Source organism: Panthera tigris, chromosome D1, assembly GCF_018350195.1.
Source record: "Panthera tigris isolate Pti1 chromosome D1, P.tigris_Pti1_mat1.1, whole genome shotgun sequence".
Taxonomy (NCBI): Eukaryota; Metazoa; Chordata; class Mammalia; order Carnivora; family Felidae; genus Panthera; species Panthera tigris.
Window position 1 is genome coordinate 100,543,260 of NC_056669.1, and position 72,089 is coordinate 100,615,348.

Here is a 72,089-nt window from a genome sequence, read left to right on the forward strand (position 1 = left end):
GTTTGTGTATTTATGTACTTTGAGACAGAGAGAAAGGGAGGCAGGTAGAGAGAGTGAGAGAATCCCAAGCAGGGTCTGGGCTATCAGCGCAAAGCTCCATGCGGGACTGAATCTCACACACGGTAAGGTCATGGCTTGAGCCAAAATCAGGAATTGGACACTTAACCGACTGAGCCACCCAGATGCCTAACTTCTTCTACGCACCTATCTTTTATCATTGAAAACATACAAAAAGGCATGTGTGTGCATGTTTAAATATTTATATGCATGCAATATGATAATTAATGTTTAAATATGCATATAAATATTCATACTTATGATATAGTAGATTAATGTATACTTAGCTAAATTAAATTATATCCAACATGGAATGGGAAAAAATGAATAGCCTGGTACAACAGTTTTAACAATCAGAAATTGGTTACTGGAGAGTTTGTATTTCTGAATTTTGTTCAAACATTGCAAGAAATACAATGAAAATTTCACACTTGATGATTACTAACAAAAATGATCTAATTTAAATGAAATAGTTTACAATCAATTTTACCATCTATTAATTTCCTTCCATTTTCTCCATTAAAAAATGAAAGCCACCGAATACATGGCCCCAGGGAATCTCACCCCGGTGACTGAGTTCATTCTCATGGGAGTCTCAGACCGCCCAGAGCTCCAGATTCCACTCTTCTTTGTTTTCCTGGTGATCTATGGGTTGACCGTGGCAGGGAACCTGGGCATCATCACCCTCACCAGTGTTGACTCTCAGCTTCAAACCCCCATGTACTTCTTCCTCAGGCACTTGGCTATCATCAATCTTGGCGATTCTACTGTCATTGCCCCGAAAATGCTGGTTAACTTCTTGGCTTCAAAGAAGACCATATCCTACTATGGATGTGCAGCCCAACTGGGTGGGTTCTTAGTCTTTATTGTGGCTGAGACGTTCATGCTAGCTCTAATGGCCTATGACCGCTACATGGCTATTTGCAACCCCCTGCTCTACGGGGTGGTGGTATCTCCACAGATCTGTCTGCTGCTGGTATCCCTCACATACCTCTACAGTCTAACCACAGCACTGACTGTCACCTCCTGTGTGTTCTCTGTGTCATACTGCTCTTCTAACGTAATCAACCATTTTTACTGTGATAATGTCCCCTTGTTGGCATTGTCCTGTTCCAATACCTATATTCCAGAAACAGTAGTGTTTACCTCTGCAGGGATCAATTTGCTTTTCTCTATGATTATTGTTCTAATATCCTACTTCAACATCGTCCTTGCCATTTTGAGGATACGTTCCTCAGAGGGTCGACAAAAAGCCTTTTCCACCTGTGCCTCCCACATGATGGCTGTCACTGTGTTCTACGGGACCCTTCTCTTCATGTATTTGCAACCAAGGAGCAACCACTCATTGGATACTGATAAAATGGCCTCTATCTTCTACACCCTGGTGATACCCATGCTGAATCCCCTCATTTACAGCCTAAGGAACAAGGATGTGAAGGATACATTGAAGAGATTCCTAAATAAACCATACCAGTCTTTCAAATTCATGTAAATAAGAATTACAATTGTCTCTATTTGAGGGTTTTCATTTTCTCCTGAAAAGCTAATGTCTGCTAAGTGCCAAGGAAGTAATAGTTTAAAACTCCATAAATTTCGATGGGAAAATCGTAACCAATTTCTATTCCAACCTCAAATAACCAACTTTTCCTAATACAAATATGTATTAGTTACCAAAAAAGTACACATATTTAAGTTGTAAACAGTGATTTCAATATAAACACATTTTATAGTGCAACATAAGTTGGCTACTGGGTTTTTTATAATTTCTTTTCAAGACAACTCAAAACTCTATGAGCTACAGACTCCATTATTTGGACTACTCCTCACTGTTTATGTGATCTCAGTAGTGAATAACCTGGGTTTGATCATCCCCACCAAGATAGACTCTAGGCTACAAACACCCATGTACTTCTTCCTCAGACACCTGGCTTTCACTGATCTTGGTTATTCAACAGCTGTGGGACCCAAAATGCTGGTAAATTTTGCTATAGATCAACATACAATCTCCTTTAATGGGTGTGCCACCCAACTCACTTTTTTCAGTATTTTTATCATTAGTGAAATTTTCATTCTGTCGGCAATGGCCTATGACTGCTATGTGGCCATCTGTAACCCTCTGCTCTACACAGCTGTTATGTCACAAAGATTCTGTCAGGTGCTGGTGGCAATACCTTACCTCTATAGTGTCTCTTTGTCTTTGCTGACCATCATGAAAATGTTCCTTTCATCGTTTGGTGTCTGTAATGTCATCAGGCATTTCCACTGTGACAGTCTGCCATTGATAGCTTTGTTCTGCTCAGGCACCCATGAAAGTAGATTGATAATTCTGATCTTTTCTGCTTTTAATCTGGTGTCATCTCTTCTCATAGTCCTTGTGTCTTACATTCTAATCTCTGTTGCCATCTTCAGGATGAACTCTGCAGAAGGCAGGCACAAGGCTTTCTCCACCTGTGGATCCCATCTGGCAGTGATTGCCTTAATCTGTGGCACTCTATTCTTTACATATGTGCAGCTGAAATCTACTCATTCCTTTGATACTGATAATATGGCCTCCTTATTTTACACATTGGTTGTACCCATGCTGAATCTGATGATCTATAGCTTGAGGAACAAAAAGGTGAAAAATGCCCTACAAAGTACTTGGAGAAAGTGTTCAAACATAGGCATACCTCAGAGATATTGCGGATTTGGTTCCAGTCCACCACAATGAAGCAAATTTCACAATAAGCTAAATTAAATGAATTTTTGGTTGTCCAATACATATAAAAGTTATGTTGACACTGTATTATAGTCTGTTAAGTATTTTTAGCATTAGAGGTAATCATACAATGTGTATATTTTAATTAAAAAAACACTGCATTGCTTAAAAATGCTGTCATCTGAGCAGTCAGAGTCATAATATTTAGCTCACAGAGGGTCTTGCCTCCATCTTGATGGCTGCTTAGTGGTCAGGGTGGTGGTTTCCGAAGGTTAGGGTAACTGTGGTATTTTCTGTTTTTTTTATTAAAAAAATGTTAAATGTTTACTTTTGAAAGAGATAGAGACAGAGCACAAGCAGGGAGAGGCAGATTGAGAGGGAAAGAGGGAGACACAGAATCCAAAACAGGCTCCAGGCTCTGAGCTGTCAGCACAGAGCCTGACGCAGGGCTCGAACTCTGAACAGAAAGATCATGACTTGAGCTGAGGTTGGACGCCCAACCAACTAAGCTACCTAGGTGCCCAACTGTGGTAATTTCTTAAAATGAATCAACGATGAAGTTTGTTGCATTTATTAACTCTTCCTTTCATGAATAATTTCTCTATAGCATGTGATGCTGTTTGATAGAACTTACCCACAGTGGAACTTCTTTTCAAAATGGAGTCAATCTTCTCGAACCCCGCTGCTGCTCTATCACCCATGTATATGTATTATTCTAAATCCACTGTTGCCAGTTCAACAACCTCACAACATCTTCACCAGGAGTAGATTCCATGTGAAGAAGTCACTTTCTTGGATCATGCATAAGAAGCAATTCTTCATCCATTAAAGTTTTATCATGATATTTAAGCCATTCATTCACATCTTTAGGCTCCACTTCTGATTCTAGTTCTCTTGCTGTTTCTACCACATCTGAAATTACTTCTTCCACTGAGGAATTGAGCTTCCAATTTGTTTAAAACATACACAGACCCATACACACACACACACACGTAACAAATATATGATGCTAAGTATAATCAAGTGAAGCAGAATAGAAGAAGTATGCCTGTGTTTTATTTAAAATTCACAGTAAAATATGCTAACAATAAATGATGTATTATCCAATGTATACTATAACTAACATTCTGTAACCTGTACTATCGCTTGAAGGGATGGGCAGTTTTCTGTTAAATTATGATTTGTGAACATGTGCATGCTTAACAAAGTATAAATAAAAGCACGGTTATTTTTAAGTTGCGTAATTGTGTACAATACGAATTCAAAAGAACTTCAAGGTGAAACATTAAAAATAACAACAAAATTTTGCAAGGTTGGTATATATAAGGCCTCCATATAAGAGATCAGTTTTTTTGCTAGAAACTAGCAAAAGACTTGTAAAAATGAAATTTTATACTATTAATTACACCTGAAAAGAAAATCTGTATCCAAGGAAAAATCTATAAACAATTTGCGTGATTTGTTGTCAGAAACTACAAAGACATTACTGAGTTATTAAAGAAAACATAGATGTCAGAGTATGTCATGTCCTTTGGTTGGAAGAAGTAAATGCTGTGATGAGATCAGTTCTCCCTAAATTATCCTATAGATGTAACACAGTAACAATCCAATCCCAGTCGGTATTTAAATATTTAAGTTAATATCAAAATGTATATGGAAATGCAAAAGCTTTAATAACCAGGGTAATACCCAAGAAGAAGAATTTAATGATGGGTATAAATTCCTTTAACAAAACTAGACTATTTTTTAATGTTTATTTATTTGTTTTGAAAGAGAGAGATAGGGAGAGGGGCAGAGATAGAGAGGATCCCAAGCAGGCTCCCTGCTGTTAGTGCAGAGGTGGACACAGGGCTTCTTCTCACCAGCAGAACCATGAGATTATGATCTGAGCTGAAATAAGGAGTCAGCTGTTTAACAGACTGAGCCACCCAGGTGCCCCAAAACCACAACATTTCTTGAACAAAAGGAAAATATCTCCATGAGTTGGAATAAGCAAAGAAAGCCAGGGAGGTGAACAATGAATAGACATAATATCAGGTGAAAGACACTAGGCTCTCCCAAAATCACACTGGCATATGCAAATATAAATGAGATTGAACTGTACTCATTTGGCACTTTATATAAGTGACTCATTTTGGTTTAGAATGTTTGATACAGTTGAGGAGTACTGCATGTAGGCAAGAATGCAAGGCTGATTTCACACGTGAAAACCCATTACTTAAATCCATAAATCAACATTCTTATAAGTTAAAAGAAAACAAATAGGTTTCTGATAAAATTCAACAGCAACTTGTAATAAACTGACAAGCTGAGTAGAATAGAAGAAATCAGTGTTATAAATGATATCTATAAAAATCTTACATATGGGGGAATAAATAGATTGAACACAGAGGTATTGAAGTTAGTGAAAATACTTGTACAGTATTATAATCATGGACACATATTACTGCATTTAAAAACATACAGAAAACTTGTAAAACGGAAACATTGAACACTTACCTTCTGAAATTGACCCTAAGACTTAGAGACCCAGACTCATCATGTATATTCAATATATATTAGACATTGTAGCTGGTTCACCATAATAGGAAATAAAAAGTATAAAGATAGGAAACCACATACTGTCATTAAAAAAATTTGGGGGTAAATGTTATGATTAACTACATAGAAAAAAATCTATAAATAATTTATTAAAAAATAATAAGTGAATTTAGTAAATTTGCTGGATACAAAACAAATTTAGAAAAATCAACTTTATTTCTACATCCCACCCATAACAGTTAGAAAATAAAATTTAAGGAGCGGTAACGTTTATAAAACAAATAAAATAAATCCCTAATTTATTAAAATCTAATACAAATATATGAGTCGTCATTAATAATATGTATAAAAATTTAACTTGGAAGAATCAATGAAAATTTGAACCAAATATGTCCATGGAATAGAAGATTTACTATTGTAACAATGTCCAATATCTTTAGATTGATCTATAGTTTCAATATAATTCCAGCATACCTTATTTTCCTCCTCCTTCTTTCCCTTCCTGATTTCTTCCTTCTTCTGTAGAATTCTGCAACGATACAATTTTTTAAACCATTTATTCTTTTACTTTAGCCTGCCATCCTCAGTTTATTCTGATATTTTTAATTAGTAGTTTATTAGGGATATGTATATATATTTTTATTTCATTATACTTATGCTTGTGCATGTTATAGGCTATTCTCATAGTATGTAGTTCTTTGTGGCCTTAATGTGAAGAAAAACTTAAAATATCATTCCAGAATCTATAAACCTGTATCTATATATACATCTATCTATAAGCTTGTCTGCGTCATTTACCTTGACAGTAGTCTGTTGAATAATATAGTAAGCATAAGACACATTTTTTTCTTTAAAAGAATTTATCCCTTTATCCAAAGGGAATTTTTATAAAATTTTATTATATAAAACCAATTCCAGTAACCTCACTTTCTCCCAGTTTCTCCTCATATTTTTCCTAGATTCCTACAATCAATATATGTCTGATGTGTTACAAATAACTTGGTGTATGTCAGTTGTAACGAAAATGCACGTGGGGGGAGGAAATGTTTTGGTTTTAGGTAAATTTTTATTACATATTGTATGTAAAGTAGAAACAACTTATCCAAAAGAACAGCACAGTGATGGTCCAATCTTAGTCATGGAGTTGGGATGTGACAGGGTGAGGGGACTGGGGACAATTAGCTGAATAACATACTACTTGACTTGATAACAAACTATTCATCATCATAACCCTGAAAAGAAGCTGCACAAAAAGAATTTATATGTGCATATTTAGAGATAATCTGTTTCAGACAACATACTATCGCCTCTGAAAAAAAACACGTGAAAAACCCCACTATGTATATGATATTTGAAAGCTATTTCCAGGTACCATAAACACATTGAACCAATTCTCACTTCATTTGTCTTTCCCAGCAGTCTTGCAGAAAAAAATGATTTTGCTAATATGGAAACAGGGAGTAAGATAATTTATATCATTTGCTCAAAGTATTCCTTTGCATAGACCACCATTTTAAGTATAGCAGAGACCCCATCTACTTATGTATATTTCTTGGGATAATTCTCTAAATAAAGTCAAATAATCTCTACTATGATTTGTTAAAGTTTCCTGCTTACATACTTCTGTCATATGTCAGCCAAGTGTATTAATTGTTTCATCCTGTACCACGTGTAGGCATAAGGGGTCTTACAGAACTATGCTTTACAACAGTGGTTTTAGATGTTTCCACAGATCATTGGCACTGAGGTTTTAAATTTTTTGTACATAACTAATATATTATATCATGTGAATGTAATTTGGTAAATGTAATTATGTAATCACCATTGTACAAACAACAAACAGAAAAATTTGATAACCACCTATACATCTATGGTTTTTACCATTTTTTAAAATGTTTGATGCCTTTATCTATCTATCTATCTATCCACTTAATCATCTATCTACCTATCATCTATCCATCTATCTATCTGTCTATGCAGTTTTGCAGCCTTGGCCCCCCTGGCATTTTGAGTTGTTTAATTCTTTGTCAGGTAGGAGACAGCCCTAATATAGTAGGATTATTAGCAGCATCACAGGACGCTGCCCATAATATGCCAGTAGCATTCCTCCTCAAGTTATGACAACCAAAATACCTCAAAACAGTGTCAACTGTTCTTTGGAAGACAAATATCCCAGTGTAATACTGCTGAAACACTGATCTATCTCTATCTCTGGCCCAATCTTCCATTCTTCCTTACTTTCTTCCTCTCTCTCTCTCTCTCTCTCTCTCTCTCTCTGTGTGTGTCTTTATAACAATATAAATTATTATATATGTTTTGTAGGGGGTTGGGGGTTTATTTTTAAATATCCTGAATTTGAAATTTGGATTTATCTTATTTATATTAGTTTTCTATGCTACAACACTAACACATGGATGATATAACAAGGAAGCTGTTTATTATGCAGATTATCTATCCGGAATAGGTTTTCCGATAAACCTAGATTAAAAAAACATTGGGGTGCCTGGGTGGCTCAGTCGGTTAAATGTCCGACTCTCGATTTTGGCTCAGGTCACGATCTCCCCGACTGCGAGTTCGAGCCCCAGGTCGGGCTCTGTGCTGACAGCTCAGAGCCTGGAGCCTGCTTAGGATTCTGTGTCTCCCTCTCTCTCTGCATCTCCCCCACTCAAATTTTGTTTCTCTCTGTCTCTCAAAATTAATAAGTAATAAAAACATTTTAAAAAACACAAACAGTGCTGAACAAATTCATTCTCATGGGAATCACAAACCATCCTGAGCCGCAGCCTCCATTGTTTGGGCTCTTCCTCATCTACCCAGTCTCAGTGATGGGCAATCGGGTATGATCATCCTCACAAAGATGGACTCTAGGCTGTAAACACTCATGTACTTCTTCCTCAAACACTTGGGTCTCACTGATCTGAGTTATTCAACAATTTTAGGACCAAAAGTGTTAATAAGTTTTATCATGGAAGCAAACACAATCTCTGATTATTTGTGCACCACACCGGTAGCTTTCTACATTATCCTCATTGTTAGTGAAATTTTCATTCTATTGGCTACGCCCTATGGTAGCTACATGGCCATGTGGCCATCTGTAACCTTCTGCCCTATCCAGTCTTCATGTCACAAAGGGTGTGTCAGGTCCTGGTGGCCATCCCCTATCTCTACAGCACATTTGTTTCTCTTCTATTTACTATAAACATTTTTAGTTTATCCTTTTGCGACTATAGTATCATCAATCATTTCTACTGTGACAGTCCTTTCTTCTTATCTTTCCTCTGCTCAAATAGGCATGATTGAGTTGATTTTGATTTTGTCGGGTCTTATTTATTTTTATTTTTTTAAATGTTTACTTAATTATTTTCAGAGAAAGAGCAAGCAAGGGAGGGGCGGAGAGAGGGAGAGAGAGAATCCCAAGCAGGCTCTGTGTGAACAACCTGATGCAGGGCTTGATCCCATGAACTGTGAGATCATGACGGCGAGATACCTTGGACCGGGAAATCAAGAGTTGATGCCTAAGCGACTGAGCCACCCCGGCACCTTGATTTTCTCCGTTTTTAATTTGATTTTAGTCCTTTTGATAGTTCTCGCATCTTACCTGTTGAGTCTGCTAGACATGGTCAGGACAGACTCAGCAGAGGGCAGGCACAAGACTTTTTGCACCTGTGGGTCCCACCTGACAGTGGGCACAGAGTCTTATGAGACTTTAATATTTATGTATGTGGAACCTAAGCCCAGTCATTCCTTTGACACTGATAAAGTGGCTCATATATTTTACACCTTCATTATCCCCATGCTGAATCCCTTGATCTATAGCTTGAGGAACAAAGATGTAAACTATGCAGGACAAAGGATGTGGAAAAAAACTATGCATACCTTCCCTTAATTTATTGCACTGTGTGGTTCCTATGAATAAGATTATAAACATTAAACATTGTTTTGTGTTCCTTCAGAGGGAAAAGCAAGGATAAATGAGTCAACGTATATTTAGAGATTGACCTCTATGTATAAGTCATACTTCTAAGTGCATTTGCAGAAAAAGACATTCAGTATACAATATAAATTAAATACCTTCGAAATTCTAGTGTTTTGTTAATAAGTACATAAGTATATAGTTAAACAATAACAAGCTACGTATGAATGACAAAGTGCAGATAAAATTTACCTGTGGCAAAGCAGATAATGTGATATGATCAGGGCCAAGATTAATAGAAAAATGAAGGGGTATCAAAGAAGATTCAATTTTATAAGAAAAGGCATTTTTGTGATAAAAGTAAATAAAATGACTGTGACTATGTAAAGTCAATTGTATTCCTATTTAATATTTATTATGAACAGCAAATATGTTTTAATTTAGGAAAACTCATAGTTACATTGCTAATATTTTCAGAGCATTTAAAATTACTCCCCAGAATTAATTAATTTTGTTCAAGTTAGGTAATTTGCAAACACAACTAATGTGACTGCACCAAATTTAAAATGGTATAAAAGATGTCATAAAGAAATTGAAAAGGTATTATTTTATTTCATGTAATAGACAAAATTTATTATCAGTAATACATACAAATTAAATTACACATGTATGTACCAATCACAACGAGGGAAACATCTTGAATTCACTTACGTAAATTGTAAAACCACATAACTGGCGATACTATGTATAATTTATGTATTCAAAACTATAACAGAAAATACATTCTTTATTTTGCAAAAGACAATATGGATGAATCTTGAAGACATTATACTAAGTGAAATAAGCTAGTCACAGTACTGCATGAGTCCATCTATGTGAGGTATAGAAATAATTAAATACATAGAATCAGAGAGTGGAATGGTGGCCATCAGGGACTGGAGGAAGGGAGAAATAGTTGATAAGCAACAGGTATCAAGTTTCAGTTATGCAAGATGATTAAGTTCTAGAGATTTGTTATAAAACATTGCGCCTATGATCACCATGACTGTGTTGTGCACTTAAATATTGGTCAAGAGTGTAGAGCTCCCATGAAGTTTTAAGTTTTCTGATCACGATAACATATAAATAAAAAGATTTGGAAAAAAGAGAAAAAGGTTGTGTATAGTCACTAACTTTGTCTGTAGATGGGGCAGAGGGAATGTGAATGGGGATAATGGATTAGTGCATATTCAGCTTATATGTAATTAATTACATATAATTCAGCTTATATGTAATAAATTAAATATGTAAATTACCTTAAAATAATGAATCATAGAAACACATGCGTGGCTCAGGGTTAAGCGTCTCTGACTTTTGATTTTGGCTCAGGTCACGATTTCCTGGTTTGTGGGATTAAGCCCGGTGCCAGGCTCTGCGCTGGCTGTAGGAGTCTACCTGGGATTCTCTCTCTCCCTCTTTCTCTGCCCCTCTCCTGCTTATGCTCTCTCTCTCTCAAAATAAATAAACTTAATAAAGTAAATAATGAATCGTGTATGAGAAAACTATTCTTTAAGGTGAGGGATAGAAGTATGGTGTCTGTACTATAATTTCCTGAACATATATAGGTATGTGTATGTATATGTAGATGTGTGCAATGTTTCTTATAAATATGTTGAAAGGTGAAATGTTGTGATTCAGAATGGTCCTGTCTTATCCTAGAACTTTATTTGCTTGACCAAAGTAAGTTTATATATGGTACTCACAACTTAGGAAAGGGACAACACCTCCTATGCAACAAACATTTTAAATAAGAGATCAAAGTGTAATATAAAGCATCAATAACAATGAAAAATGCAAAAGTAACTATTTTTTTTTTAATTTTACAACGTTGTGGGAATGCTAATTAGATGGGGGGGGGGTTGGCAGAGCTGATGAGGGAGTGAAAGTACGGTTAACTGAGCGGGGTACCGACTCTCTGGGGTCACATGACAGACAATCGGCAAATGTCATCGGAGAGGAAGCAACAACACAACCCTCTTGTGGGTACTTGGACTCTGGAAAAAACCTCAAGGGTTTAAATTCATTGTCATGAGTAACTTGAGATTTGTAAAAATCTTTATTTCCTCTTTATGGTCTGCAAGTTGTCTGTTACTTCAGTGGTTCTGGAGCCTAGAATGGGCCAAGATGAAGAAACAGTGTATCCTGACAGAAGTAGTGAATATCTTAGAGAATGATATGCAAGTTGTCACTGTTTCTTCACCAAAGTGAAAATCATCTTAAAGATAGAGTATAAGCACTTAAAAATCCTTCCTATTTTATTTCAGAATTCTAAGATGGTTATTATATTCACTCATTCACTTTTTATCATTTATCAGTCAGTAGTCAGTAAAAATCTTTTGAACACCTACTCTTTCCTGGGCACTATTTTAGAAGCTATTAATACAAAGGCATTTAGATGTACTATTTTCATTTGTAAAGCATACAGACTAGAAAGCCCCATACAAACAGGAAAGTAAAAATGTTATCAATATTTACTTATAACATTTTAAATGCTTGATAAGAGATCACAAGGTTTTCTGAAAAATGCAATTTCCATCGAATAATTTTAATAAAACACCGGCAACAGGATCAGGTATATGATGGGTGCTTTCTGAATTTCAATAGAACAATTCATATTTAGTCTTCTTAGAGTGATGCGCATTTCGAACGCATGCTGTATATCGTCTGATTTTTATGGCAAATATATCAGGCTTGTTCCTCGCCCCCGAATGGAAGCTTTGCATTCAGTTTTGTCCCCAGTGTTCAGAGTACAATGGAGCATTGGGGCCAGAATCCTGGGCTTTCCAACTGTTGGATTTGCTTCACCCCAGGAGCAGCAGCCACACCGCCCAACCAATACGAGGGACGAATCAAAACAAACACACACACAAAGGGTGGACTCAATGCACGTGATGGTTACTCAGTATGATCGCCTGCCTGTGTCCCTAGGCTAACCCCACATCTTCACCCTGGGGTGCAGTTGTTGTGTGGAGACTTGAGTAATTGGTCTTCCCGTCCCCGGGGAATCAGAACTTTCCCTGGGAATTCCTGGGTGCACGTGTGGGAACTGGAGCCATAAACCAGCTTAGTTCAGTGTGCGGGTCTACAGGGACTTCAGACACTTGTAACACTCTTCAAAAGACCTCCTGCGGAACCTTAGAAGTGGGTCTCAGCAGACCTCTGTGCACAGGTAGGTTCAACCCAACAATTTACGAAGCGCTCATTCTGGGTGTGACGACCGAAGTACTTGGGGAGGTTTACCAATTCAAATCAGACTCAGGACTGAAATGTCTGCTCTATTCTCTTCCCCTGAGGACTCAAATCTCTGCCCCCTGATGGCCAGGTGGAAGGGACAGGGAAACGACTCAAACAAAGGTGTCCAGGCCCCCTACTGATAAATTCAAAAGTGTGAGCACTTCTACAGAATAACCAATAGACATTGCAAGGAGTCCATTTCAACTTAGGATGAGGAGGCATTCTTTCTGCCTCAGAGCTGGCAGAAGAGATGTTTTAGAAGGCATTTACACCAGATAGGAAGCTTCCTAAGTGTCTTTGAAATGTAAGATTTCTTCTCCAAGAAAGACCTACTAGATTGCCTAACATAAAACAAAACAAAAACAAACAAACAAACAAAAAACCTAGTTTCTCCTCTCCCTGTTTTCCCACATTGCCCAGGGTGATAAACCATGTGATGGAAAGACGTGGACCCAACAGTCTGTACGTTGCTGGTGGACGCTGAGAATTCAGCAGAAGATACAGTTTGCCCTTAACATAGCCCATGTGTAAGTCACTTTCAGACAAATTGGGGAAGAATGGACTGTGCTCTTGAAATCATTTCGGAAGCTATTTAAAAACTAATATGCAATGTTATTTCTCAGCCACATTGTACCATCAAATGATTAACATTAAGTATATTTTCAAAGGGTTTTTTTTGTTTGTTTTTTTTACTGAGAATTCAATATTTTGGTAGAGCTATAAAATATTTCTTTTCAGAAACACACTTGAGAAACACGGCATGTACAAGTCAAAATATCTTTTATTTTGAGATATACTTACCAAAATAAAAACACAACTTGCCATTAGTAATACTTCATTAAAAATGAATTCAAAAGAGCTAAGAGTATATGCAAATATGTTAGTTTCAAAAGATAATCGCATGAATTCATTGTAACCAGTCCACAATTACTGTTGTTGGTGCTTTTTTTTTGTTAAATTAAGAATACACTTATTGAATATATGATAACCCAGAGTGAAACATGCACTGAGTTGTTTTTGTTCAGGAAATGCTTTGCCTAAAGTGAGTGTTGCCACAGTGATTTTCATCATAAACTTACCTGTGCATTTCTTTTCAGACGCAGTGGTAGGACAAGAGACATGGGATGTTTAGTGCAACACAGTTGTATAAGCTCATCAAACATATATTTGATTTATGGAATGAAGTATCTTTTTTTTTGTTAAAGATCTTATTTTTATGTAATCTCTATACCCAGCATGAGGTAGAATTCACAACCCTGACATCAAGGGTCCCATGCTCTACTGACTGAGCAAGCCTGGTGTCCCTAAAGTATCTTTGACTAAACAAACACACACCACACTTTTAATAGAGAAGCAAGTTGTGAGAGAACCCAAGTTGTGAAACAACACAACTGATTTGTTTGTTAAATGTGTAGCTAGATATCACGTGCCCCAGTTGCTTGGATATGCAAAATTGCAATTCACTTGCTATTCCTATTTCTTTTAAGTTTATTTGTATTTCTTTGGAGAGAGAAATGGAGAGTCAGCGGGGGAGGGGCAGAGAGCGAGGGAGACAGAATCCCAAGCAGTCTCCCTGCTGTCAGCACCAAGCCCAAGCGGGTCTCGAACTCACTAAACATGAGATCTTGACCTGAGCCAAAACCAAGAGTTGGACACTTAACCGACTGAGCTACTGAGGCATCCTTTGCTATTCCTATTTTAACTAAAAAACTCCTCAGTGAGGTAGAATGGATTACAGGGACACAAGCAGGAAATCACATTGGAAAATCATTCAAAATACGCTAATAACAATAACTGCTGGTACTATTTTTTTTTTGCCTTCATTGTTATCAGGCTCTGTACTAACTTGCATACGTGTATTACCTCATGACATTCACACAACACAGGTATGAATACTTGGCAAAAACCACACAGCTAGAAATTGGTGGACTAACATCCAACCAATCAACCAAACAAACACGTAAAACAAAACCACAAAACCAAAGCGTTAATCAGTACTCAACACAGTCTCTTTGCGTGACTTAAGCTCATTGAGCCTCAACCGTCTCATCGGACATGGAAATAATTTCATCCATCTCCTAGGACACTCCTGCTGAATAACGAGATTATTATTTTGAAATGGCTAGCATAGCTCTGGGCCCATAGTACACTACATACTGAATAATGTTAGCATGCTTCTCCAATCATTTCTCTGTACAAGTAAAACAAAGTTATCAAACTTGAGCAAACCAAGCCTACAAATGATACTTTTTCCAAACATCAAAACAGGCTTTGTACAATGTAAAAGAAAGAGGTATGACCTAGAAAACAAGAAAGGGCTGCCAGAAGACAATAATACAGAAGTGTCATCGCAGGTAGAGGTCGGAGTGATACAAAGGACTAGTTTATTTGGCAGAAGAAAGGAAATGTGATTAAACTTAAAAAATTCAGTTTTTGAATGACACGAAGAAAGAACACCACTGAGGTGTAGTCTGTTGGTGGACAGCTGAAGCAGTGTGGTTAGATAGAAACTGATAAGGAAAAACCAACACAGTCAAAATATTTCCTGCAGAAATATTGAAATCCCAAAGATGATGACACATTACGAGCTGAAGAGAAAGCCAGTGGCAGGTAAGGAAAAAATAACTGTAAATCACTCTGGGTCATCAACTTCTTATAGGCAGTTATCTTTTATCATTGGAAACATACACATATACAGAGGCATATGCGTGTATATGTAAATATATATTTATGCAATGTTATAATTAATATTTTTAAATATGCCTATGAATATTAAGACATGTAATATAGTACATTAATGTACATTCATCTAATATAAATTATATACAACACAGAACTGAAAAATTAATAGCTTGGTACAACAGTTCTAACAACTTGAAATTAGTCTTTAGAGAGTTTAAATATCTGAATTTTGTTAAAACATTAGGAGAAATAAAATTAAACTCTGACACCTTTCACTGTAAACAAAAAAGAAATTCAACTTAAATGAAACAGTTTACAATCTAGCATGTACCAGAAAACCTGATTTTACCATCTATTAATCTCCTTCCATTTTCTCCTTTAGAAGATGAAAGCCACCGAATACATGGCCCCAGAGAATCTCACCCCGGTGACTGAGTTCATTCTCATGGGAGTCTCAGACCGCCCAGAGCTCCAGATTCCACTCTTCTTTGTTTTCCTGGTGATCTATGGGCTGACCGTGGCAGGGAACCTGGGCATCATCACCCTCACCAGTGTTGACTCTCAGCTTCGAACCCCCATGTACTTCTTCCTCAGGCACTTGGCTATCATCAATCTTGGCGATTCTACTGTCATTGCCCCGAAAATGCTGGTTAACTTCTTGGCTTCAAAAAAGACCATATCCTACTATGGATGTGCAGCCCAACTGGGTGGGTTCTTAGTCTTTATTGTGGCTGAGATTTTCATGTTAGCTGTAATGGCCTATGACCGTTATGTGGCTATTTGCAATCCTCTGCTCTACATGGTTGTGGTATCTCCACAGATCTGTCTGCTGCTGGTATCCCTCACATACCTCTACAGTCTGACCACAGCACTGACTGTCACCTCCTGTGTGTTCTCTGTATCATACTGCTCTTCTAATGTAATCAACCATTTTTACTGTGATAATGTCCCCTTGTTGGCATTGTCCTGTTCCAATACCCATATTCCAGAAACAGTAGTGTTTACTTCTGCAGGGATCAATTTGTTTTTCTCTATGATTATTGTTCTAATATCCTACTTCAACATCATCTTTGCCATTTTGAGGATACGTTCCTCAGAGGGTCGACAAAAAGCCTTTTCCACCTGTGCCTCCCACATGATGGCTGTCACTGTGTTCTATGGGACCCTTCTCTTCATGTATTTGCAACCAAGGAGCAACCACTCATTGGATACTGATAAAATGGCCTCTGTCTTCTACACCCTGGTGATACCCATGCTGAATCCCCTCATTTACAGCCTAAGGAACAAGGATGTGAAGGATGCATTGAAGAGTTTCCTAAATAAGGCATGTCAGTCTTTCAAATTCATGTAAATTTAAAATTACAGGTGTCTTCTTTTAAGGGTTTTTATTTGCTCCTGAAAAGCTAATCTCTGCTAAGTGCAGAGGCAATAAATAGTTAAAAATCCCATGGTTTTCCATGGGACAATCTTAAGCTTTTCTATTCCCAACCTCAAATACTGAGCTTTCCCTAATACAAAGATGTGTTAGTTAACACAAAAAAGTACACGTATTTAAGTAGTAAACAGTGATTTCAATATAAACACATTTTACAGTGTAACATAAGTTGGCTACTGGGTTTTTGTAATTTCTAATCAAAGAAGAGAAATTCTGGGAGCTGGAGAAGATGTGTGAGAACCATTTCTTAGAATATGGTAAAGAGCCGGGTCCTCTTCGTTGCTATATGTATGCTTTGTTCAACAATTAAAGTTTTATTTTTACTTTTTGCAGTATTTTGTCTTTCCACTTCTGAAAATTTTTGAATCCATTTGTATCTTGCACTTATGTAAATTTATATCACAGGAAAAAAACCTTTAGGATAAAATAAAAACTAAACAAAAAAATGCTTAGATATATGTGGAAATAGGACATGTGGCAAAACAAAAGAAAATGTATGAAAGGCGATTCCATTTTTTTATCCCTCTCATTTGGTGCATGTACATGAAACAAAATGTTGGTATTTATCTTGGTATGATATAAAATTAATAAAATTAAGTTTCTGCATGTCATATTCTCTTAGCAAACACTTGTGTAGAATTACTCATCAGTGTTACAAAATCATAACAACATAGCATTTCTTTGAGGATTATTGTTTAGTGTTTGGGGGTAAAACGTTAGTAGACCACCAAAAAAAAAAAAAAAAAGAAAAAAAGAAAAAGTCACTGTCTTATTTTTTTTAAATTTTTTTTTATTTTTAAGGTTTATTTATTTTTGAGAGAGAGAGACAGAAAGACAGAGTGTGAGCTGGGGAGGGACAGAAAGAGAGAGGGGGGAAACACAAAATCTGAAGCAGCATCCAGGCTCTGAGCTGTCAGCACAGAGCCCCATGAGGGGCTCAAACTCACAAACCGTGAGATCATGACCTGAGCTGAAGTCGGACACTTAACCAACTGAGCCATCCAGGCCCTCCCAAAAAATCATTGGCCTTAAGTGACACCAAGCCTCAAGGGCACCATGGCCAATAAAGAAAAATAATAACAAATAAATAAATAAATAAATACACGTTAATAGTCATTCTGTGCCCTATCTCTGCCTTTGCATGCAAAATCTGCTAACAATGTCCTGAGGAAGCAGGGGCGTGGGTTGTGAGGTAAGGCAATGCCTGGAAATAAAGTAGATTGATGACATTTTCAAAGAAGTCAGACATAAGCCAAATACAGGAACTGTGACACTCAGTTTCATAGGCTAATTCCTTACTTTTATTTTAAGTAAGAATAGCTAGCTGAAAACAGAAAAGTCACACCGGTTGGTAGATATTCCTAGTCTTTACAGACAAAATTGGCAAGAGCTTGATCGCATTAGGCTTTCAGACTTTAGGCTTTCTTCTTTATAAATATATAAAACTATATAATATACAGAATTGATTTTGTGTGTTTCTGTGCATGTGTGTATATGCGTGTGTGTTTTCCTATGGCCGGATTTGCTGCACCAAGCTACGTACGTACAATGCAACAGTAACTTTCCCAGCAGAAAGCCATTCTCTTTGAGTCTAGTTAAGTGAACAGAATTGGAACAGAAGGGCTAACCTCACACTTGCACTTCTACCAATCCTATGCATTTTATTGAGAAATCAAAGTCAAGAATGAAAACTGTAGCGTTTTCTACCCTTTGACTTGGTTTACATACATTTATTTTCTAAAAATAATTGTGCTGTCAGTGGTATTAGTTTCCCAGTGCTACAGTGACAAACCACCACTGACTCCCTGGCTTGAAACAACACATTCATGCATACACAGGCACTCACATATCACTTGGACGCATTTATCAGGAATGGTGAGCCAACATAATCAACCAACCAGGCAGGCACATCAGCCCAGCACCGGTTTTTCACGGAGTAAGATCGGGAAAATAATTTATGTCAGCTTTGATCTCTAGTCGATCAAGGCTCACTCTGTGAGATGTTAAGTCACCTGTGCTTCCAGCCTCTCCCTACCTAACTGCTCTGGAGTCTCCATGGCCCCTGTGTCCAGAGACAATAAAATCCCCCTAGCGGTGAGGGGGGAGAGAAGATGCAAGACAGTCATAAGACAAGGTCTGACCACCTGTAAAATTAGGACAGACTTCAAATGACACCACAGGGCCCCGCATTCTGCAGCTGCCGCAGAGGCAGTCGACTGACCTGACGCCATAGGTAGGGATGCTCTAGGCAGAGAGCATCCCAAGTGCGTAAATCTTGGGTGGCCCACCCTGAATCTTCTCAAGACCATGAAAATAAGAAAAACCATCAAACTCTCCCAAATTCAGCAGAGCAGGTGCCATTTCAGAGATTCAAACCCAAAAACTTCCTGAAGGACGATTTTCACAGCAGCTCATTTTCTTTTGAAGTACGCGGATCACACACTTTGATGTTTTACTTATGTCCCGAGACATAGGTCTAGTGATAAATATTTTCTACTGTATCAAAAATCTAAGATGATTCTGAAATTTTTTTTTAATTCAAAAGTTAAATTGAGGAATTCTAAGTCTTCTCGTGGGGAATTCTTGTCACTTACATCCTAGATAATTTTGGTTCGAGCTGCTAATACCATCTCCCCGGAAGTGCATAAACCTTCATCGAATGTCTACATAAACATACTTCTGTAAACAACAGCCATCACCCAGGTTGGAGAAATTTTGTTGACAAAACATCTTGGAACACAAACTTACCTCGTCTCACAAAATGTACATGATTTGGGGTTACCTAAAATGTAAATATTACCAAAAACCTACTTCTTAAAAACATCGAGCCACATAACCAATGTGAGCTATAGTTGACAGAAGAGGTAAGTAATGATTTTAGAAAACACTAATATTAATATTTTAAAGAACTGAAAGATTATTGAATGATAATGATTAGTTTTTATTTTTTATATTTTTTTAATGCTTGTTTATTTTTGTGTGTGAGAGCGAGAGAGAGAGACAGGGTGTGAGCAGGGGGAGGAGCAGAGAGAGAGAAACACAGAATCTGAAGCAGGATCCAGGCTCTGAGCTGTCAGCACAGAGCCCAACGTGGGGCTCAAACTCACAAACCACAAGGTCATGACCTGAGCCAAAGCTGGACGCTTAACCAGCTGAGCTACCACCTAGGCACCCCGAATGATAATGATTATTAATGTCAACATCGTTAATTTAAGACATGGACTCAGAAGATTAATATCAATTTAAAACCCTTATGAAATCTATAAGTAAAAACTCCCATATTTGGAGAATTTCCAATCAAGTTTTTTTTACTTATATGGACACTTAAAATATTGCCTTTAGATCAATGAATAGTCAATATGGATGCAAACACTTCCTTAAGAGCTGCAGCATCTTCTCTTATATTGTAATCCCTTTTCTCTTTGTTGGCTTCCTCTCTCACAATTTCCAGGATTTTATCCTCATTTCATGCTCCACCAGAAGGAACTACAATCTCTGAGACAGAAAGGGCTGTGGGAAGCATTCAGGACAAGTGCAATGAGGACAAGTGCACAGTGGTGGAGATATTGGCTGCAGACGGGGAGATGCTCTGTTACCACAGGTGAGTCAGGCTACAACTCGGCCACTTCTCCACTCCTAACTGCCAGGAGGCTGAGATCCTGCCAGCCGGGTGCCCAGGAGGAAAAGCAAGATTGGGAGGTCATCCCCCAACCTCTGCTTCAAGATATGTGTCAGGGTTTTGTCACCTCAATAACTACATTATCGGCATTATCACTGTTGTAGACATTCAAATAGTAAGATTAAATTAAAATTAACTTGTCTTTCTCTTGGTGACCATTTCTGAATTTCGTTGTTGGTATGGATTATATTTAGTGCACTTTTCCGTCTCAAATCTAGACTACTATTTGGATTTCTTTAAAAAAATAAGGTGTTAAATCAAGGACAAATAGGTTTAGTTCTAGAAAGTTAAATCTGTTTTAATTGGTTGTTGCAATCTTCATCATTCATACTTCATACACGTGGCCCATATTGATAAGACGGATGTCCACAGTCTGAAGTACAATGTATGATGGCGGAATGTATACAGTAAAAGAAATCTTGAAAAAGATCCATCCTGGTTTAAATAAATTAAACGTGTTCATGTACTCCCCAAAACAGGGCCCAGGAAGATATTTCAGAATTGTTCATTCTTGGGTCAGTGGGGACCACACACACAGCGTTGTTGATTATGGTGATCCATGTAGAAGTCAGAGGCTGGTAACTAACTAAAAGACTGTCACTATGGGAGCAAACTTCTGGTAAATGAGGGTAGAGACAGATTATAGCAATTTTATTCAACAGAAGCCAGCAAAACATCGGTGTGTATGTAGAAAATGAATGCAATTCAAAAACACACAGTTGAGTGAGAACCTTGAAGTATCAAAAGAAGTTTTATAACATTTTTGTACACTTTAAAACATATGCTATCTTCACTTTATAGAGCTGCATTTCTTTTCCAGAACATACATCAACTTTTGTAGAGGGGTTACCTGTGTAGGAAAGGAAACTGAAAGAAGGGATGTGGAATTAGGGTATCATTTATTCAATTTAGTTCCTTAGATTAAAAACATATATATATAATAACTTTACACACATATTCATAATTTTTATTCCTCCTGAACTTTTAACACACTTTGGTCATGTGTAAATAGTTTCGTCTTTATCTTCAGGTATCAAACATGGAAAGAAGTCTTTGTGGAAAATGCTGAAAGTTTATGTAATCTGTAGATGATTAAAACATGTATCTAAAAAATAATCTACTTAAATCCAGATATTTGAGCGAACGCAATGAAAATAGCAACTGAATTAGGCGACTTCTCTATATAAAGAAAAACCCATTTCTTCAAGAGAGAAATCAAAGTAACTCTGGATAATTAGCAAAGACAGTGGCACCACTTCTCGTTTTCAGATGCTTTGGGAATAACCAAGAATGACATTCAAGCTCCCAGGGGATGTCTCAAAGGGAGGGGACACTCATAAATTCTTTTAACAGCAGTTAAATTAGTAATCACATGGGGGAGCAAGAAGTCAGTCCTCATTTAAGAGGAATAGGAGGCACTGATTATAATGATTATTCGAGTAGCTGCAGTGATGATTTTTGATGACCGTCTCCAATAAAAATTACCAGTAAGAGTCACAAATGCCAGACTCAGTACATTATATCATGTGTACTCATAATCTTTTTTCATAAATAGGTTCTCCAGAGTAATGGTGTATTTTTAGCACTATTATTATTTTCTTTGAACGTGGTAAGGAACCTCATTTATATGTGTCATTATTTCTACATTTATTTTGAGACTATAGATGATAAACATCATGAAGGGGGGGAGTCAGCATTTTTGCAAGCTCAGTTAGAACTCCCCTCTCTCCTACCTTCCTTCTCTCTTTCCCTGCCCCCTTTACATGGGAGAGCGATGCTCTCAATTTGACCAACCCATTTATTTCAATTGGGGCTATTGGAAAATGTTATAGAATACTGAGTTGAGATGGGGCATTTCTTACTCTTACATTTGCATAAGAGGACATCCTGGGACTTCATGCCCGTCCCCCTGGTGCTGGTACAGCTCTGGAGTTTCTGCTTCCATCTGATAAGAGTCAGGTGTGATGCTCAATTTCCTTGTTTCTTTCCAGGCAGTGCTCGGGTAGGGCTGGTGGGAAGGCGGGTCACCTAAATATTCAGGTGATGGGATGAGGAGGTTTGCCAAACTGTACGAACTGCTATGAAATAGTCCTGTCTCTGGGTCCAATTTTTGCAGCTTAAGGCTTTAGACTTTGTCATCTGTCTGGTTGTCGCTAATGAGTGATTGTTATTGTTTTGTTGTAAATATTTTGTTAATTTGTATAGACCTTTTAATAGAGCAGATTTTGTAAAGAAATTTTATCTGCCAAATTAAACTTGAATTTCTAGTCTATATTTTTGAAATTTCTTTTTAAGGACAAGCAGAGGTTCTAGTTTTTAAGGTCAGAAAATTTTAACATTTTCTTACCACGTTAAGTCCTTGACCAGTCTAGGGTTGATTCTTATAGGATGAACTAAACATCCAGTTTCATCATCTTCTATAAAGATAATCATTTTCCCCAGATCTACAGAATGGATCATTTATGCATGCTTGTCCTAACATCGTACTGCTATCACACACTTTAGTTCTATGCATTCTTGGGTCTTTTTCTGAGATCCCTATTCTATCCCATTGTTGTAAGCCATATTGTCTCCGTAACCCTGTTTTATAAGTTTTATTATCTGGTAGCACATGTCTTTTCAAAATGTCTTGATTATTCTTTATACTTTGCATTCTTAAAATATATTTTAAATCTGTGTCAAACGGTACAAATTCCCTTGGAGAGATTTTGGCTGTAAAGGCATTGTTCAAATAAGATTAATTTGTACAGAATTGACATTTCTATAACGCTAAGTTGCCCAATCCAGGAATATAGTATTTATCCGATTTATGTATGATTTCTATACTGTTTCCCAAAGAAGTTTTAACTTTTCACCTTTTAAGGGTAGGTTCAGTCTAGTTTTAATAAGATATTCCATCATCATGGAATTTCCCTTTTCTTCTTAATTTTTGTTGCCTTTGTCCATTCTAAATGGTACTAATTCTTCATTTCTTCAAATGCTCAATTTGTTTCTAATTCACTCTGATAATGTGATGAATTCTAATTACAGTTTCCAAAATTAAACCATCCAGCCAAACATGGGATCAGTGCAGCTTGGACAACTGTCCTGTAATTCTTACACATTTTTTAAATATATATCAATGACATGTATGTGTGTATATATATATGTGTGTATATACACATATATATATGAAATTATAATCCTGAATATAATTTTAAATGCTTATTTATTTATTTATTTATTTATTTTGAGAGAGAGAGAGAGAGAGAGACACCATGAACAGAGAGAGGCAGAGAGAGAGAGGAGTGAGAGAATCCCAGGCAGCCTCCATGCTGTCATCACCACAAGGCTCGGGACTTGATCCCACAAACCTTGAGATCATGACCTGAGCTGAGATCAAGAGTCATAAGCTAAACTGAGCCATTCAGGCATCCCATAAGCTTGAATATATTGGGGTTCCTTTTATTATTATAACTTTCTTTATTATTTTTTAATTAAAATTTTTTATATCTTTCTTTTTTAAAATCACAATTTTGTGGGGCTCCTGGATGGCTCAGTTGGCTAAGCGTTTGACTCCTGGGTTCGGTTCAGGTCGTGATCTCACAGTTTGTGGGTTCAAGCCCCTCAATAGGCTCTGCACTGATGGAGCAGAGCTTTCTTGGGATTCTCTCTCTTTCCCTCTCTCTCTGCCCCTCCCCTACTTGTGCTCTTTATTCACTCTCTCAAAATAAATGGATGAACTTAAAAAAAAAATAACAAAACATAATTTTGTGTCCTAGGATGAATTGCAATGGGGTTTTCATTTTTGCACCTTGGAATTGTAAGAAATATGGATGAGGTTTTTTTTTTTTCAATAGTTTGGAAACACCTGCCTCGAAAACAATCTGAAGGAGAAAGGAGTTGGAGAAGTAGAGGAAGATGAAATGTATTCCTTAACTAAAAGGTGTTAACCAAAATCTCCTAGATATTCTTGATGGAAGATGACATAAACGTGTAAGAATTGTGTTCAAATTAAAATATAGTAAATGTACTCCAATTCTATCAATACCATGTCCACTTGGCTTTATGTGGATCAAAACTCCATTCGTTCTGGTCCATGTACATTGAAACAGGTCTCTAAGACATTTGAGATAGCAGCCCCTATTTTGAAGGGGCTTCTCCTTTTTGGGTGGATATTTATAGCAACTTACTGGATGATTTTAGGTCGTACATTAACAAATACGTTTTAATAATTTTTACTTGTTTTAAGATGTGCTAGGAAATACAACTACACCATGAAACCCATCATTTTAGAGATGTTAATGCTAAAGTCAAAGCAAAAGTGGAAATGTTTGCTAATACTTCTTTTTTATATTGAATAACTTATAGATGCAGGCCTTACTTGGTGTGCAACATAGCAAAAATCAGAAACTTAAAAAACCACAGGAAAGTGCTGAATATTCAGACACACTATTCTAGAGAAAATAACGTTTATTTATATGCACTACAGTGGATGTGGGGGGACTTCTGCAAGTTAAATGATTAACTATCATCATAAAAATCATTAAACAATATTTAAAACTCATGAAGTAAAGTAGAATAAGCATACAATTTAAAAAATCAAATGGGTAATGGAACAGGAATATCATTAAATACACAGAATTAAATCAAAGTCTACTAAATGAGTTAATCATGATTGTCCTTAAAAGTTGGGACTAAAGTTGCCAGGTCTGGAAGCAGAGAGCTGTTCCTTTTATTATAATTCCTTCTAAAGTATGATGTGTTTAACAAATTATAAGTATTTTAAGTAAAAAAAAAATAGATATTTATTGAAATAAAATTTAAATTAAAAAAAATTGGATTTCAGGGTGCCCGGGTGGCTCAGTTAGTTAAGCGTCTGACTCTTGGTTTCTGCTCCGGTCATGATCTCACAATTCGTGAGTTTGAGCCCTACATTGGGCTTCGCGCTGACAGTGTGGAGCTTGCTTGGGCTTATCTATCCCTCTTTCTTTGCCCGCCCCTGCCCGCTCTGTCTCTCTCTCTCAAAATAAATAAACATGAAAAAACATTTAAAACTTGGATTTCTCTTAATCACAATGGCTTTGCATACTAAATAAGTTAACAGATGTCATCTTCTGAATGCCAGTGACTCACGTGATGGTTCTTCCCACAGCAATTTTTCCTAATGGCCTGGATGAACCAACCAAATCAAACAGTGCTAACAGAATTCATCCTAATGGGAATCACAGACCGGCCGGGGTTGCAGGCTCCCTTCTTTGGACTCTTCCTCATCATCTATGTGATCTCAGTGGTGGGCAACCTGGGCATGATCATCCTCACCAAGGTGGACTCCAGGCTACAAACACCCATGTACTTCTTCCTCAGACACCTGGCTTTCATTGATCTTGGTTATTCAACAGCTGTGGGGCCCAAAATGTTAGTCAATTTCATAGCTAATCAAAACACAATCCCCTATAACTGGTGTGCCACACAGCTGGCTTTCTTCATCTTGTTCATCATCAGCGAGCTTTTCATTCTGTCAGCAATGGCCTATGACCGCTATGTGGCCATCTGTCGTCCTCTGCTTTATATGGTTATTATGTCACAAAAGGTGTGCTGGGTGCTGGTGGCTGTCCCCTATGTCTACAGTGCCTTTCTTTCTCTGATAACCACCATAAAGATTTTTATGTCATCCTTTTGTGACCATAACATCATTAAACACTTTTACTGTGACAGTCTTCCCTTGTTAACTTTGCTGTGCTCAAGCACACGTGACATTGAGTTGATAATACTGATCTTTTCAGCATTTAATTTGGTGTCGTCTCTTCTGATAGTGCTTGTCTCCTACATCCTGATCCTGATGGCCATCCTCAGGATGAATTCTGCACAAGGCAGGCACAAGGCCTTCTCCACCTGTGGATCCCACCTGACAGTGGTCATTGTGTTATATGCCACTCTCTTCTTTATGTACGTGCAACCCAAATCCAGTCATTCCTTTGATACTGATAAAATTGCATCTGCATTTTACACGTTGATAATACCTATGTTGAATCCCATGATCTACAGCTTGAGGAACAAAGAGGTAAAAAGTGCCTTGTGTAGGATATGGAAAAATCTGCACAAACTGCCTGTGTAGATTATCGTGAGTACGCATTATTGTATATATAAAATAATAATAAATATATAACAAATTAGGCTATAGACTAATGTCTTTATATGCCATAGGCCTTAGAAAGGAGTATTGTGTAAAAGCCATCGGAAACTAGAAATGTGTTTCCTGTTTTCAACTTGTAGGTGTTCAAGTAGTGATCATCCTTCTGTTATCAACTTTAATTTGTCCTTAAGTATTAGTGTAAAACATTGAGGTCTGATTTCTATTCTCACACTGCCAAGTACTCATGTTTCAACTTGAGAGAAGTCTGTTTTAATACATCTGCCATTAGATAATTTTTAAAAGGCTTTCTTATGTCTTTTATTAAATATTTTGTGTGTGGCCTAGAGCCCACAACATTGGCATATTGACATATAAAAGATGGCCTGTATTGGTTTTTGTTGCTAGGCATATAGATATATCAATGACTAATCAACAATATCTGCCTTAATGACACTTTAACTCTATTTTCCTGTGATGGGTGACATTTTAGATTTCTGTCACATTATGATACGTGAACACATATATGCATAGAGAAGCAGAAATAAAAGTTTGACTATTTTCGAGTGACATAATTGTGTATTTTAAAAATCTGTTAGAAATAATAAGTGAATTTTACAAGATGGTTGGATATAGGATCAGCGTATTAAAGAACAATTACTTTGCTATCCATTAACAAAAAAACAGGTAAAATTGAAATTTGAAACTATTGACTACACTAGAAAAAAAATCTAACAATTCAGAAAATCCTAATGAATAATTTGTATCTGAAAAATGTTACAGAATTATTAAAGGAGAGATAAATGTTAAGATATACCACATCCATTGGTTGGAAGATATAAATATTTCGATGAAGGCAGTGCTATCTAAATTTTCCTATAGATTTAGAGTGGGAGAGAGCCAAAGCATGAGACTCTTAAAAACTGAGAACAAACTGAGGGTTGATGGCGGGTGGAGGGGGGGGTGGGAAGGAAGGAAGGGTAGGTGATGGGCATTGAAGAGGGCATCTTTTGGGATGAGCACTGGGTGTTGCATGGAAACCAATTTGACAATAAATTTCATATATTAAAAAATAAATAAATAAATAAATAAATAAATAGATAAATAAATAAATAATTTTCCTATAGATTTAACACAGCTACAATAAAAATTTCAGCTGTAGTTTTTAATGCTTAAGTTGATATAAAAAATTACATGGAAATATGAAGGATCTAGAATAGCCAGGGCAATATCTTAGAAGAAGGAAGAGGTCAAAGGACTTCTAATAACAGATATCAATTCCTTTACTGAAGCTAGATTAGTTTTTTAAATGTGTATTTAGTGCACTTGTTTACAGAGAGATCAATAAAATAAGGTCCAAAAATACTCACATGTAGAGTAGTGTGTTTTCAAACACTTGTTTTAAAACAAAAGCCCTGCTGCAAAGTAATGGGGAAAATAGGGCTTCTCAGTAGATTAACCTATTCAATTAGGTTCCTATGTAAAACATGAATTTTGGTCATTTATACACTGCATGTAAAAATTAATTGAGTTGTGTTATGAATGTGAATAGGAAAACTGAAACCAAAAAAGGTTCTTAAATTAAAGTAAAATAATATCTTCATGATGAGATCAGCAAAGATTCCTTAAGCAGGGTACAAAAAAATAGTAACACTGATAAATATACTCTATTTGGAATGAAAATTTGTATTAATAAAAATATACCATAAAAAGTGGAAAAAAATATCCACAGAGACCTCATTTGAAATATACACACCCTTTTGGGGTGCCTGGGTGGCTCAGTCGGTTAAGCATCTGACATGGCTCAGGTCATGATCTCACAGTTCGTGAGTTCAAGCCCCACATTGGGCTCTGTGCTGACAGCTCAGAGCCTGGATAGAGCCTGTTTTGGATTCTGTGTCTCCCTCTCTCTCTGCTCCTCCCCCACTCACGTTCTGTCTCTCAAAAATAAATAAACATTAAAAACATCTTTAAAAAAATATACACACCCTTTCAAAGTAACTTGTAGAAGAAAACAAAACAAAACAACAAATTGCCTAACTCCTAGAATGAGGATGATCAACACAGTCAACGTATTGAGAGTGAATAAGACAGGTGGGTTGGCAGGTGCAAGAAACCTGAAGAAACATTTTACAAAAGAGGATATCAAAACAGCCAAAAATATATAAGTGCATTAAAAAAATTCTTCATTAGATAAATGTAAATAAGGAATATACTCTGTCACTAATTTCAGCTGTGATAGCTAAAATTCAAAAGTTTGTTTGAACAATATATGTGATATATCACTAAATTCTAATTCATGAAACCATTATTACACTAAATAATGTAATAAAATAAATAAATAAATAAATAAAATTTTTAAAAAAGGAAAAAATATTTCATTCTTTCCATTGCCAAGTAGTATTCCATTGTATATATAAACCACATCTTCTTTATCCATTCGTCAGTTGATGGACATTTAGCGTCTTTCCATAGTTTGGCTATTGTTGAAAGAGCTGCTATAAACATTGGGGTACATGTGACCCTATGCATCAGCACTCCTGTATCTTTTGTATCCTTTGGGTAGATTCCTAGCAGTGCTATTGCTGGGTCATAGGGTAGTTCTATTTTTAATTTTTTGAGGAACCTCCACACCGTTTTCCAGAGTGGCTGCACCAGTTTGCATTCCCACCAACAGTGCAAGAGGGTTCCCGTTTCTCCACATCCTCACCAGCATCTATAGTCTCCTGATTTGTTCATTTTAGCCACTCTGACCGGTGTGAGGTGATATCTCAATGTAGTTTTGATTTGTATTTCTCTGATGAGGAGTGATATGGAGCATCTTTTCATGTTTCTGTTGGACATCTGGATATCTCCTTTGGAGAAGTGTTTATTCATGTCTTCTGCCCATTTCTTCACTGGATTCTTTGTTTTGGGGTGTTGAGTTTGATAAGTTCTCTGTATATTTTGGATACTAATCCTTTATCTGATACATTATTTGCAAATATCTTCTCCTTTTCTGTCGGTTGCTTTTTAGTTTTGCTGCTTGTTTCCTTCACTGTGCAGAAGCTTTTCATCTTGATGAGATCTCAGCAGTTCATTTTGTATTTTGTTTTCCTTGTCTGGATCCAGAGACAAGTCAAGTCAGAAGTTGCTGCAGCCCAGGTCAAAGAGGTTGTTACCTGTTTTCTCCTCTAGGATTTTGATGGTTTTCTGACTTATGTTGAGGTCTTTAATCCATTTTATTTTGGTGAATGATGCAAGAAAGTGGCCCATGTTCATTCTTCTGCATGCCTCTCTCCAGTTTTCCCAACACCATTTGCTGAAGAGACTGATTCAAAAAGGCACATGCATCCAATGTTTACAGCTGCACTGTCAACAATAGCCAAATTACAGAAAAAACCCAAATCCCCATCGACTGATAAATGAATAAAGAAGGTGTAGTGTGTGTGTGTGTATATATACATACATACATATATATATATATATATATATTACATATGAATATTACTCAGCAATGAAAAGGAATGAAATCTTGCTATTTGCAACAACATGGATAGAACTAGAGTGTATTATGTTAAGTGAAATAATGGTCAGTTAGAGAAAGACAAACATCACATAATGTCACTCATATGTGGAATTTAAGAAACAAAACAGATGAATATAGGGAAAAGGAAGCAAAAATAGGATAAACACAGAGAGAGAGAGACAAACCATCAGAGACTCTTAAAAACACAACAAACTGACGGTTGCTGAAGGGGTGTTGGGTAGGGGGATGGGATAAATGGATGATGGGAGTTAAGGAGGGCACTTGCTGGGATGAGCACTGGGTGCTATATGGAAGTGATGAATCACTAAATTCTTTTCCTGAAATCATTATTACAGTGTAAGTTAACTAATCTGGATTTAAATAATAAGAAGGAAGGAAGGAAGGAAGGAAGGAAGGAAGGAAGGAAGGAAGGAAAAATAAGAAAGAATGAAAGAAAAAACAAAAGAAAGAAAGAAAGAAAGAATGAAAGAAAGAAAGAAAAGAAAAGGGCACTTAACTAAAAACAAAAAAATAAATAAATATAAATACATATATACATACATACATACATACATAAAAATAAAGTGAATTTGCCACTCATTTATTTAGTAGCTCTTTCTAAAACTCCCTTTGTTCCCCCTCAAAAGTTACTTTGGTTTTTAAATATATGTATTTAAATGCATATTTTATTTATCTATAATCATAGTATACCTTTATGGTCGTTGTTTTTAATGTTGAATGCTCTACTTGGCAGGGGGATGGGGCAGGGATGGGGTTGGTTTAATTTTCATTTCTATTCTTAGAGCAGTTTTATAGTGAAGATTCAATGCTAAATCTCTGCCCATTGTATTGTTTTTACATGTTTGTAGGGTCTTAAGCAGGAAAAAAATAACAATTTCAATGGTCCAAAGTAGATTATTTCCAATAATATAATATAATATAATATAATATAATATAATATAATATAATACAATATAAATATAAATAAACCACGGGGACAGAGAAGAGCTTAGTGCATTATATAGAAGTATAAAGACAGTGAAAAAAATATCTCATATCTGTCTTCACATATAGGAAGACTGATATTTACTAGCACGGATTCAGAAAAAAAGAACACTTTTTTAAAACTCATTTATGGGGCACCTGGGTGGCTCAGTCAGTTAAGCGTCCCACTTCGGCTCAGGACATGATCTCATGGGTCATGGGTTTGAGCCCTGCAACGGGCTCTATGCTGACAGCTCAGAGCCTGGAGCCTGCTTCTGCCCCTCCCCTGCTCACACTGTGTGTGTGTGTGTCTCTCTCTCTCAAAAATAAATAAACATTGAAAAAAATATTTGCACCTGTTTAAAAAAAATAAAAATAAAACTCTCACTTATTCCAGGAGATGTAGAATGCTTTTTAATACCCACTAAAAATATGTCCCTAAAGGTATTGTGTCTTCAGAACTAATTCAGTGTTCCTGAACAAACAACAACTAATCTGCTGTCTCCATGGATTTACCTATTCTGGATATTTCATGTAATGGAATTGTACAGTATCTACAATGTGTGACCTTTTATACTCTTTCACTTAGCATAATGTTTTAAAGGCTCATACATGTTCTAGCATATATTAATACTTCTTTCGTTGTATGGCTTACTAATATCCCATTGTATGGATATAGCACATCTGTTATCCATTCACCAGTTGATGGACCCGTTGATGGACATTTAATATGTTTCTACTTTTTAACTATTGTGAATAAAGCTGCTCTGAGCATTTACCTACACTTTTTGGTATGAGCACCTGTGGTTTTCAAAACCTTGGGATATATATCTAGAAATAGATTTGCTGGGTTATAATGGTAATCCTCTGTTTTACTTATTGAATAACCATCAAATTGTACCATTTCACGTTGCCAAAAACAATACACAAAGGTCCTAATGTCTCCACACCTTTGTCAGCGTTTGTATTTGTCTTTTTCTTTTTCAATAACCATTCTATGATATCTCATTGTGGTTTTCGTTTGCATTTCTTATGTGTTAAACATTTCTTCATGTGTTTATTGGCCATTTCTATATTTTCCGTGAGAAACGTGTCTTCGAGTCTTTGGCCTGTTTTCTAATTTGGATTATTTGTGGTTTTTTTTCTTGTTGAGTTGAAAAATCGTTTATATATTTTAGATAATAGAGCCTTAGGAGATACATGAATTAAAATTTCCTCCATCATGTAGGTCGTTTCATTCTTTGATAGTGTTCTTTGATGCACAAAAATTTGCTTTCTAACTTTTGATAAAGTCCATTTATCTGTTTTTACTTTTCTTGTTTGTGTCTTTGGTATCACATAATAAAAAGCTGTAAAGAGCTCAGCTGAACTGGGAGAGAAAGAATTGAGCTGTTGGGTGTCAGAACAGCCAATTAAGGCAACAGGCCATAATGATTTAGGCCTTTAATCACTTATTACAACAGTCATCTCCATCATATCATGAAAGTTAATGATTATTTTTATATTTACTCCCAGTATAGGTTTCCCGAATGACCTGCATGGACAAACACAATCTAACACTGTTGAAAGAATTCATTCTAATGGGAATCACAGGACTCCCTGAGCTGCAGGCTCCATTATTTGGACTGTTCCTCACTGTTTACCTGGTCTCAGTCGTGGGTAATCTGGGTTTGATCATCCTCACCAAGATAGACTCTAGGCTACAAACACCCATGTACTTCTTCCTCAGACACCAGGCTTTCACTGATCTTGATTATTCTACAGCTGCGGGACCCAAAATGTTAGTAAATTCTTCTGTAGCTCAGCCTACCATCTTGTATAACTAAGGTGCTACCCAATTCACTTGCTTCAGTATGTTTATTACTGGCGAAGTTTTATTTTGTTGGCAATGGCTTATGACTGCTATGTAGCCATCTGTAACCCTCTGTTCTACATAGTTGTCATGTCACAAAGATTGTCAGTTGCTTGAGACCCTATCTGTACAGCACCATTTTGTCTTTGCTAACTACTATAAGGATTTTCCTTTCATAATTTGGCAGCTGTAATGTCATCAGGCATTTCTGCTATGATAGTCTCCATTGATAACTTTCTTCTGCTCAGGGACCTATGAAATTAGATTGATAACTCCGATCTTTTCAACTTTTAAATTAGTGTCATCTCTTCTGATAGTCCTTGTGTCCTACATTCTGATCCTTGTTGCCATCCTCAGAATGAACTCTGAAGAAGGCAGGCACAAGGCTTTCTCCACCTGTGGATCCCATCTGACAGTGATAGTCATATATTACAGTACTCTTTTATGTATGTGTGGCTCAAATCCAGCCATTCATTTGATACTGATAAAATAACTTCTTTATTTTACAGTTTACTTATACCCATGCTGAATCCAATGATCCACGCTTGAGAAACAAAGAGGTAAAAAAAATGCTCTTAATAGGACCTGCAGGATATTTGCAACTGTGGTATTTAAAATTCATTGTAAGATACACTAACAATAAAGTATGTATTAACCAACGTAAACTATATCTCTGCAGGAGTCTTGTACTGTTGTTTCCAGGAGATGGGCAACAATCAATGTGTGATAAGCATGAAAATAAATAAAATTTTTCATTATTTTGAAATTTCAAGTGAGAACAATCCTCTAACAGATAGTTGATTTTTTAAATGTTTTTTAAAATTTTTATTTATTTATTTTTGAGACAGAGAGAGCGCAAGAAGGAGAGGGGCAGAGAGAGAGAAAGAGAGAGGCATAGAATCCGAAGCAGGTTACAGGTTCTGAACTGTCAACACAGAGCCCAATGTGGGGCTCAAACCCACGAACTGTGAGATCATGACCTAAGCTGAAGTCAGACGCTCAACTGGCTGATCTACCCAGGTGCCCCTCTGATTCTTGTTCATACTTCAGATATTAGCCTCAATTAGTTTCAATTCCAGATCAGGTGCCATTCTTACATATTCTTGCACATAGCTTATTTGCCTGTCTCTTCTACTAAACACTTATTTTTATAAACCAGAGGCTCTATATATTCCTTTCACAAAATTCAAAAAAAAATTTAAAACATGAAACAAAAAAGGTTAAGGGCACACCTTATATACACAATATATTATTACTTGTAACTCATTTAATCATTTTAAACAATACAATAGGACGGTGTTTAAAAATGAGTCCGTGTGTCATCCACCTAAGGACACCATTGTAGAACTGAAGGAATACTGGCAAGCTAGGGATGTAGATAACATATGTTAATCAATTTCCCTATATGTTTGTTTTGGTAAAGGTACTTCAGAGGAATGAAATCAAAAGAAGGTTTCATACACATACGTACATATACACACATATATGAATATGTCATATTTTATATGTGTAAAATATTTTTATATAACATACAAATACATATAACTGTATACAATATATGATAATACAGCTTTGAGAGAGAGAGAGGAGATTTTGAGAAATTAACACATATGATTGTTGGGATTGGCAAGGCAAAATCTGCGGAGTAGCCCAGCATTGTAAGAGTTGATATTGCAGTCTTGAGTACAAAGAGGGGAAACTGAGGTAGATTTTCTCTATTGCTGTCTGGAGCATAATTTCTTTGGGGGACCTCATTTTTTGTTCCTTAAGGCTTTCAACTGATTGGATGAGGTCCACCTACATTCTGGAGGGTACATGACTATATTCAAAGTCTATTAATTTAAATTTTAATCACATGTAAAAACTATCTTTACAATAACATCGAGACTAATATTTGACTAATCAACTGGGCACCATAGCTTAGCCAAGTGGACACATAAAATTAACCATCAAAGCATGGGGGGAAAAGAGCTAATCAGGAGTAAAATGTATGAATGTAATACACAAACTAACAAAAAAACTAAGTCACTGGTGAATACAAAGTATTCTACACAATTAATAAACATCCCCCCTTGTATTTGGTAAAGTTTTCAAATGCTTCAGGGATGATCAAGAAATTGCTCGGCATATCCTCAGGGAGAGTCTCAGAGGGCGAAAAAGAATCCATAAAATGATCTCACGTGTTATGAAGCACATGGGGAAGTCAAGACAGAAGTTAGATCACAGGTAAACAGAAGATTTCATGTAATGCTGTATTATACCAATATCCAAATAGTTTTGGTGACAGTTGCAAGGTAACAGTTTTATTCCATTGTCAAAGCATAGCAAAACATTAGGATTTCTGGTTCGCTTCTGTGTTCTACTATTGATAGTGCGTGACAAAATAAGAATGTTCTTCTTTCTCTTCAGATTATCAAGTATCTTCACAAAGGCTAATAAGCATTTTTGAAATGTAACTGCCATATTGCTTATGTAAATGTATGTTTCATGTAAATACTTGATCATACAAATAATACAGGTCAAAACTGAGCTACCATAAAGCCCAACTAAAGTGTCAAGAATAAAGAATAGGGGCACCTGGGTGACCCAGTTGGCTAAGCGTTGGACTCTTGGTGTCCATTCCGGTCATGATCTCACAGTTTGTGAGTTCTAGCTTTGCATCTGTCTCTGTGCTGACGGTGTGCAGCCTGCTTGCGATTCCCTCTCTCGCTACACCTCCCGTTTGCTCTCTCTCTTTCTCTCTCTCAAAAATAAATAAATATTTAAAAAATTGTTAAAAAAATAAAGAATAAAATATATGGCAGAATTATGAAACTGTAGGTGTTCAGGTGTTCACTTGATATCTGAATTATCAGTCATTAGGGACTAGATTCTTCTTATCCACTTCTCAAAAATATTGTGATAGTTATTTAAATCAATTTATAAATGTGAATTTTTTTCTACTTTTTATTGAGCAATAAGAGAAACTCCACCTCATACTGAGGTGTGAAAACTAATATTTGGAGCCTAGGAGACTTTTAGTATCCAGTGTTTTGGTGATGGTAAATGTACAGCATGTTCAGTTACCAGAGGAATCTGACAGAAAGCAAACATAGTTTTCTCAAAAAGTATAACTTCAAAAAACAAGGATCTGATCATCTAAACAGATAGTAAACTGTGAAAAAAAATTGTGCTTTGCTGAACTCAAGAGAGAAAGCCTAGATGTCAAGCTCAAGAGCAAAAGCCCTTCTCCCTTATCTCACAGGAAATCAGCACCAGCAATGTCATTTTTTTCTTTCACCGTTCACCACTGCACCCAAACAACACTATATTGTTTCCCCTTCTGTTCACGTAACAGTTTTTCTTAAAGTAATTCAAATTCAGCATTTCTCACCGAAGAAGGTGTGTACTTGGTAACAAGCAGTTTATCAGAAGCTCACCATCTTATAAGCAATGTCTTATGTGCTGTAAGTGTGGATTTTCTATGAATGTGTTTATAATATAATATTACAATACTGCATATTTCTGTGGCTTTTTTAGACTCTTGACACTGTTATTTTACTTATATTCAGGATAAAACACAACCAGATGATATAACATGAAAGCTATTTACTGTGCTGATTATCTATTCAGGATAGATTTTCCAGTAAACCTGGATGGAAAAACACAACCTGACAGTGGTGAATGAATTCATTCTCATGGGAATCACACAACGTCCTGAGCTGCAGGCTCCATTATTTGGGCTCTTCCTCATCATCTATGTGATCTCAGTGGTGGGCAACCTGGGCCTGATCATCCTCGCCAAGGTGGACTCCAGGCTACAAACACCCATGTGCTTCTTCCTCAAACACCTGGCTCTCACTGATCTGGGTTATTCAACAACTGTAGGACCCAAAATGTTAGCCAGTTTTGTTGTGGAAGAAAACACAATTTCCTATCATTTGTGTGCCACACAGGGAGCATTCTACATTATGTTCATCATTAGCGAGCTTTTCATTCTGTCGGCTATGTCCTATGACCGCTACGTGGCCATCTGTAATCCTCTGCTCTATCCAGTCATCATGTCACAAAGGGTGTGTCAGGTACTGATGACAATCCCCTATCTCTACAGCACATTTGTGTCTCTTCTGGTCACCATAAAGATTTTTAGTTCATCCTTCTGTGGCTACAATGTCATCAGCCATTTCTACTGTGACAGTCTTCCCTTGTTGCCCTTGCTCTGCTCAAATACGCATGAAATTGAATTGATAATTTTGATTTTCTCAGTTTTTGATTTGATGTCATCCCTTCTTGTAATCGTTGTGTCTTACCTGCTGATACTGGCAGCCATCATCAGGATGAACTCAGCTGAGGGTAGGCACAAGGCCTTTTCCACCTGCGGGTCCCACCTGACAGTAGTCACAGTGTTCTATGGGACTCTGATATTTATGTATGTGCAACCCGAGTCCGGTCATTCCTTTGATGCCGATAAAGTGGCATCCATATTTTACACCCTCATCATCCCCATGTTGAATCCCTTGATTTATAGCTTGAGGAACGTAGATGTTAAATATGCTTTCCATAGGATATGGAAAAAGGTATGTAGTACCTTTTCTTAAGTTCGTTGTATACTATGTGGTTCCTGTGAATTAGATTGTCAACATTAAACATTTCTATTTGTTCTTTCGGAGGAAGGGTCAAGGATAAGTGAGATCAACATATATCTAGAGATTGACTTCTATGCATCAGTCATAGGTTGAAGCGCTTTAAACACACTGTGAATGAATAACGAATATATTTCCATTCTTGAGGGAAAGACAAGAGTTATGAGCATCATAATTAGGCAATGTGTTAGTACAGTAGAATGGTTACTAGTCTGTAGACTCAACACCAAGCAAAGAGTGTGGGAATGCTTTGGGCGAGTGAAGAAGAATACCTGGGACAGAAAGGTACCTGTAGGTATGTTTTTCTGTAAGTACATTCTTTCTGTTTAACCTACATAGGTTTCCATGGGGTGTCTAAAACACAGTTGATTGTAGTTTTAAGCAGGTTCAGTGTATTGCCTTAACTTAAGTCATCAGTCATCTGAATGTGCTCCAATCTCTCCATTCCATGAGGGGTCTTTGTGTCCTGGTCTTTCTTCACGAGTGCCATTATTTTCATTATTTTCATGACTGAAGCCCCAGAGAGTCTATCGACTACACACACTTGGCATTTCAACAATCCAGAAGATCACCACAGCATCTAATTTTGTCTAAATGTGTCCATTTGTCTATAATAGTGGACATAGCAATTGAATTAAATTTCATGGGGTCTGCCATACACATTTTCGGATTTTTAAATTTCTCATGCCAGCTTGATCTTGATTCCTTTTTTAAAAATTTTTTAAAGTCTATATTTAGAGAGAGAGAGCATGGGGGAGGGGCAGACAGAGAAAGGGAGAGAAGGAATCCCAAGCAGGCTCCATACTGTCAGCGCAGAGCCCAGTGGGGGGCTTGATCCCAGGACTTCTGAGATCTGAAATCAAGAATTGGACGCTTAACCCACGAAGCCATCTATGCGTCCTAATTTTGAATCTTAAATGCTTATTTTTGTCTAATGAAGTTACGCTTTATCTCTCTAAAGAACGAGGATAATTTTTGTGTAAAGTCATTTTCTAGGTGTTTTTTTTTTGTATGGTTGCATATGAGATCTATTCTATCATAAATAACAGTGTTGACTCGTTCCACAAATTTGTTTCAAATGAGTGTGTACTATATTTTGAACAGGGTAAATTGTTCGACTACATTGATTGGATGACTCTGCCCCTGCCTGGAGAAAACAAAAGAAGAAAATTCTATGGTTTGGACTGTGAATAAATGTGATGTCAAACTTATATACTTGGTGTGCTTTTTGGACATACTTCCTACAAAACACTTGCCAAATACCCTATTTTTTGTTTACTTTTATTTTTTTTTAACATTCAAAAACTTATTTGCATCATGGAGAGACTGAACTCTTTTCTGAGTCCACCATCATGGAATAAAATTAACTGTGAAGCCAATAAAATTTGAATAAAAATAATTAATAAGAATACACACACACACACACAGAGGGAGAGAGAGTCATGTGCAAATAATTAATAGGGCCTTTATGGCTTATTTTTTAATTATTAAAAAAATTATACGCCTAAGTATGAGCTATGCCTGTACACATATAAAGAAATACATGTTTCTTAGATGACGTAGTTTGGACAGCATTATGGTGAAATGTTAATAATACAGGGATTTGAAAAAAACAAATGGTAAGTAAATATAACACAATATCCCACTCCTAAAATAAATATTGGAGTGCTTTGATTAGCCCTCAGAGTACAATCCAAAAAGAGAAAAATAAAGTATTAAGACTTAAAAATTTCAATAATATGTTTCATTTGCTTAAAAAATTAGTCTCTATTTGGTGCCTGGGTGGCTCGGTTGGTTAAGAATCTGACTTTGGCTCAGGTCATGATATCACGGTTAGTGAGTCTGGGTCCCACATCAGGTGAGCTCGAGCCCCTCTGGGTGAACAGGAGCCCCGCTTCGAGTAAAAACGTGAGCTCCACTTTGAGTGAGCCCCGTTTCTCCCTTTTTCTCCTTCTCTCTCTGCCCACCATGGAATTCTCTCTCTCCTCTCTCTGCCCCCTCACACACTTGCGCACTCTCTCTCCCCCCCAAAAAACCTTTATTTCATTACTAGGTACATATATTACACATATCAGAAAGTATTATATTCTTGGGGTGCTTGGGTGGCTCAGTTGGTTAAGTGTCCCACTTTGGGTCAGGTCATTATTTCACCTTCCTGAGTTCAAGCCATGCATCAGGCTCCTAATTTTACATCGGGTACTGCTACCAACAGAAAAGGTTGCTCAGCATTACTTTCATTTATGCATTTCAATTTAAACTTCAATGAGACAACAACATAAATCAAGGATAATATCTAGTTGTTGGTGAGTATATGGAGGAATGAAAACTCATACATTGTTGGTGGAAAATTAAAATGGTATAAATATTTAAAAAGCATCTGGTTTAAGATTCACCATCTTAGAAAGTAAAAAAGCAGCTAATAGATTTAAGATTTCCACTGCCATGTGAGAGAGAAAAGACATCACATTCCATTGCAAATATTCTATGTGAATGTCCACAGAAAGCTTATTTATAATAGTTAGACTGGAAATAATTCAAATGTTCTTCCACTTGAGAATGGATAAACAAATTATGGAATATCCAAGCAAATGAATACCTTTCAGCTATAAAAAGCAATAAATCATTGCTATGCACAAAAATATGGATGACTCTCAAGATTATTATGCAGAGTAAAGGAGATCAGACTTAAAAGTGTAAACAATATAACATTAAATTTAAAAAAAAATTAAAAATCTCAAATGCAGATTCATCTAAAGTTGCACAAAACAGATAATATGACAAATTCCAAACAGTGCAAGGAAATGGCATAAGAGGCATAGAGCTTGGAAAGGAAGAAACGAGACCCTCTGTAGTACAAATGGCATGTGGTCCAATAGAAAACCTCAAGGAATCCCCCCACCAAAATATGAGTTCAGCAAGATCACAGGATTCCATGAAAGCACAAAGATAAAAGATCAACATACACATATATTGTAGAAACCAAAATTTTAAAATACCATTTATAATCACACAAGTATAATGAAATATACTCACAGTGAAATTCAGAAAACATGTGCAGGATCTGTATGCTGAAAAGCATGCTGATTAAGGAAACCACAGAATATCTTAATAAATGGCAGGACGTAATGAGCTTATAGATTAGAAGACTCAACCAAAGATATCAATACTTCCCAGACAGATTTATAGGCAATACAATGCAAACAAAATCCCAGCAAGATATTTATAGATATGGTTGAGTTTATACTAAAATGTAACGAACGGTCAGGGACTTGGCATAGCTAAAATACCTGAAAACATGTAGAATAACATGGAGGAAACTCTCTGCTCCATGTTAAGGCTTATCATATAATATTCAAAACTGTATACCATTGGTGTAAAGAAAGACATATAAAGCAATGGAACAGAATAGAGAACCCAGAATAAATAGACTTTTATAAAAGATGCAACAAATTTTTTATGGAAGTACAAAGTTAATTCCGTAGAAGATGGGTAACACTTTTAAAAAAATCATTCTGGAATCATTGAATATCTGCAGACAAAAACAAACAAACAAACAATGTTGACCTAAATCTTATACAAAGTATACTCCCAAATGGATAACAACTTTATTGTAAAACTATGATATGCTTAGACAAAAGCGTAGGGATAAATCTCTACAGGACCTAAGAGCAGGCAAAGAATTTAGAGACAGGACATCAAGAGCATAATATGCACAGGTATACATTGATAAAGTGGAAAATCGGTGATCTTGCTGAACTCATATTTTGGTGGGGGGATTCCTTGAGGTTTTCTATTGGACAACATGCCATTTGTACTACAGAGGGTCTCGTTTCTTACTTTCCAAGCTCTATGCCTCTTATGCCATTTCCTTGCACTGTTTGGAATTTGTCACATTATCTGTTTTGTGCAACTTTAGATGAACCTGCATTTGAGATTTTTCTCGATAAAGTCAAAATCAAACTTGAAACAACCTATTAATCACGTTCTTAGAAATGATTCCTAAAGAATCAAAATGTATGTTCACACAATCAGCTTAAGAAAATGTTTACAGAATCTATATTCATAAGTGTTGAAAACTGGGAAGATCCCAAATGTCTTTCAATGACGAAAGAGTCGAACAAGTTGTACCAGAAATACCATGGGATGCCATTCAGCCACCTTAAAGAACAGGGTATCCACACACAAAAATGAGGATGGACCTCAAGAGAGTGAAGCTATACCAAAAGATTACAAATTGTGGACTATTTATAAAACCTTTTTCAAGTGACAAAATTATGCTGATGCAAAAAATATTAGTGGTCACCAATGGTTAGGAACAGTTGCCCAAGAGGTGGGAAGACAGTGTAGCTTTAAAGGGATAGCAAAAGAAAAATTTGGGGGGACAGAATAGTTCTACAATTCGACTATGGTGGTGGTTGAAACAGTGCAAAAATGGGATAAAACGCAGAGCAGTAAAGTATACCAATACATGAAAGAATAACCCCAAACTGGTGAAATCTGAACAATGTGTGTTGTACCAATGTCAATTTCCTAGTCATGAAATCATACTACAGTGTAGCAAGACAAACTCTTCGGGGGAACTGGGTGTAGATTACACAAGACGTCTCTGCATGCTTTTTTTTTTTTACAACTTCCTGTTAATTTATAATTATTTCAACATAAAAAGTTTTTGAAAATGGCAAATTGAAGTTGACTTGGTGGATTAAGAGGCAGGAAGAGTAGAACGGGTTTAACATGTGCGAACACTAAGACTTCTGAAGTGATGGACATGTTTGTTGTCTTGAAAGTTTTTACAGCTCCATCGGTATATACATATCAAATTTTGTGCTGTATATATGTGCACATATATGTGTATATGTATATATACACACATATACACATGTATATGTATGTGTATGTGTATATAAGCTTATTCTATATCCAAAAACAAAGGAAAATTGACAATAGAAAATTGACAGTTGACAATAGAAAGTAGTAGACCAGTACTACTTAAATGAAATGTCTGCTATTGGGTAACTTGAAAATAAAAGGCAAGACACAGTCTAACAAATTACATGAAAGATACTTATAATACTATAAATGCACATTTAACAAGAAGGATATAATTAGGTAACATGAAAGGGAAGAGGATATGTCTTGCATTTACTGAAGAGTATATAGAGATAATATATCTGAAATACTTAGGAAAATTAATGAGTATATTCAACTCCCTCTTATCAAGAACACATTATATATATATAAATATTTTCAGGGGACAAATTCAGGGCTGTTCACTGAGGCTGGATACCGTAATGATGTAATGGTGATAGCTGAGGGTTGGACACACGACATCTGTCAATAAAACAATAAATGAAAATTGGGAAATTTGTATCATGGACTCTAATACAGAAAGAAGCACAAAGTGTCATATCATCTGTGCACAACAAGCAATTAAAGTGACAAATGCAGCAATGAAATTTATAGAAATATAACACATACACATAGTTACGCATATGTAACATATGAGAGTTTTGCAAGGATAACTTGATAATCTAGGTATATATTAAGTACAACAGAGCATGGTTCAAGGTAGGAAAGAAAAATTGAGATGATCTGGGCACAAAAGAATAAAATACCGCACTGTGAAATTAAAGAGAAAAACAAAATCAAAGCAGAAGTGGTAACCAGTCAGTGACGGCAACTCGCTATGCAATGAGAAGGACGCATAGCAAACTTCTGCCTTGGAAAGGGTAACAATAAAAACAAAACTAACTTCAAGGAAACAACACGCCACATTTGCTTAACGTATGAATTTTATTCCATGCACAATCTTTTTATTAAGTTTTTAATGTTTGTTTATTTTTGAGAGACTGAGAGAGGCAGAGCATGCAGCGGAGGGGCAGAGGGGGAGAGAGAGAGAGACAGAATCCGAAGCAGGTTCCAGGCTCTGAGCTGTCAGCACAGACGCCCATGTGGGACTCAGATGCAGAAGCTGTGAGATCATGACTTGAGCCGAAGTCGGACGCTTAACCGACTGAGCTATCAGGCGCCCTATTCCATATATAATTTTAAAATAATTTAATAGAACAGAATTTATCAACTCTCCACTGTGTCACCAATTTGAGGAGACCTCTATGGAAATGGAAGCCCTGATGAACCTGCCCTAAATATACGGCATTTTTATCAAGAGTCCTATGTAGTGCTGGGGCGCCTGGGTGCCTCAGTCCGTTAAGCATCCGACTTCGGCTCAGGTTGTGATCTTGTGGCTTGTGACTTCCAGCCCCTGTTGGCCTCTGTGCTGACAGCCCAGAGCCTGGAGACTGCTTCCGGTTCTGTGTCTCCTTGTCTCTCTGCCTCTCTCTCGCTTGCACTCTGTCTCTCGAAAATAAATGAACATTTAAAAATTTTTTAAAAGGGTCCTATGTGGTGTAAATGAAAAGTTAAGTAAGGGCGAAAATAGGAAAGAAAGAGAAAGAAAGAAAGAAAGAAAGAAAGAAAGAAAGAAAGAAAGAAGAAAGAAGAAAGAAAGAAGGCTAAATAGATGATAGATGGATATATAAATAGGTGATTGAATATAGATGATGATGATGATAGATGATAGATAATGATAGAGATAATAGATGTTTGAATATAGATGTTGATAGAGAGATGGGCGATTGAATGTAAATGATGATGATGATGATAGATGATAGATAGATAGATAGATAGATAGATAGATAGATAATAGGTGATAGATCAACTGATAGATAATTTATTCTCTGGTGAATACAAATTGCCCTTGCCTGTTAATGGACAACATCCAGACATTTTTTAATGCCCTCATATGCTTGAGCCATCATTAAACAAATTGCTCAGCATCTCCTGAGGGAGAGTCTCAAAAGGTGAAGAGAACCCATAAATTGTTCTCCATATGCCATGTTAAGAAACACATATGGGAGTCAAGACACAGGGTCCATTACAGGTAAAAATGACAGAAAATTTGTGTGGTATCTCATATTACCAAATATCCACAATGTTTCAGTGATGTTTGGTAAGTTCCACTTTAACTTCGTGGCAAAGCTCTAGCAAAATGTGACCATTTCTGATTTTGTTTGCTTTGCTTTCCCATAACCATAATGCCTGAGCAGGAGTAGGAATTACCTCGTTTTTTCCTTCTTATTAATTTTTTGAATGATTTCACATGGTGGAGAGGCTAATGCTTCTGTGACTCTTTGAAACTTCATTTTTATATAGTTATGCAGTACTTACTTTTAATATGAATAGTTTTACCTCAAACGGAGACCAAAATAAAAGCAAATGGTACACAGCCGAAGAGACATGAAATTTTTTGAGTTAGCAAAATTAAGAAACTGCAGGTAGTGTCTGTCATTTTGATGTCTTTCCAAATGTTTATTTAGTGACTCTGGACACTTTTTGTGATTCTCTCAAAAGTAATTTAGTATTTAATGATTTTTAAAATAAACATATCAATACAATTATCCTCTGAGGTCTTGATAAGGAAAAAAAGGGGTTGTCACCTCACAATGAGGTGTGCAAAGCCTTATTTGGACATTTGGAGACCTTTAAGTAGCAAGTTTTATGGAAATGGAATGATGTAGAGTATTCTTCATTTTCCAGTAGGATCTGACAGAAAGCGGGAAGAATTATCTCAAAGGATATAGCTTTAAACAATTACATATCAAACATCCAACAGAAACAGTAAACTATGAAAAAGCAATGTGATTCTTTTTATAGAACTCCAAAGCTAGTGAGAGGAAATGCGTTTATCTTTCTTCACCTCACAGAAAACTCGATACTCAAAAAGTACTATTTATTTTTTTAGCTTTCCATGATTGCAAAGGAAAACAAAACAAAGTGGAAAGAAACAAGCAAAACTCAAAATTTATACTGTTTTTATTGCATTTACGGAATATTTCTCTAATATTCTCTCCTACTGATACACATTATCATATTTCTGTTATAAGAAAGGTGTGTGCATCAGAGCAGAGGAGCATATCAAGAGGTGACAAACCTAAGACTCAGGTAAGTTAAAGGGAAGTTACACATAATTACCTTTATATGGAATGTTGTGGAGTTGTATGTTTTTGTCTGCTTAGAGCTCACTCAGCGACTTCTGACTTGACCTGTAATTTCATTGCAGACAGTATTATTTCCCTTTTCCTTTTTTAAATAGAAGCATTGATGCCCACGACTTTTTAAACCAAAAATACTTCTCTTACCTTAACCTGCCATCCACCTCCCACTCTGGAATAATTTTTTATCTGTGAGTGTTTAGGATATTTAGATACACATCATGTGATTATATACATGTTTGTCTGCATTATGTGCTACATCATAGTTTGAAGGTGTTTTTGTGGACTTAGTGTAGAGAAAGATTTCAAATCCCATCCAGGGACCCACATATATCTCGTCTTCAGTGTATTGTATTTTGTCTTTAAGCTATTGTGTATCACAGTGACTTTCAACTTTTATTTTTCCTTAAAGTGTGATTTCCGCTAATCCAAAGGGAATTCTTGTGAAACTTCATTATGTCAAACCTCTGCCAGTAACCTATTCTTCCTCCAAAGTTACCATGTTCCCTTAGTTTCTTGCTCGAGAAAGTGCATCTGATTTGCTACATTTGAGTTAGTATATCTCTATTTTAGTAAAAATGCCACAAGGGGAAGAATAACGTTTTAAGCAAGTTTATATCAGAATAACTTATCTAAAATGATACTAAAACTGATAAGAAAATTAGAAGATAAGTAACCCAAGGAGTCACAACACAATTATTCAAATGTCGTCATGGAAGAGTGGTGAGGTATGTCTTGCTTAAACAGTTCCTCACCTCTTCCTATGATAGCCTTGACAAATAACTTCAGTCCCAGGCCAGAGAATGCACAGGTATATAAGTCAGGAAAGTAGAAACATTTCAGGTAAGTTCCTATCACTCTTTCAAAAACACACAAACAAGCAAACAAACAAGCAAATAAAAATCCATAATGTACTTAATATTTGAGAACTATTTCCAGGTAACATAGACACATTAAAGTATCGAAACTTCATTTATCCTATCTAAAACTCATCAAGGAAACATCAGCTTTATATATGAGAATAAAGACTTTTAGATAACTCACATTTTTTTGCCCAAATCAAATCTTTGGATATACTATAAACTGAAATACAGCTGAAAGTATATCTCCATACATGTATCTCCTGGTATGTTTCACCATGTCCCCCAAAATAATTCCCATTCTGATGTGTTACACTTTTCTTATTCATACACCTGTCAAATATCTGTCAAGTATGCTAACTTTCCAGTCAGTTTCACCTGTAGGCATACCTTTCATAGGACCATGCTTGAGTAGTGGGCTTTATGCAATTGGGGAACTTCTGGCTTAACATTTTTATTATAGGGGCACCTATGCTTCAGTTGGCTAAGTGTCCAACTCCTGATTTCGACTCAGGTCACGATCTCATGGTTTGTGGCATCGAGCCCTGCAGTGAGCTCTGCACTGACAGGGCGGAGCCTGCTTGACGTTCTCTCTCTCCCGCTCTCTCTGACCCTCTCTCTGTCTCAAAATAAATAAGTAAACATTAAAAAACTTATAATATATAATAGACATATGTATTAGGTCATATGATTTACGTATCTTATAAATGTCATTTTGTGATTGTATCATATATGGTAGAAAGAATACTTTAAAGAATGGTAAAATAAACACCCATATATCTAATCCCTGATGTTTTCTTTTTTTTGTTTCTGCTTTAGCATCCATATCTACTTACCTTTATGTATTTATTTTCTATCTATCAATAAATTAGTCTATTATCTATCCACCTAATTATACCACCAGGGTTTTTTAACATTGTTACTGCTGTTATTCCTGACTGAATATTGTCATGGCCTAGATATTAGATATATTAAGATATTTAGCAGCTTAACTTGTGTCTAACAATTGGAAATCAGTAGCATCCCGACTCTTGGATATGACATTCAAAATGTCTCTAGACATTGAAATATATTCTTTATGGAGTAAAATGCCTCCAGTTGAGAACCACCTATTTCGATTTCTTTATGCATATATAGTGGTCTACGTGGGATTTGGGTTTGTTTTCAAATATCCTAAATTGGACAGTTTGGATGTATCTTATTTATACTAGTTGGCCATTCCAAGCCCTCTCTCAGGAGACAGTACATAATATATATTGACTATGATGATGTATCTATCCATAATAGATTTTCTAGTAAACTTGGATGGAAAAACACAATCTGACAGTGTTTAATGAATTTATTCTCATGGGAATCACACAACGTCCTGAGCTGCAGGCTCCATTATTTGGGCTCTTCCTCATCATCTATGTGATCTCAGTGGTGGGCAACTCGGGCCTGATCATCCTCACCAAGATGGACTCCAGACTGCAAACACCCATGTATTTCTTCCTCAAACACCTGGCTCTCACTGATCTGGGTTATTCAACAACTGTGGGACCCAAAATGTTAGCAAGTTTTGTTGTGGAAGAAAACACAATTTCCTATCATTTGTGTGCCACGCAGGGAGCATTCTACATTATGTTCATCGTTAGCGAGCTTTTCATTCTGTCGGCTATGTCCTATGACCGCTACGTGGCCATCTGTAATCCTCTGCTCTATCCAGTCATCATGTCACAAAGGGTGTGTCAGGTGCTGGTGGCAATCCTCTATCTCTACAGCACATTTATGGCTCTACTAGTCACCATCAAGATTTTTAGTTCATCCTTCTGTGGTTATAATGTCATCAGCCATTTCTACTGTGACTGTCTTCCCTTGGTATCCTTGCTCTGTTCAAACACGCATGAAATTGAATTGATGATTTTGGCTTTCTCAGTTTTTAATTTGATGTCCTCCCTTCTCATGGTTGTTGTGTCTTACCTGCTGATCCTACTAGCCATAGTCGGGATGAACTCAGCTGAGGGTAGGCACAAAGCCTTTTCTACATGTGGGTCCCACCTGACAGTGGCCACAGTGTTTTATGGGACTATGATATTTATGTATGCACAACCTGAGTCCAGTCATTCCTTTGACACAGATAAAATGGCGTCCATATTTTACACCCTTGTTATCCCCTTGTTGAATCCCATGATCTATAGTCTGAGGAACAAAGACGTAAAATGTGCTTTCCATAGGATATGGAAAAAGTTATGAGGTACCTTTTCTTAAGTTTATTACATACTGTGTGGTTCCTATGAATTAGATTATCAACATTAAACATTTCTTTTCCTTCCTTCAGAGGGAAAATCAAGGATAAATGAGTTCAAGATACGTATCTAGACATTGACTTCTATGTACCAGTCATACTCTGAAGTGTTCTAAATACACTGTGAAGAAATAATACATATACATTCCATTCTTGAGGTAAAGACAAGAGTTATAAGCATCATAATTAGGTAATATGTTAGTACAATAGAGTGGTTATGGGCCTATAATTCTAACACCAAGCAAGGAGTGTGGGAATGCTGTGTGGGAATGAAGAAGAACACCTGGAACAGGAAGAGTTAAAATAACTCCTGTGTCATTCTCAACTATCAGAATAAACTTTCCAGTGTCTATGTATTATGTATATAGGTGACTTTCTCTGTAAGTATGTTCTTTCTATGTAGCCTACACAGGTTTTTATGGGGTGTCTAAAACACAGTTGATTATAGTTTGAGGCAGGTTCAGTGTATTGCCTTACCTTGAAGTCATCAGTCATCTGAATGTGCTCCAATCTCTCCATTCCGTGAGGGGGGGGTCTATGTCCTGGTCTCTCCTCATGAGTGCCATTACTTTCACTTAGGAGCCTCAAAAAGTCTCTTGACTACACACACTTGGCATTTCAACAATCCAGAAGATCAGCACAGCACCTAATTATAATTATCATTTGCAATCACACAAGTATAAGGAAATATACCTAGAACAAAACCCAGGAAATATGTGCAGGATCTGAATGCTGAAAAAAAAATGCTGATTAAGGAAATCAAATAATATCTGAATAAATTTCAGGACACACTGAGTTCATAGATTAGAAAACTCAACCTACTAAATGTATCAATCCTTCCCAAACAGATCTATAGGTAACACAATCCAAACAAAATCCCACCAAGGTATTTTATAGATACAGTTGTCTTTATACTAAAACGTGTATAAAAGATGAAGGACTTAACCTAGCTAAAATACATGTAAACATGTAGAATAACATAGAAGAAAACATTCCATTTCATGTTAAGTTTTGTCATATAACTATACCAATCAAAACTGTGTAGCTTTGGGGGAAGAAAAGACATGTAAAGAAAAGGAACAGAATACAGAACTCAAAAATAGACTTACAAAAAGTGCAACTAATTTTTCATGAAGGTACAAAATGTAATTCAGTAGAAAAAGGATAACATTTTAAAAATATTCATTTTGGAAGATGGTGGAGTAGTAGGAAGACCTTAGGCTTTTTTTGTCCCTTAAACACAACTAGATGACTATCAAATCTTTCTGAATATCCAAGAGATTGACCTGAGGACTGACAGAACAAATTGCACAGCTAGAGGAAAAAGGAGGCCATGTCATGGGAGGTATGCGGTGCTGAGGCATGGTTTGGGGAAGAAACAGATCATAGGTGCTGCAGAAGGGAGGGATCCCTGGTCCCAGCGAGGTGAGTGAGAGCTGAGAACGCTATGTATACACACAAGGGGAATATTTTCCCAAAGTCATAGGCTGGGAAAAATGAGAGAGGCTGATTTCCATGAGTTTTTGTAACCAGAAGGGTTCAAAGACTGGAGATGTAGAGGTCCAATGGGGAAAAACTGAGATTTCCCTCTAAGGTCAGGAACAAGACAGGGATGTCCACTCTCACCACTAATATTTAACATAGTACTGAGAGTCTTAGCCTCAGCAATCAGACATCAAAAAAGAAATAAAAGACGTCCAAATCAGTGAGGATGAAGTCAAACTTGTAAAGAAAAGGGAAGAAGCAGTATAATAAATTATATAAAAGATGCTTATAATGCTATGTATGTACAATTAAGAAGAAGGTATAATTTATGCATCTGACATGAGAGGGAAAATCCAAGATATGTCTTACATTTATTAATAAAATAATTTGTTGGGATAATATATATGAAATATTTGGGAAAAGCAATGAGTCTATTCTATTCCTTATCAGGAATATATATATATATATATATATATATATATATACATATATGTATGTATACACATATATGTATGTATACACACACACACACACACACACACACACACACACGCACACAAACAAGGGGAGAAAAGGGGCAGAGGGAGAGAGAGAATCCCAAGCAGGCTCTGCACTGTTAGCGCAGAGGCTGACATGGGGCTCGATGTCGTGAACGGTGAGATCATGACCTGAGCTGAGATCGAGTCAGAGACTTAACCTCCTGAGCCACCTAGGCTTTCCATATATATAACTTTTAAGGGAACAAACTCAGGGCTGTTCATTGAGGCTGGATACTGTAATGATGTTGTTAGTGATAGCTGAGGGTTAGACACACATATATCAATAAAAAAATAAGTGAAAAATGTTTAATTTGTATCATGGATTATAATACAGGAAGAAGAAAAAAGTGTGATATCATCTATGCATAGCAAGTAATTAAAGTGACAAATGCAACAATGACATTTATAGAAATATAACACATACACATAGTGGTGCATATGTAAAATGTTATATTTTTTCAAGGATAACTTGATAAATTAGGCATATATCAAGTACAAAAGAGCATGTTTCAAGGTGGGAAAGAAACATTGAAATGATTTGGACACAAGGAATAAATAAAATACGGCACTGTGCAATTAACGAGAAAAACAAAATCAAGACAGAAGTGGTTACTGGTCAGTGACAGCAACTGACTATGCAATGAGAAGGATGGATACATAGCAGATTTCTGCCTTGAAAAGAAGGATAACTGAAAACAAAAATGAAAATCAAGGAAATAGCATGTCACAGTTGCTTAATGCAGGATACTCATCCATGTACAATTTTAAAATAATGTAATACAACAGAAGTTATCAATTATCTACCATGTCACCAATCTGAGGAGACCTCTGTGGAAATGGGGACTCCTGGTGAGCCTGCCTTAAATATATGACATTTTAATCAAGAGTCCTATGCAGTGAAATGAAAAGTTAAGCATTAGTGAAAAATAAGAGTGAAGTAATAAATAAATAAGTAAATAGTTAGGTGATAGATGGATAAATAAATTGATGATATATTTTAGGTAGATGATAGATAGAAGATAGATGATAGATAGATAGATAGATAGATGATAGTTACATAGACAAATAATGGATAGATAGATAATGGATGCATAGATAGATTAGATAGATGATAGATAGATAGATGATAGATAGATAGATAGATAGATGATAGATAGATAGATAGATACATGATAATTTTATTCAATGGTGAGTATGAATTGTCCCTGCCTATTAATGGGCAAGCTCCAGGAAGTTTTTAATGCCTTCATATGCTTTAGCCATCATAAACAAATTGCTCATCATCTCCTGAGGGAGAGTCTCAAAAGGTGAAGGGAACCCATAAATTGTTCTCAATATGCTATGGTAAGAAATATACATGAGAGTCAAGACAGAGGCTTCTCTACAGGTAAAAATGACAGAAAACTGTGTGCCATCTCATACTGCCAAATATCCACAATGTTTCAGTGATGTTTGGTAAGTTCCATTTTAACTCCTTGGCAAAGCCCTAGCAAAATGTAACCATGTCTGATTTTGTTTGCTTTGCTTTCCAGTAACCATAGTGCCTGAGCAGAAGTAGGAATTACCTCCTTTTTCCTTCCTATTACTTTTTTGAATGATTTCACATGGTGGAGAGGCTAATGCTTCTGTGACTCTTTGAAACTTTGTACTATTATACAATACTTATGTTTAATATGAATAATTTAGCTCAAATGGAGGCCAAAACTGACAGTGAACTATGCATAGCTGAAGAGACATGAAATTTCTTAAACTGGCAGAATTAAGAAAGTCAGGATTGTCTCTCCTTTTGATCTTTCCAAGTACTTATTTAGTGATTCTAGATACCAAATGTGATTCTCTCAAAAATGATTTCAGGAAGAGTATTTAAATAAATGTATAAATAGAATTATCACCTGATATCTTGAAAGCAAAAAGGGGTGTCACCGCACCTGAGGCATGCAAAGCCTTATTTGGACATTAGGAGACCTTTAAGTAACAAGTTTTATGGTAACGGAATGATGTTCAGAATGTTCTTTATTTTCCAGTAGGATCTGACAAAAAAATGGGTATAATTATCTCAAATAATATAACGGTAAAAAAATAAATATCAGGCACCCGGATGGTTCAGTTGGTTGGGCATCTAATGCTTGATTTCAGCTCAGGTCAAGATCCTGGGATCATGGGATCCAGCCCCATATCATGCTCCCTGCGGAGCCTGTTTAGGATTCTGTCTGTCTCTCTCCTCTCTCCCCAGCTCACGCTCTCTCTCCTTCTATCTAAAATTAAAATGATAAATAAATAAATAATAAATATTTAGCAGAGATCATAAAGTATGAAAGAGCAATTTGATTCTTTTTTGAAAATGTTTATTTTGAGAGAGAGTGTGTATGTGAATGATAGATGGAGAGAGAGAGAGAGAGAGAGAGAGAGAGAAGAGAGAATCCCAAGCAGGCTCCCTGCTCATCACAGAACCCAACTCAGAGCTTGATCCTCCACCTGTAGGTCATGACCTGAGGTGATATCGAGAGTGGGGTACTTAACTGACTGAGCCACACTGCTACTCTTATTTGATTCTTTTTACAGAATTCTAAAGCTGGTGAGAGGAAATGCTTTTAACTTCCGCCACCTCATAGAAAAATTGGTACTTAAAAAGTGCTAATTATTTTTTTTTAGGCTTCCATGATTGTAAAGGGAACAAAAGAAAGCAGAAAAAAACTAACAAGCAAAGCCCAAGATGTATACCGCATTTGGACTGCATTTACTGAATATATCTCTAATCTGGTCATCTACTGACCCATTATCATGTTCCCGTCAGAAAAAAGGTGTGTGAATCGGTGTAGCGGAGAGAGTCACGAGGTCACAAAGGTATAAGGAAGACTCAGGTAAGTTAAGGGGAAATTACATATAATTACCTTTGTATTTTATGTTGTGAAATTGAATGTTTTTGTCTGCTTCTAGGTCACTCAGGGACTTCAGCCTTGCAATTTTATTGCAAACAATATAGTTTCCTTTTTTTTCCCTTCAAACAGGAGCACTGATGCCCACAATTTTTTTAACCAAACCTCATTCTCTTACCTTAACGTGCCATCTGCTTCCCACTCTGGCATAACTTCTTTGTCTGTGGGTGTTTAGGATATTTAGATACATTTTATGTGATTATATACAGGTGTATCTGCATTGTGTGCTCTATGATAGTTCGAAGGGTTTTCTGTGGACTTAATGTAGAGAAGGATTTCAAATCACATCCAGGGATCCACGTATATCTCACCTTTAGTGTATTGTATTTTGTTTCTACGGTATTGTGTATCACAGTGACTTTCAACATTTTTTCTTTAAAGCATTCTACCCTTTAATTCAAAGGGATTTTTCATAAAACTTCTTTATGCGAATCTTCTGCCATGAATTTTTTTTTCTCCTCCCAATTCCACCATGTTCCCTAACTTTCTTGCTTGGTAAAGTATATATGATTTATTACATACAAGTTAGTATATCTATATTTTAATGGGAATGCCATAAAGAAAATAGTTGTTTGGTTTTTAGACAGAGAGTGAGAGAGAGACAGCATGAGCTGGGGGTTGGAGGGGGAGAAAGAGGGAGAGAGAAAGACTCCAAACAGGCTCCACACCTAGTGGGGAGCTGGACATGGGGCTTCATTCCAAGACCCTGGGATCATGACCTGAACTGAGATCAAGAGTTGAACACTCAACCGACTGGGCTATCCCGGTGCCCCAGAGGAAGAATAATATTTTAAGCAAATTCATACCCAAATAACTTATATTAAGACACTACTAAAATTGATACAGAAATTAAAAGATAAGTAACCCAAGGAGTCACAACACGATTATTCAAATGTTGTCATGGAAGATAGGTGAGGTATGTCTTGCTTAAACAGTTCCTCACCTCTTCCTACGATAGCCTTGACAAAGAACTTCAGTCCCAGGCCAGAGAATGCACAGGTATATAAGTCAGGAAAGTAGAAACATTTCAGGTAAGTTGCTATCACTCTTAAAAACACCAGCTGGGGTACCTGGGTAGCTCAATCGATTAAGTGTCCAACTCTCAGCTTGGCTCATGTCATGAAATCCTGGTTTTGAGAGTTCAAGCCCCATCTGGGGCTCTGCGCTGTGACTGCAGAGCTTCCTTGGGATTCTCTGTCTCCCTCTCTTTCTGCCCCTTCCCTGACATGCTGTGTCTCTCAAAATAAATAAAAATAAACTTAAAAAAATTTAAAAAAACACAAGCAGACAAACAGAAACCCACAGTGTACTTGATATTTGAGAATTATTTCCAACTATTTCCATTCTCTACACAAAAGCTCTTCAAGGAAATGTCAATTTTATATATGAGAGTTTTATTGTCATGTAGACTTTTATTCTCATATATCTCCTGGCATGTTTCAACACATAAAAAATAATTCCCACTGTGATCTCTCATACTTTTCTTATTCATACACTTGTCAAATATCTGTCAAGTGTGTTAACGTTCCAGCCAGTTTCATAATAATACCTTTCATAAAACCATGTTTTGAGTAGTGGGTTTTATGCATTTGGGAAATTTGTGGTTTAAAAATTTTATTATATAATTGACATATGTATTAGGCCATATCATTGATGTATTTTATAAATGTCATCTTGTGATTGTATTCTATAAATCATAGAAATAATGATACTTTAAAGAATAGTAAAATAATCACCCATATCTTTGATCCCTAAATTTTTAACTTGATTTTTATTTTTGCCTTAGTATTCATATCTATGTACTTCTATCTATCTATCTATCTATCCATCTATCTATTATCTATTATCTGTCATCTACCTATTTATCATTTCTCTCTCTCGTTCTCTCTCTCTCTCATCTATCTATTTAATTATATCATCAGAGTTTCTTAATTTTGTTACTGTTGTTATTCCTGGCTGAATATTTTTATGGCCTAGGTATTGGATATATTAAGATATTTAGCAGCTTAACTTGTGTCTAGCCATTAGAAGCTGGTAGAATCCTAACTCCCAGATGTGACAACCAAAATGTCTCTAGACAATGGAAAGTATTCATTGTGGAATAAAATGTGAATGGAATGAGAACCATTCATCTATTTCCATTTCCCTTTCTTTCTCTAAGTATGCATAGTAGTCTTTGTGACAGATGAGTTTATTTTCAAATATCCTAAATTGGATAGTTTGGATGTATCTTATTTATACTCATTTGGCATACTAAAACCTCTCCAAGGAGATAATACATGAAATCTATTGACTCTTATGATGTATCTATCCAGAATAGATTTTCTACTAAACCTGCATGGAAAAACATAATCTAACAGGGCTCAATGAATTCATTCTCATGGGAATCACAGACCATCCTGAGCTGCAGGCTCCATTATTTGGGCTCTTCCTCATCATCTATATGATCTCAGTGGTGGGCAACCTGGGCATGATCATCCTCACCAAGGTGGACTCCAGGCTACAAACACCCATGTACTTCTTCCTCAGACACCTGGCTCTCACTGATCTGGGTTATTCAACAACTGTAGGACCCAAAATGCTAGTCAATTTTGTTGTGGATCAAAATACAATCTCCTATTATTTTTGTGCTATACAGCTTTCTTTCTTTCTTGTGTTCATCATTAGTGAACTTTTCATTCTGTCAGCGATGTCTTATGATCGTTATGTGGCCATCTGTAACCCTCTGCTCTATCCAGTCGTCATGTCACAAAGTGTGTGTCAGGTGCTGGTGGCAATCCCCTATCTCTACAGTGCATTTGTGTCTCTTCTAGTCACCATGAAGATTTTTAGTTCATCCTTCTGTGGCTACAATGTCATTAGTCATTTCTACTGTGACAGTCTCCCCTTGATATCTTTGCTTTGTTCAAATACACATGAAATTGAACTGATTATTCTCATCTTAGCAGGCTTTAATTTGATTTTTTCCCTTTTGATAGTTATTGTGTCTTACCTCCTGATCCTTGTAGCCATCGTCAGGATGAACTCAGCTGAGGGTAGGCACAAGGCCTTCTCCACCTGCGGGTCTCACCTGACAGTGGCCACCGTGTTCTATGGGACTCTGATATTTATGTATGTGCAACCTGAGTCCAGTCATTCCTTTGACACCGATAAAGTGGCATCCATATTTTACACCCTTGTTATCCCCATGTTAAATCCCTTGATCTATAGCTTGAGGAACAAAGATGTAAAATATGCAATACATACAATGTGGAAAAAGCTATGTAATCTTTTTTCTTAAAGTTTAGATACAATATTATCCCCGTAAGTTAGGTTATGGGCTTCAAACTTTGTTCTGTATGTCACTAGAAGGAATAATAGGAAGCACAAATGTGTTCAACATACATTTGGAAGTTGTGTTCTAAGTGCCAATCACACTTCTATGTGTTGTAAATACGTTAGCATGCAAATAGAAAAAATAGTTGCCTTCCTTGAGAGAGAGATGCATTATAAATATAATAATTAGGTACAATTTATAGTATAGTGGAATTTGTCAAGACTCCATATACCATAGGACATGGTATTCCATGCAGGTAAGATAGTGGGTATGCCATGCAGGAGTGAGGAAGAAGAGAAGGCACAAAAAGAGAGTTCAAATGATTCTTGTGTTGTTCTCAACCATTACAATAAATCTCCCAGTGTGTGTGTTTGTGTTTGTGCTTGTGTGTTTGTGTAAGCATATTCTTCTCCTTTAGCCTTTATACTCTTCTTATGGCATGTGTTGAAATCAAACTTCAAGGCTTCAAGGAGGCTCAAAGTAGCACTATGATTGGAAGTCATCGGTCACGTGAATTTGCTCAAACGCCCCAGTACCACGTGGGGGATTTCGAGGTCCTGCTCTTCTCATCAGTTGCAGTCGTTTCTATACATAAGCCCTAGAAAATCTATTGACTCAACATACTTAGATATGTAGTAACTCACAACATAAGTGCCGCATTTCATCTGTCTTAATCAGTCCATTTCTCTATACCAGTAGATATACAAATTAAGATCAATTTTCTTCATTATAGTTAAAAATACTCCATTATATACTTTAAAGATGCTAAGAGAGTAAATCTTAAATATTATCCATGCAAAAAACAAATGGTACTCATGTGACATGCTGGAGACTTGAGCCAATGTTAAATTTTAGTCATATTTCAGTACATAAGTGTATCAAATCAACACATTGTACATCTTAAACTTACACAATGTTATATGTCCTTTATACCTCAATAAAGCTGGAGAAAAGAAAGATAAATTTCTTGAGGTCTCCCATAGAAGCTTCCAATTTTTTTATTTTATGGTTTATTGGGGTCTGGATCTCTAATTGCTGTCTTTGTCTAATGAGGTTGTTACACTTTCTTATCTCTGAAAAATAAAAATACTTATGGCTTAAAATTCATTTTCTAACTGGTTTTGTGTCTTTGCATAAGAAGTCTATTCTATGTTGAATTAGGTTCGTTGCCTTTTTCATGGGATAACTTTCTTTGGTATTGGTTCTTGTAAGCTTGTAATATATTTTTATTGGGATCCATTGTTTCACTGCATTGATTTGATGGTCCCTAGCTAAGAAGCACAAAGAGATAATCCCATAATTTGGCCTATACTATATTTCTAGTGAAAGTTTAGTAAGGTATGAAACAATTTATATAGTATAGGTTACATCTTCTGGAAAACTTCCTCCTAACCATTCAGAATTTCCACCTTTTTGTTTACTTCTAGCATTTTTATCACTCATGGAAATTTACTTACATCACAGAGAGATTGGGCTGTTTTCTCTGTCCTCCATCATGGAATAAAATGTTCTATACAGTCAGTCAAATTTGAATCAAAATAACTCTTTGGAACAAAAAACTCCACTATATGTATATCTTTATCTGAGTATACACTGAAGAGTTTATGTCATTATTTTTTTTAATTTATTAAGAAGAAATATGCACTGATCATGAATTTTGGAATATAAATACATGGAAATATTTTGTTTCCTAGAGGCAAAAACTCGTTATTGAGGGCTGCCAAGATTATGAAAATGCGTACACTGATATTTTTGGTTATATATTTCCCCATATTATCCTTAGTAAATTATTATGACTTTTGAAATAGAAGAAGGTAAAAGTCTCCAATACCTGAATTTGAACTCTACATAACCCGCTATCCCACATCTAAAACAAATCTTGTGCCTTTTATATTCCCTCAAATGATAAACCAGAAACAGAACAAAATACATTGAAATTTACAAATTTTAATAATATATTTTATTTTAGAAGTTAGTCTATATTTTACTATTAAGTACACCTATAAATTATTTCAGGAAGTTTAATATTTTCCATAAAATGGAAAAATTAAAAAATCAATGCTTGGTACATAACTGAAATTTTCATATGATATTATGAAGAATGTTAGAAATTTACATATTAATCAAAGATGATTCAGAAAGATTGACAAAATTTAGAATATAAAAGGTACAAAAAATTTAGAGACACTAAGGGTGTCTTTAAAAAATCTGTGTTTTGGGTTAGATTTAAGAATAAGAGTGTTATATATTTTCATATTTATGGACCCTAAGAAATACTGTATTAAAAAATTCAGGATGAGAGAGGACCAAGGGAAGATGGCGGCGTAGGAAGACGCTGGGCTCACCGCGCGTCCTGCTGATCACTTAGATTCCACCTACACCTGCCTAAATAACCCAGAAAACCACCAGAAGACTAGCAGAACTGAGTCTCCGGAGCCAAGCGCAGATGAGAGGCCCACGGAAGAGGGTAGGAAGGGCGGCGAGGCGGTGCGAACTTCACGGACTGGCGGGAGGGAGCCGGGGCAGAGGGGCAGCCTGCTGGCCAAGCAGAGCCCCCGAGTCTGGCTTGCAAAAGCGGAGGGGCCGGACTGAGTGTGTTCCGACAGCAAGCCGGACCTGACATCTGGAAGGTTATAAGCTAACAGCTCTGCTCGGAAAGCGGGAAGGCTGGAGGACAAAGGGAGGGAGAGTTGCTGAGCCCCTGGACGACAGAGCTCAGCTTGGCTGGGAACAAAGGCACTAGCCAGTGCCATCTCCCTCGCCCATTCCCCAGCCAATATCCCAAAGGGAACCAGTTCCTGCCAGGGAACTTGCTTGCTCCCCGCAAACACCCAACGCTGTGCTTCTGTGGAGCCAACCCTCCGGCAGCGGGTCTGACTCCCTCCCGCTGCCACAGGGCCCCTCCTGAAGTGGATCACCTAAGGAGAAGCGAGCTAAGCCTGCCCCTCCTGCCTCCGTGCACCTTGCCTACCCACCCCAGCTAATACGCCAGATCCCCAGCAACACAACCCTGGCAGTGTGCAAGTAGCCCAGACAGGCCACGCCACCCCACAGTGAATCCCGCCCCTAGGAGAGGGGAAGAGAAGGCACACACCAGTCTGACTGTGGCCCCAGCAGTGGGCCGGGGGCAGACGTCAGGTCTGACTGCGACTCCGCCCACCAGCACAGGGGAAGTGCCCAGCAGTTCTGCACCACTCCAGGGACTATCCAAAATGACGAAACTGAAGAATTCTCCTCAGAAGAATCTCCAGGAAATAACAACAGCCAATGAACTGATCAAAAAGGATTTAAATAATATAACAGAAAGTGAATTTAGAATAATAGTCATAAAATTAATCGCTGGGCTTGAAAAGAGTATACAGGACAGCAGAGAATCTCTTGCTACAGAGATCAAGGGACTCAAGAACAGCCAGGAGGAGCTGAAAAATGCTTTAAACGAAATGCAAAATAAAATGGAAACGACGATGGCTCGGATTGAAGAGGCAGAGGAGAGAATAGGTGAACTAGAAGATAAAGTTATGGAAAAAGAGGAAGCTGAGAGAAAGAGAAATAAAAAAATCCAGGAGTATGAAGGGGAAATTAGAGAACTAAATGATACACTAAAAACAAATAATATACGCATAATTGGTATCCCAGAGGAGGAAGAGAGAGGGAAAGGTGCTGAAGGTGTACTTGAAGAAATAATAGCTGAGAACTTCCCGGATCTGGGGAAGGAAAAAGGCATTGAAATCCAAGAGGCACAGAGAACTCCCTTCAGACTTAACTTGAATTGATCTTCTGCATGACATATCATAGTGAAACTGGCAAAATACAAGGATAAAGAGAAAATTCTGAAAGCAGCAAGGGATAAACGTGCCCTCACATATAAAGGGAGACCTATAAGACTCATGACTGATCTCTCTTTTGAAACTTGGCAGGCCAAAAAGGATTGGCACGAGATCTTCAATGTGCTGAACAGAAAAAATATGCAGGCGAGAATCCTTTATCCAGCAAGTCTGTCATTTAGAATAGAAAGAGAGATAAAGGTCTTCCCAAACAAACAAAAACTGAAGGAATTTGTCACCACTAAACCAGCCCTACAAGAGATCCTAAGGGGGATCCTGTGAGCCAAAGTACCAGAGACATCGCTACAAGCATAAAACATACAGACATCACAATGACTCTAAACCCGTATCTTTCTATAATAACACTGAATGTAAATGAATTAAATGCGCCAACCAAAAGACATAGGGTGTCAGAATGGATAAAAAAACAAGACCCATCTATTTGCTGTCTACAAGAGACTCATTTTAGATCTGAGGACACCTTTAGACTGAGAGTGAGGGGATGGAGAACTATTTATCATGCTCCTGGAAGCCAAAAGAAAGCTGGAGTAGACATACTTATATCAGACAAACTAGACTTTAAATTAAAGGCTGTAACAAGAGATGAACAAGGGTATTATATAATAATTACAGGGTCTATCCATCAGGAAGAGCTAACAATTATAAATGTCTATGCGCTGAATACCGGAGCCCCCAAATATATAAAACAATTACTCATAAACATAAGCAACCTTATTGATAAGAATGTGGTAATTGCAGGGGACTTTAACACTCCACTTACAGAAATGGATAGATCATCTAGACACACGGTCAATAAAGAAACAAGGGCCCTGAATGACACATTGGATCAGATGGACTTGACAGATATATTTAGAACTCTGCATCCCAAAGCAACAGAATATACTTTCTTCTCGAGTGCACATGGAACATTCTCCAAGATAGATCATATACTGGGTCACAAAACAGCCCTTCATAAGTTCACAAGAATTGAAATCATACCATGCATACTTTCAGACCACAATGCTATGAAGCTTGAAATCAACCACAGGAAAAAGTCTGGAAAACCTCCAAAAGCATGGAGGTTAAAGAACACCCTACGAAAGAATGAGTGGGTCAACCAGGCAATTAGAGAAGAAATTAAAAAATATATGGAAACAAACGAAAATGAAAATACAACAATCCAAACGCTTTGGGACGCAGCGAAGGCAGTCCTGAGAGGAAAATACATTGCAATCCAGGCCTATCTCAAGAAACGAGAAAAATCCCAAATACAAAATCTAACAGCACACCTAAAGGAAATAGAAGCAGAACAGCAAAGGCAGCCTAAACCCAGCAGAAGAAGAGAAATAATAAAGATCAGAGCAGAAATAAACAATATAGAATGTAAAAAAACTGTAGAGCAGATCAACAAAACCAAGAGTTGGTTTTTTGAAAAAATAAACAAAATTGATAAACCTCTAGCCAGGCTTCTCAAAAAGAAAAGGGAGATGACCCAAATAGATAAAATCATGAATGAAAATGGAATGATTACAACCAATCCCTCAGAGATACAAACAATTATCAGGGAATACTATGAAAAATTATATGCCAACAAATTGGACAACCTGGAAGAAATGGACAAATTCCTAAACACCCACACTCTTCCAAAACTCAATCAGGAGGAAATAGAAAGCTTGAACAGACCCATAACCAGCGAAGAAATTGAATCAGTTATCAAAAATCTCCCAACAAATAAGAGTCCAGGACCAGATGGCTTCCCAGGGGAGTTCTACCAGACGTTTAAAGGAGAGATCATACCTATCCTTCTCAAGCTATTCCAAGAAATAGAAAAGGAAGGAAAACTTCCAGACTCATTCTATGAAGCCAGTATTACTTTGATTCCTACCCAGTAAAAAAAGAGAACTACAGGCCAATATCCCTGATGAATATGGATACAAAAATTCTCAATAAGATACTAGCAAATCGAATTCAACAGCATATGAAAAGAATTATTCACCGTGATCAAGTGGGATTCATTCCTGGGATGCAGGGCTGGTTCAACATTCGGATATCAATCAATGTGATACATCACATTAATAAAAGAAAAGAGAAGAACCATATGATCCTGTCAATCGATGCAGAAAAGGCCTTTGACAAAATCCAGCACACTTTCTTAATAAAAACCCTTGAGAAAGTCGGGATAGAAGGAACATACTTAAACATCATAAAAGCCATTTATGAAAAGCCCACAGCTAACATCATCCTCAATGGGGAAAAACTGAGAGCTTTATCCCTGAGATCAGGAACATGACAGGAATGCCCACTCTCACTGCTGTTGTTTAACATAGTGTTGGAGGTTCTAGCATCAGCAATCAGACAACAAAAGGAAATCAAAGGCATCAAAATTGGCAAAGTTGAAGTCAAGCTTTCGCTTTTTGCAGATGACATGATATTATACATGGAAAATCCAATAGACTCCACCAAAAGTCTGCTAGAACTGATACATGAATTTAGCAAAGTTGCAGGATACAAAATCAATGTACAGAAATCAGTTGCATTCTTATACACTAACAATGAAGCAACAGAAAGACAAATGAAGAAACTGATCCCATTCACAATTGCACCAAGCAGCATAAAATACCTAGGAATAAATCTAACCAAAGATGTAAAAGATCTGTATGCTGAAAACTATAGAAAGCTTATGAAGGAAATTGAAGAAGATATAAAGAAATGGAAAGACATTCCCTGCTCATGGATTGGAAGAATAAATATTGTCAAAATGTCAATACTACCCAAAGCTATCTACACATTCAATGCAATCCCAATCAAAATTGCACCAGCATTCTTCTTGAACCTAGAACAAGCAATCCTAAAATTCATATGGAACCACAAAAGGCCCCAAATAGCCAAAGTAATTTTGAAGAAGACCAAAGCAGGAGGCATTAGAATCCCAGACTTTAGCCTCTACTACAAAGCTGTCATCATCAAGACAGCATGGTATTGGCACAAAAACAGACACATAGACCAATGGAATAGAATAGAAACCCCAGAACTAGACCCACAAACGGATAGCCAACTCATCTTTGACAAAGCAGGAAAGAACATCCAATGGAAAAAAGACAGTCTCTTTAACAAATGGTGCTGGGAGAACTGGACAGCAACATGCAGAAGGTTGAAACTAGACCACTTTCTCACACCATTCACAAAAATAAACTCAAAATGGATGAAGGACCTGAATGTGAGACAGGAAACCATCAAAACCCTAGAGGAGAAAGCGGGAAAAGACCTCTCTGACCTCAGCCGTAGCAATCTCTTACTCGACACATCCCCAAAGCAAGGGATTAAAAGCAAAAATGAACTACTGGGACCTCATGAAGATAAAAAGCTTCTGCACAGCAAAGGAAACCACCAACAAAACTAAAAGGCAACCAACAAAATGGGAAAAGATATTTGCAAATGACATATTGGAAAAAGGGCTAGTATCCAAAATCTATAAAGAGCTCACCAAACTCCACACCTGAAAAACAAATAACCCAGTGAAGAAATGGGCAGAAAACATGAATAGACACTTCTCTAAAGAAGACATCTGGATGGCCAACAGGCACGTGAAAAGATACTCAACGTCGCTCCTTATCAGGGAAATACAAATGAAAACCACACTCAGATATCACCTCACACCAGTCAGAGTGGCCAAAATGAACAAATCAGGAGACTATAGATGCTGGAGAGGATGTGGAGAAACAGGAACCCTCTTGCACTGTTGGTGGGAATGCAAATTGGTGCAGCCACTCTGGAAAGCAGTGTGGAGGTTCCTCAGAAAATTAAAAATAGACCTACCCTATGACCCAGCAATAGCACTGCTAGGAATTTACCCAAGGGATACAGGAGTACTGATGCATAGGGGCACTTGTACCCCAATGTTTATAGCAGCACTCTCAACAATAGCCAAATTATGGAAAGAGCCTAAATGTCCATCAACTGATGAATGGATAAAGAAATTGTGGTTTTTATATACACATGGCAATGAGAAAGAACGAAATATGGCCCTTTGTAGCAACATGGATGGAACTGGAGAGTGTGATGCTAAGTGAAATAAGCCATACAGAGAAAGACAGATACCATATGGTTTCACTCTTATGTGGATCCTGAGAAACTTAACAGAAACCCATGGGGGAGGGGAAGGAAAAAAAAAAAAAGAGGTTAGAGTGGGAGACAGCCAAAGCATAAGAGACTCTTAAAAACTGAGAACAAACTGAGGGTTGATGGGAGGTGGGAGGGAGGGGAGGGTGGGGGATGGGTATTGAGGAGGGCACCTTTTGGGATGAGCACTGGGTGTTGTATGGAAACCAATTTGACAATAAATTTCACATATTGAAAAAAAAATTCAGGATGAAAGGAATCTCAATATGGAAATATTTATGAAAAATAACTGTCACCAGTCCAAAATCAAGCCCAGGAGTCGACTGGGAAACTCTACTAAATATTAGGTAAAACAAATAAACAATTACCATACATTTTCTTCTAGAAAACTGAAGTGAAAGGTCAATTTTCTTTGAGGAGTGCTTTCCCTTAATATTAAAAGCAAAAAACATCATAAGGAAAGAAAACAACAGAACAATATAAGTTATGATTGCTTACGCAATGGTTCCAAGAGTTCCAGCAAATGGAATCTAGCAGTAGGTAAAAACAATCATGCGCAGAATTAGGCTTACCCCAGAAATGTACAGATGATTTGACAGTCAAAAATAAAATCACCATATTAAAAATGAGAAGGGGAAAAAAAAGTTGGCATCTCAATAAATGCAGCAAAACATTTTAAAGTTTAAATATCCATTAAAAATACCAACTTTGATCATACTAGTATTAAATGGGGTTTTAATGTCTGTTAAAAATAAAAACTTTGGCCATGCTAGTGTTAGATGGGACTTCTTAAAACTGATAAGGAGCACTGATGAAAAACCTACATAGACCTACATATACATAAACCAGTATATCCCATATTAAAAGAATGAAACACATTTCCATAAGAACACAAACAAGACAAGGAGGACTCTTCTTTCTGATTCTGTTCAACCTTGTGTTGGACTTCATGTTCAACACGACATGGCAAGGAAAAAATAAATACATAATAGAGAGTCCACAGATTGGAAAGGAGGAAGCAAAACTGCCTTTGTTTATTAGCAAATGACAGGATTGTTCAGGTAGAAATCTAATGGAGCCTACAGAAAAAAAGTAATGGAACTGAAAAGTGAATTTATTGTGGTTTCAAAAAAGAGGATCAGTATGCAAAATAATGGTTAATTTCTATAGACTACCCAGGAAAAAGTAGAAATGGAATTTCAAATACCTTCTATGAACATATCAAAACTATAAAATACTTAAAGATAAACATGAAAAAAAATATTTGCACACATAATTAAGAATCATCCTTATAAGCCACTAAAGAATATGTAAGTAAGTGAGAGAGAAGCTATGTTTATTTTCTGGAATATTCAATGCTGTTGAAAAAATTTCTCAAATGTATCTATAGATTCAAGGCAACTCCAACAAAAACCCAAGCAGGCATTATTTTTTGGTAAGCACTGGGAAGCTGAAACTAAAATACAGAAAGAAATGCAAAGACCTAGAATAGCTGAATTGACTTAAAAAAAGAAACAGAGTTGTAATATAAACATTATGGAAAACACTAACTGATTGCAAGCCTCATTCCAAAGCTACAGTTGTCAAAAGGGTTTGGCACTGGTATAAAAATTGATGATTAGATCAATGAAACAAAACCGATAGACCAGAAAAGGACCCTTGCATATGTGAACAACACATTTTCCACAAGGTCAAAGAAAAAGGCCATTTGTTGAAGAAAGAACAGATCTTTCAACAAATGATGATGGACTAATTTTATATATACATATATATACATGTGTATACTTGTATATGTACATATCTACAATATATATATACATATATAAAATATATTTTAAATATATATATAAAATATATGTATATATATACATCATATATATACATGCATATATATATAAACTATATATACACAAAATATTGAATGTTGACCCATAATTCATATAAAGATTCACCTAACATGGATCACAGATATAAATATAATACCTAAAATCTAAAAATTTCAAGAGAAAACATAGTAGAAAATATTCATGATTTTGGGTTGCGTGAAGTCTTCTTAGATACAACCCCCAAAGTAAAACCAACAAAATAGAATTTTGATACATTGTACAACATGAAAATGAAATCTACTCTTCAAAAGATACTCTTAAGTGGGTGTAAAACCAATTTATGTTCTGGAAGATAAGAGTTTCAAGTAACGTATTTCGTAAAAGACTCATTCCACAACATACGCAGAGATGTCAAAACTCAATAGTAATAATAATAGACCTCCTGAATGGGCAAAACATTTGGAAAATACTTCACCAAATAGCACCTGGGTGGCTCAGTTGGTTAAGCATCGGCTCAGGTCGTGATCTTGCAGTTTGTGAGTTCGAGCCATGCAACAGGCTGTGTGCTGACAGCTCAGAGACTGGAGCCTACTTCAGATTCTGTCTCCCTCTCTCTCTGCCCCTACCCCTCTCAGTCTCTTCTCCCTCTCTCTCAAAAATAAATAAACATCAACAAAAAATTTAAAACCTCAATGAGATAACAGTCTAGATCTATTAGAATACCAAGAGGTTGGTGAGTATACAGAAAACTAGACTCTTTCATGCATTTTTGATGGAAAAGTAAAATAGTATCAATATTTGAAAATAGTTTGTTATAAGCATCAGTGCCTTAAAACTTAAACATAACTTTAACACATTATTGAGACTTTCCACTCTCACGCTTTTTCTACAAGAGAAATGGCAACACATCTTATAAGACTTGTATCCAAATGTCCGTAGCAACTGGAAGATTCAGAACATGTCACTTCCAAATCTGTTGCTTTGGCGTATTGATTACTTTGAGCTAAAGATGCAGAAAACACAGGTAGTGCAAGAAGGGCCCTCTGAACTTCCTTTTTCCCTCTGAAAGCAGAAAATGAAATTCCCATGTCAACGATGACATTTTAATTTTAATTTTTAATTTATTTACTTTTGAGAGGGCAAGACACACAGAGAGAGACATGAGCAGGGAGAGGCAGAGAGAGGTGGAGACACAGAATCCGAAGCAGGCTCCAGGCTCTGAGCTGTCAGCAAAGAGCCTGATGCGGGGCTCGAACTCACAGGGCGTGAGATCGTGACCTGAGCTGAAGTCAGACACTCAGCCGACTGAGCCACCCAGGCTCTTTGCCACTATGTTTTTTTAATGTTTATTTATTTTGAGAGAGAGAGAAAGAGAGAGAGAGAAGATCCCAAGCAAACTCCGCACTGTCAGTGTGCAGCCTCATGCCGGGCTCAAATCCACAAACCATTGATCATGACCGACCTGAAACCAAGAGTCAGACGAACTGAGCCACCCAGGCACCCGCCCCTACAAATGCCACTCTTTGTTCAACTTAGTAGGTAAATACTTGATCCTGCCAGTTCGCTGGGTTTTCATACTTCTTGTGAAGACTCCCACATACATGTAAAAATTTACTAAATAAAATCTGTATGCTTTTGTCCCATTATCTCTTGTGTCAGTTAGATCTCAGGCCAAGGTGGAAACGTTAAGGTGGTAAAGGAGAAATTTTTCTGCCCCTTCAGTTTTATTAACTTTTATTTGTAATGGCCTCAAACTAGAAACAAGCCAAATGTTCATACGCTTGAGAATGGACTGTAGGATATCCAAGCAAGTGAATGCCACTCTCAGTGAAGAGAAGGAGGGAAACAAACCACAAGAGACTCTTAAAAATAGAGAACAAACTGAGAGTTGATGGGGGCGGGGGGGGGGGGGAATGGGCTAGATGGGGGATGGGAATTAAGGAGAGCACTTGTTGTGATGAGTACTGGGTGTTGTATGTAAGTGATGAATCACTGAATTCTACTCCTGAAGCTAATATTGCACTGTATGCTAACTAACATTTAAATTAAAAAAATAATAAAAATTAAATAAATAAGTAAATAAATATTTTTTTAAAAAGTAATAAATTATTGGTACATCCAAAAATGTGGATGATCTCAGAATACTTCTGCTGAGGAAAAGATGGCAAAACAAAAAGGCTAAATAATTTACAATTACATTTACAAAAAAAATCTAAAAATGCAAAATCACCTATATTTACATGAAGCAGATCAGACAATTCCCAGAAGGTGCAAGAAAAACACATAGAATATTTACAACTTGGAAATCAAAACAAACAAAAAAAATGAAATGATCCTTACATGCAAATGATATGTTATCTAATGAAAAAAATCTCCACGAATCTGAAAAACAAAAGTTTAAAACAAAATTGTGAGTTCAGTAAGGTGACATGATATATGATTAATGAACAAATATTATATATAATATTATATATATTATATATTATATAATACTATATATTATATACAGTATTATAATCTACATATATTGCAAACTAAATAAAAAATAAAACATTTAAAATCCATCACGTATACTGAAATATGTAATTAGAAACAAGCAAATCATGTACAAGATCTATATGCAGAAAAGTACAAAGTAGTAATTAAAGAAATCAAAAAAAGATCTGAATAAATTAGAAGGCACATTGAGTTCAGAGATTAGAAGACTCAATACAGTAAAAATATCAATTGTTTACAAACCAATCTATAGATTTAATGTAAACTTAGCAAGATTTTTGTAGTAGCAACTTTATACTGAAATTTACATGACAGTTCAAGGACCTAGCGGAGATGAAACACATTTTAAAATGGAGCATAATGAGGGTCTTCTGGGTGGCTTAGTCAGTTAAGAAACTAACCCTTGATTTTGGCTCAGGTCATGATCTCATGGTTGGTGAGCTAGAGCCCTGCGATGAGCTTTGCCCTGGCAGCATGGAGCCTGCTTAGGATTCTCTCTCCCTCCTTTTCCCCCCCGTCTCGCTTTTTCTGAAAATAAGTAAACATTTAAAAAATAACAACAAAATAAAATAAAATGTAGCATAATGAGAAAGAAAACAATCCACTCCATGTCGAGATTTACTACGTAGCCACAATAATCAAGTCTGTGTGACTTTGGTGGAGATACCACCACATAAATGAATCTCACATAAATGGACAGAACTAGACCTCTATTCTGTCAACTAAACAGTTCAACTAAAATTTTATGAAGAGGCAAAAGTTCAGCTAAAATTTTATAAAGATGCAAAGGTAGCTCAAAAGAAGTGAATAGCCTTAAAAAAATAGTGGTGCTGTATTTGGGAATACAAAGGCAAAAAATAAACAAATAATGTTAACTTAAACCTTATACAAAAATTTAACAACAAAATGAATAGCAAGTTAAATGGAAAATGGCAAACTATAAAACGTTTAGATAAAAACGTAGGGGAAAACCTGTATTCGGGACCTCAGGCCAGCGAAGAGCTTACAGACATGACATCAAAAGCATAAACTATAAAGACAGTAAAACCTTGGTTTGCAAGCATAATTCTTTCTGGAAACATGCTTGTACTCCAAAGCACTTGTATATCAAAGTGAATTTCCCCATAAGAAATAATGGAAACTCAGATGATTCATTCCAGAACCCAAAAATATTCATATAAAAATGATTACCATACTGTAACATAATACAAAATAATAAATAAAATACAAAATGTAAAGAAAAATAAACAAATTAACCTGTACTTACTTTTGAAAACCTTCGTGGCTGGTGTGAGGGAGACAAGGGAGGGGAAGGTTATTGTACAGGATGACATTTCCTATCACTGATGGAATCCCTGCTGTCTATTGGCTCAATGGAATCTTTTTCTTTTTGTGCAACTTTAACAATGAACCTATGCAATGACACTTGCTTTTGCCTCCTTTTGAGGATTTCACAGAAATATGGCATTGCCCTGTCATTAAACAGATCCATCGCTTGCACTGCCACAGCCTTATTCAGGTGGTGCTTTTCTATAAAATTTTGAAGCCTTTCCCACATTTTACACGTCTCCCTAATCTCATTAGAAGCACGGGATTCCTCTGCCTTTTTCTCTTCCTCTTCTGCAGACGAGATCTCCTCCGTAACCTCTTCTGGTTGCTCTCAATGCAGATCCATCAGTTCGTCGGTGGTCAGCTCCTGACCATGTTCCTCCACCAGCTCCTGATTATCGTCCTCATTCACCTCCAGCCCCCTGGTCTTCTCCAAGGACACAATTTCACTGACAACAGGTGGCTCTTATTCATGAGCAAGGCCCCTCTAAGACATGTCTGAGAACACAATCAGGCCAGTTTTCTCCAAGTAGAACTGAGGGTTCTTGGTGGCCCCATCCCAGGCTTTTTCAATGATCTTGAGGCAGTTTGCAATGTGGAAATGATCTTTCCAAAACTCTCAGAGGGTGAGGTTTGTTCCTTGGGTCGTCTCAGAGCACTGCTGAAATAGTGCTTTGGTATAAAGCTTTTTAAAGTTCAAAATGACCTGCTGATCCATGGGCTGGAGGATTGGAGTGAGGTTGGGAGGGAGGAACTTGACATTAATGAATCGAATTCCTCCAGTAAGACATCATCCAAGTATGGAGAATGAGCAGGAGCATTATCCATAACCAGCAAGGCTTTGAGTAGCAGATTCTTTTCTAAAAGGTATTTCTTCCCTGAAGGACTGAAGACCTCACTGATCCACTCAGCAAACAAGATGGCAATGACCCAAGCCTTGCTGTTGGACCTCCACATCACGTTTAACTGGCTCTTCTGCACCTTGCATTTCTTGAAGCTTCATGGATTCATGATACATAAGTCGGGGGTTGACTTTGAAATCCCTGCTTGCCTTAGCACAGAACAAGAGGGTGAGATGGTCTTCCATGGGCTTGTGACCAGGCACTGTATTTTCTTCTTTTGTAAGGTTGGTCCTCTTTGGCATCTTTTTCCAAAAAAGCCCCATCTCATTGCAGTTAAAAACTTGCCCTGGCAGATAACACTCAGAAACTATGAACTTGTGGAATTCAGTAGCAAACACCTCAGCTGCCTTAGCATCTGAACTGACAGCCTGTCAATGCTTCACAACAATATGGATGCCACCTCTCTAAAATTACCAAACCATCCCCTGCTTGCCTTCAAGTCTTCTTTGTTTTCTGTTGATGTGCGTGGCAGTTTACTCATGAGGTTGGTGTACAAGGCCTTTGCCTTCTTGCAGATAAAGTTCTCAGTCATAGTATCACTTTCCAGTTGCTTCTTGTTCATCCAAACCAGGAGCGACTTTTCTACATCCCCCAGAACACATCGACATTGCTTTAATATTCTCATGACTCCTTTTGTGGCATCTAGCCCCCTTGTTTCTTCTTTCTTCTTTAATATTGTGCAAGTGGTCAACATAGACTTCTTATAAAATCTTGTAATTTCGGCCACTCACATACCTCATTTGTACTTCTCCATGATTTTCTTCTT

At 36.7% G+C, this 72,089-nt stretch overlaps 7 protein-coding genes and 2 pseudogenes across 7 annotated transcripts; all 9 read left to right on the plus strand.

Annotated features, from left to right (window-relative positions):
* Positions 1-601: 601 nt before the first annotated feature.
* Positions 602-1,549, plus strand: LOC102955724 (olfactory receptor 8J2-like). Its single transcript, XM_007088815.2, has one exon. It carries the CDS (start codon positions 602-604, stop codon positions 1,547-1,549), a length of 948 nt encoding a protein of 315 aa, XP_007088877.2.
* Positions 1,550-1,603: 54 nt separating this feature from the next.
* On the plus strand, positions 1,604-2,767 carry LOC102956014 (olfactory receptor 8K3-like). The gene is made up of 2 exons (XM_007088816.2): positions 1,604-1,664; positions 1,833-2,767. Exons 1-2 carry the CDS (start codon positions 1,604-1,606, stop codon positions 2,765-2,767), a joined length of 996 nt encoding a protein of 331 aa, XP_007088878.2.
* A 3,553-nt stretch (positions 2,768-6,320) lies between these two features.
* On the plus strand, positions 6,321-9,182 carry LOC102956302 (annotated as a pseudogene).
* Positions 9,183-15,567: 6,385 nt separating this feature from the next.
* Positions 15,568-16,515, plus strand: LOC102956578 (olfactory receptor 8J2-like). Its single transcript, XM_007088817.2, has one exon. It carries the CDS (start codon positions 15,568-15,570, stop codon positions 16,513-16,515), a length of 948 nt encoding a protein of 315 aa, XP_007088879.2.
* Positions 16,516-25,390: 8,875 nt separating this feature from the next.
* LOC102956869 (olfactory receptor 8K3-like) lies at positions 25,391-26,375 on the plus strand. Its single transcript, XM_007088818.2, has one exon. It carries the CDS (start codon positions 25,425-25,427, stop codon positions 26,373-26,375), a length of 951 nt encoding a protein of 316 aa, XP_007088880.2. The 5' UTR covers positions 25,391-25,424.
* Positions 26,376-32,411: 6,036 nt separating this feature from the next.
* LOC102957130 lies at positions 32,412-36,315 on the plus strand (annotated as a pseudogene).
* Positions 36,316-36,369: 54 nt separating this feature from the next.
* On the plus strand, positions 36,370-37,311 carry LOC102967239 (olfactory receptor 8K3-like). The gene has a single exon (XM_007088779.2). The coding sequence runs from the start codon at positions 36,370-36,372 to the stop codon at positions 37,309-37,311; it is 942 nt and encodes a 313-aa protein (XP_007088841.2).
* Positions 37,312-47,572: 10,261 nt separating this feature from the next.
* LOC102967520 (olfactory receptor 8K3-like) lies at positions 47,573-48,499 on the plus strand. Its single transcript, XM_015540519.1, has one exon. The coding sequence runs from the start codon at positions 47,573-47,575 to the stop codon at positions 48,497-48,499; it is 927 nt and encodes a 308-aa protein (XP_015396005.1).
* A 7,350-nt stretch (positions 48,500-55,849) lies between these two features.
* On the plus strand, positions 55,850-56,791 carry LOC107180237 (olfactory receptor 8K3-like). The gene has a single exon (XM_015540517.2). The coding sequence runs from the start codon at positions 55,850-55,852 to the stop codon at positions 56,789-56,791; it is 942 nt and encodes a 313-aa protein (XP_015396003.2).
* Positions 56,792-72,089: the final 15,298 nt, after the last annotated feature.

Bases quoted from the DNA above. Each gene is read 5' to 3' on its own strand.
- LOC102956014 (XM_007088816.2), top strand. From the start codon at position 1,604: ATGTCTGCTAAGTGCCAAGGAAGTAATAGTTTAAAACTCCATAAATTT. The intron at 1,665-1,832 runs GTAACCAATTTC...TTTCTTTTCAAG, and splicing joins TAAATTTCGATGGGAAAATC to ACAACTCAAAACTCTATGAG.
- LOC107180237 (XM_015540517.2), top strand. From the start codon at position 55,850: ATGGAAAAACATAATCTAACAGGGCTCAATGAATTCATTCTCATGGGA.
- LOC102967239 (XM_007088779.2), top strand. From the start codon at position 36,370: ATGGAAAAACACAACCTGACAGTGGTGAATGAATTCATTCTCATGGGA.
- LOC102956869 (XM_007088818.2), top strand. From the start codon at position 25,425: ATGGCCTGGATGAACCAACCAAATCAAACAGTGCTAACAGAATTCATC.
- LOC102955724 (XM_007088815.2), top strand. From the start codon at position 602: ATGGCCCCAGGGAATCTCACCCCGGTGACTGAGTTCATTCTCATGGGA.
- LOC102956578 (XM_007088817.2), top strand. From the start codon at position 15,568: ATGGCCCCAGAGAATCTCACCCCGGTGACTGAGTTCATTCTCATGGGA.
- LOC102967520 (XM_015540519.1), top strand. From the start codon at position 47,573: ATGGAAAAACACAATCTGACAGTGTTTAATGAATTTATTCTCATGGGA.